The 72,089-nt window shown below is 44.8% G+C and overlaps 3 protein-coding genes and 1 long non-coding RNA gene across 7 annotated transcripts; 1 reads left to right on the top strand and 3 right to left on the bottom strand.

The window, feature by feature from the left end:
* Window positions 1-37,784: 37,784 nt before the first annotated feature.
* Window positions 37,785-40,917, bottom strand: LOC136511937 (uncharacterized). The gene is made up of 3 exons (XR_010772928.1): window positions 40,786-40,917; window positions 38,534-38,624; window positions 37,785-38,000 (listed from the first exon to the last, which is right to left on the bottom strand). It is a non-coding gene; the product is annotated as an uncharacterized lncRNA (long non-coding RNA).
* On the top strand, window positions 40,831-45,182 carry LOC136511934 (long chain acyl-CoA synthetase 1-like). The gene is made up of 19 exons (XM_066505955.1): window positions 40,831-40,991; window positions 41,156-41,219; window positions 41,328-41,417; window positions 41,579-41,635; window positions 41,717-41,765; window positions 41,917-41,993; window positions 42,081-42,120; window positions 42,237-42,331; window positions 42,499-42,666; window positions 42,767-42,877; window positions 42,969-43,056; window positions 43,133-43,199; window positions 43,273-43,348; window positions 43,493-43,610; window positions 43,828-44,073; window positions 44,150-44,289; window positions 44,384-44,566; window positions 44,769-44,888; window positions 44,991-45,182. The coding sequence occupies exons 1-19, from the start codon at window positions 40,831-40,833 to the stop codon at window positions 45,051-45,053; spliced, it is 2,013 nt and encodes a 670-aa protein (XP_066362052.1). The 3' UTR covers window positions 45,054-45,182.
* A 137-nt stretch (window positions 45,183-45,319) lies between these two features.
* Window positions 45,320-47,903, bottom strand: LOC136511935 (pentatricopeptide repeat-containing protein At3g48810-like). Its single transcript, XM_066505956.1, has one exon. It carries the CDS (start codon window positions 47,853-47,855, stop codon window positions 45,906-45,908), a length of 1,950 nt encoding a protein of 649 aa, XP_066362053.1. The 5' UTR covers window positions 47,856-47,903; the 3' UTR covers window positions 45,320-45,905.
* A 4,452-nt stretch (window positions 47,904-52,355) lies between these two features.
* Window positions 52,356-56,212, bottom strand: LOC136513585 (uncharacterized). 4 transcript variants are annotated; one of them, XM_066507557.1, is made up of 5 exons: window positions 55,911-56,212; window positions 55,353-55,808; window positions 53,739-54,383; window positions 52,899-53,046; window positions 52,356-52,757 (listed from the first exon to the last, which is right to left on the bottom strand). In XM_066507557.1, exons 3-5 carry the CDS (start codon window positions 54,247-54,249, stop codon window positions 52,751-52,753), a joined length of 666 nt encoding a protein of 221 aa, XP_066363654.1. In that variant the 5' UTR covers window positions 54,250-54,383; window positions 55,353-55,808; window positions 55,911-56,212; the 3' UTR covers window positions 52,356-52,750. The 4 variants fall into 4 exon arrangements, with proteins under 4 accessions (XP_066363654.1, XP_066363653.1, XP_066363655.1 ...); XM_066507556.1 differs by having other exon boundaries at window positions 55,353-56,212; XM_066507558.1 differs by lacking the exon at window positions 55,353-55,808 and having other exon boundaries at window positions 55,907-56,212.
* Between the last annotated feature and the right edge of the window lie 15,877 nt (window positions 56,213-72,089).

Genomic DNA, 72,089 nt, shown 5'->3' with positions numbered 1-72,089 from the left:
GGGGTGGTGCCTCATCTTCAAGGGGAGGACCCAACGGCCAATGAAGGTATGGATCACCCTCATTCTTGTCAGGCCCCGGTCCTTCATTTCCTTGATCGCATTCAACAAGTTGGGCACATGGTGCCTATAGGCCTCTAGGGGCGGTAGTTCCTCCCATGACTCCGGGAGGTCACCACTATAACACCATCGGTGTTACCGCTTAAACAACTTGCTAAACTATGTCATGAGCATCATGTTTTTGAGATAATGCATGTGATAAAGTATGTAGATCAATTTTCGTAACTCAAAATGATCAATAAAAATGCTAAACGAAAGTTGATTCGATAGTTCATGCATATCAAGTAGGGTTTGAAACTAATTTTTATTGAACAAAAATACTATACAACATGTTTGTGACACTTAAATAAAGTTTGAAGTGCAAACTTTGTAGATGACAATGAAATACTTGCTGTAGAAAAATAATGTCACTAGGTGGTATTTCTAATAGTCTAGAAACGAAACTTGAAAACAAATCTAGCTCAAAAACTTAGAAATTTTCAAGTTTGCCAACAGCTAGACATTGTTATGTTTAGCAATTTATTGTGATAAAATGGGTTAAAGGGTGGCGTAGTGTATAGCTCAATTGGATAGTCTCATATGCCATCTTGAGCATGGTGAAGCTGGTTTGGCTCCTGGAGCAACCATTTGGTCTTATTGAGCGCTTTAAAATTCATGTGCGTCACATGTCTCAGTCTGGTTGGCCGTGTGGCCACGATCACCGTGCTCGGGTGTTCGGCGTCGCCACGTTGGTCGTGTGCCCAGCCGTGGCTACCTCTGGCCTAGCTATGGCTCGGTTGCCGCTGGCCCTGCTATGCCATGATTAAGCCACTGTCGACGCTATCATCTCGCCATCATGTCTGCCACTGCTGCCTCGCCGCGCTGCCAACCTACCTCATGCCACAATGTTGCCACTATCATCGCATCTACGCCTATCCGCTGCATCTCTGTGCTGTTGCCGGTCCAGTACGTGTCTCCTCTGTCGCGTGCACGTGGTCAGACTCGCCGTTGCCTTGTCATTAATGACACTACGGCCGTGTGGGCCACCCCGGTCGGGCGCGCTCGTGCATGTCAGCTAGCATCGGCGCATCGGTCTCCTAATCTCACCGCTCGTGTCCCATCAAGGCAGAGATGAGTCGAGCCTACTTGTCGCACCCCATCTCTCTCTTTCTCTCTTTCTTCCTTAGCTTTCCGTCGCTGTCGGGTCGCAGTCATGGCGAGTCAGAGAGCGAGCACCTCTTATCAATTCCTCATACCTGCATCTCTGCCTTTACATCCTCTTGCCAACCGCCCCCACCATGCCTTGATTATGGCCAGGCTGAGCTCCAATTTTGGAGCTTTGCTCCTGCCACTGCACCATTAAGGTCCAACCCGCCTCATCATGGCCAGCTCCAACCTCGCCATCTTGCGTCGAATTGACCACACCACTAGCCTCGCCTAGAACCCCACTTCATCATGCGCATGCTAGTCGTAGCCCTAGTGCCACCTCCACGCTGCTGACATGGCCGTGTCCCTACGGTTCGCCATCAAGCTCGCCGCGCGCATGCGGCGAGGCTTGCTCAGGGCATCTTTGGCCAAGACACCACCATGGGTAGGATCATGGTGCATCACTGATGCTTACCTATCACCTCTATTATCTGTTGTATGCTGTAGCTCACTGGAACGCTGTTGCCGGCGCTGTAGGTCGCCACCACCGGGGAGAGCCCACTCTGCTTCACCCCTGTTCATGCAACCACCGCCCATCGTCATGTGAGCATCGGTCCCCTAGCTAGGTCTGTAGGGGTCTCAGGTGGCTGGCGTACCGCATAGCGCCAATGCTCACCACGCCAGTGAGCGCAAGGCATCTCGAGGACCTCTCCGTTGCGAAGGTGAAAAGATATGAGGGCTCCATTGCAAAGTCATTGTATATAGAAATAGTACGTGTAGTGTTTGTGCTATTGTCTGATAACGCGAGGGCATTTTTGCAAGAGTGCCAGCGCGCACGGGGGCTGCCCGCCATGGGCCGCCTCCACGCGTGGGTCGAAATCGGTTTATCTTTTTCGTGGAAAATAGAAATAGCTTTTCATTTTAATTCTGAGTTGAACTTTGGTAATTAATATAAAATAATGTAGATATCCAAAAATTATGAAACAAATTTTGTTAAATTCCTAAAATTATGCTCTATCTATAAGTGTATTTAGTTCATATATGTGCTGGTTGATACCAGGAGCTATTAAATCATTTGTGAGTGTTCAATATTATTAAGTTAATTATTATAGGAATTTTTATGGTAGATTGGTGATAGAAAAAACTATGAAATTTTTATAGTAGCTTTATTTTATTATTATGTGCTCATTGTAATTTTTGTAGCCCTAAATAGACAATTTAATATGGTAGCTAAATACCCATTAAGGCTAAATGAATAATGGCATGATATTAGTTTATAAAAATTAAGCATTTGTAGGGTTAGCTTGGAATCTATTTGGTAGAGATAATGATTTGCTTAGTATCTTAGCCATTAGTGCTAGCTTAGTAGCTAAGCATGTGTATTCTTATTTTAAGAGTTGCTGTTGCCAAAATATTAAGTGTTGCATCACCATTGCATGCATGTAGAGAACGAGTTGGTGGAGTTCGTGACCGCCGGAGAGCTAGAGTACGAAGAGGTGATCAAGGAGTACGAGGAAGAGGTCCTAGAGCCGTGACAGAGTGACTTAGCTAACAATCCGCCTGCCTAAGGCAAGCCCCGGTGTATAACCCTTATTTTGAATAATCATTGGATATATATATATGATGTGCATTTATGTTACAGGATTTATATTGAAACTACATGAATAGATAAACCTTCCTATGAGTCATACTAGCATAGGTCGAGTAACTGCTATGCTTAGGCTATCGGTAGCATGAGTTACCTGCCATTACTCACAATAGGTGATTATTATTATTACTCTCATGATAAAATGGTAAAAAGAAATGGAGACCAGGCAGGGATATGGTACGGGTATTGGTGGGTGTAATAGGTTGTGTCCCGTGGCCAACGGGGCATAGCTTGGTTACACTATTTTCTCTGTCCGTATCGGTTAAGGACCATCCATTGTCGTGGATTCTAGTCAGATCATAGACTTATTATCCTAAGCACATACTTGCTTATGGGAGCGGGAAGGCTCGTTGCTCTCTTGTCATGGGTTTTGGCTCTGTCTGGACCGACTGATTGGAGGTGGGGATGGCGAACATCTAAGCACCACACTGAGTTCAGGACTCAAGAGTGGAGACTTAGAGTCCAAGTTTGGACGAGGACCTAGACCCCTTGATAGGAGAGTGGTGGGTTGGTCTTGCTTACGCCTGGGGTACAAGCGGGGCGTGTGTTTCAGGGTACCCAGCTAGGATGCATTGGTTCATGAATCACCGTGTGATATGATACAACTTGTCTATGATCTAGCACTATAGTAAGAACTAGAAGATGAAAGGGGATGAATGGATCTGATTGCTCAACTCTTGCTTGAAAGTAGAACAAGTGCTTACATAGAATGGTTAGATAATGAACTAATCATGACTGCTAATAAAATACATACATAAGGATCCACTACTAGTAATGCTTTTCACAAAAAGGAAACCCAGCAAACCATAAAGCTTATCATATCCTTTGGAGTCAGGAAGTTATTCCTACTAGTCGGGTAAGTCTTGTGAGTACAATGTGTACTCAGGGTTTATTTACCCCTGTTGTAGGTGCTGCTTGAGGAATGGCTGTTGTGTGGAGGATTCTTCTGGTGGGCACTAATGGATCCTTGTGTCTTATTGTTAGATGTTTATTTCAATTCTGCTGTTTAAATTCCGCACTCTGAACTTGGTATTGTAATAATATATTTCTGAGAACTCTTGTTGTATGAAATGGACTAGGTATTGTAAACTCGTTCTCACTATTGGATCCTAGATGAAAAATGTGGATCGTTTGAGTTCTCCCTTGGGGTGTGCTCGATGGAACCGTCTAATGTAGCTTACTTTCGAGGTACTTAGCGTCTAGTGGAAGATGAGTGCCTCCAGAAGCGTGCTATTTTGAGTGGTTCTACCATAGGTGGTATCAGAGACAATAATGAGTCTACGAGTTTCATAACTCTTTTCAAAACCTAAAATTTGACCAACAAAAATTTTGTGAAAAGTAGAATGCGGTAAAATTATGTAAATAAGTATAAGCCCTATTAATATGGTCTATCTAGGATAGCGGCACTCGTTTTATCTGATCAATTTTTCTGTAGGTACACTAACTTACGATGCATAAGAATCGTTTAGCAAGTGGAAAGTGAGTGTGCGATGTTCCAAAAAAATTTGCGAATGCCGCTATATTCTGGCATGAGTGAATGGGTAGGTCGATGCATGCATCATGAAAAGAGGATCTTGCTTAAAATAAATTTCCCCCACGCGTATAATTTAGATTAGTGAATTGATAGGATAACCAAAAAGAATACTTTAATAAAAGTCTTATCATTTCACTAAGTCTCTTGTTCCTAATCAGGAGGGTTGCCCCTAATGGTTGGTTCTTATCTGTTTCTAGATGAACCTAAGGTCTAGTCGGGGGAGTACTAGCGCTGGGGCAGACCAGGGTAATAACGATCATGGTGAGGACATTGGCAACACCAATGGGGACAGCCACGAGGCCCCACTTCTGGCTCCTCCTCCTCCGCCACCACCACCTCCGATGATCCATGCAGAGATGCTGGCTGCTCGGCGCGAGTTAGCCTATGCCTTGGAGATGCTTTCCTAGGCTATTGGTGGCTTCACCCATGGAGGCCCTGGTGGCAACAGCAGGACGGGGGTGGTGTTCGCACTCTCGCGGGGCCCTGTTCCTACCAGGACTTCCTAAAGACACCCACCCATGTTCATGCCAACTGCTAAGCCTCTGGATATGGAGCATTGGCTTCGTATTCTGGAGCAGAAGTTTTAGCTGCTCACTATGGCTGAAGAGTAGAAGGTGCACTTTAGCGCATAGCAACTTCTAGGGTCTGCTAGTGCATGGTGGGATACTTTCAATGCCATGCAGCCGGTGGACCACTGTGTGACTTGGCAGGAGTTTACCACTGCTTTCCATGAATACTATATTCCCACTGGTTTGCTGAACAGGAAGTCGACTAAGTTTCTGGATTTGAAGTAAGGGAGTATGACTGATGGATTATGTGAACAAGTTCAACCATCTTGCATAATATGCTAGGAGCCATGTAGACACTGATGAGAAGAAGAGGGATAGTTTCTATCGTGGCCTCTCTTGCATCTTGCAAAAGGAGCTATACACTAGGGGATATCAGACTTTTGGTGCTTTAATGAATATAGCCATTGCTATGGAGGGACTTCAGTGTGATTCCCAGGTGGAGTGGAAGTGCAAGCGAGTGATCACTGGATCTTCTAGTCACCCACAGGCTCAGAAGGTGCATGTTTTTAGGAGGATGTCCTATCACTCTCTGGGTGGACAGCCGTCTCGCCAGACTCAACAAACACATCAGGCACCTCCCACTCAGTACCATACACCTACTCTATAGGTGCAATAGCAGCCTTAGGGACAGCAAGTTCTGCCTCATCAGGGATAGGGGAACAAGTCGAGTGCTTGTTTTAAGTGTGGCAAGGAGGACCACTATGCTCGGGAGTGTCCATAGAACCAGTTTGCGTAGTCTTCCCAGCCTTTAGCCGCTTCGGACAAGTCAATTTCACTAAGGCTGAGGAGATTTTGCAGAATGAACCTATGATGGCTGGTATGTTTACCATTGACATTCACCCAGCATATGTGTTGTTTGATTTTTGTGCATCACATTCATTCATAAGCATGTGGTTTGCATAGAGGCACAATATATCTTTTATGGTTATTCCTATTGCCTATAGAATTAGTACTCTAGGTGCGTGGTTGTGCATTAATACTCAGACAGACACAGTCAGATCAGTGCTAGCCACTCACACTTACCGCCTCTAATTCATGGTGCTGCCTGGGCAAGGCATAGATGCAATTTGGGAATGAACTGGTTGCGAGTTTATGGGGTAGTCTTGAACCTTAAGTAGAGAGTTGTTGAGTTATGGCTTCCTTCTTTCGAGGATAGGATGTCTCTCCTTATGCCCTCTGATTCAGCCTTACTAGTTGTTGCTCAAGTTGAAGCTTGTCTTGATCTTACTTCTATTCCTATGGTATGTGAGTTTTCGGATGTCTTTCCTAAAGATCTGCCTAGGTTGCCACCGGATAGGGACATGGGTTTACTATTGAGTTAGAACTTAACACTGCCCCTATTTCATGGCGTCCTTACCACATGGCTCCAAAGGAACTAACAGAAATGAAGAAACAGCTAGAGGAATTATTGGAGAAGGGCTTTATCCATCCTAGCTCTTCAACATGGGGTTGCCCAGCTATTTTTGTGAAGAAGAAGGATGGTACTCTGCAGATGTGTGTGGATTATTGCCCTCTCAATGCGATGACCATTAAGAACAAGTATGGTCTGTATGAATATCTAGTCATGTTCTTTGGTCTCACCAATGCTCTTGCATTCTTCATGTATCTCATAAATTCAGTCTTTATGCCGAAGTTGGATAAGTTTGTAGTGGTGTTCATTGATGATATTTTGATATACTCTAAGAACAAAGAAGAGCATGCACAACATCTTTGGATAGTACTGACTCAATTAAGGGAACACAAGTTGTATGCCAAATTCAGCAAGTGTGAGTTTTGGCTAGATCGAGTGCAGTTTTGGGACATGTTCTGACACCTGAGGGTATCTCTGTAGACCCAAGCAAGGTGCAAGATGTGTTAAATTGGAAGTCTCCAAAGTTAGTGCATCAGATCCGTCAGTTCCTTGGTCTTGTTGGTTATTATCGGTGCTTCATTTCTGACTTCTCCAAAATAGCCCAACCAATAACCAAGTTGCTCCAGAAAGATGTCAAGTTTGTATGGAGTCCGGCTTATGAAGAAACTTTCCAAGCCCTAAAGAAGTTTCTTACCTCTGCTCCTGTTGTTGCCCAACCAGATATTGACAAGCCATTTGATGTGTATTGTGATGCCTCAAGGACTGGATTTGAATGCGTGCTTATGTAGGATGGACGTGTGCCAGCTTATGCTTCACTCTAGCTGAAAAAGCACGAGGTGAACTATCCCACCCATGATTTAGAGCTGGCTGTTGTGGTGCGTGCTCTAAAATTTTGGAGGCAATATTTGTTGGGAAATAAAGTGCATATTTATATGGATCACAAGAGCCTCAAATATATTTTCACTCAATCCAAGTTGAATATGAGGCAACAGAGATGGCTAGAGCTAATCAAGGATTACAATTTGGAGATTCATTACCATCCTGGAAAAGCTAATGTGGTAGCTAATGCCTTAAGTTGGAAGTTGCATCAAGTGGAAGAAGAATCATTGTCTCTCAACCATGTTGAGGTGCTAGCTCACGTTGTTCTAGTCTCGGATTTACTTGAGCAAATTATTATAGAACAAAGGCAAGATGTTTTGGAAATTTCGAGTATCAAGAAGTTAATTGCCGAAGGGCATGGTCCTCATTTTGGTGTTGATGATCAAGGTGTAGTGAGGTTCAAGAACAGATTGGTTGTTTCATTAAGTGATGAGCTTAGGAGGAAGATTTTGGATGAAGCTCATAACTCCAAGTTATCCATTCATCCAGGAAGTAACAAGATGTATCTTGATTTGCGTCACTTGTATTGGTGGCCAAATATGAAACAGGATATTACCAAATACATCTCAGAATGTGACATTTGTGGAAGGGGTAAGGCAGACCATATGCGTACGCCTGGATTTCTACAGCCCTTGCCTATCCCTATTTGGAAATGGGAGGATATCTCTATGGACTTTGTTGTGGGTTTGCCCCTCATGGCAAAGGGGTATGACTCTATTTGGGTCATTGTGGATCACCTTACCAAGTCCGCTCATTTCCTCCCGGGGATATAAGGTATTCAGCCAAGAAGTATGCCAAGTTGTATTTTGACCGAATTGTGACCCTGCATGGAGTTCCTCTTACTATCATCTCTGATGGAGGGTTAGTCTTTGTCTCTCGTTTCTAGGAGCAACTCCAGAAATGTCTTGGTACTAGTCTCCTTAGAAGTTCAGCTTATCATCCGCAAACTGATGGTTAGACGAAAAGAGTAAATCAGGTACTTGAGGATATGTTGAGGGCTTGTGTTATCTCTTTTCTAGAAAAGTGGGACGAATGCTTAACTCTAGCTGAGTTTTCTTATAACAATAGTTATCAAGAAAGCATTCGAATGGCATCATTTGAGGCTTTATATGGCAAGAAATGTAGAATGCCACTTAACTAGGTTGAAGTGGGAGACTATGGTTATTTCAGACCTGATTTTATCAAAGAAGTAAGAGAGCAAGTCAGTGTTATTCAAAGTCATTTGAAGACTACTCAAAGTCATCAGAAAACTTATGCGGACAAGAGAAGAAGGCCCTTGCAATTTGAAGTTGGTGATCATGTGTATCTCAAAGTGTCTCCCATGAGGGGTGCATCGCTTTGGTGTCCAGAGAAAGCTAGCCCCTTGCTATGTTGGACCTTACAAGATTTTGGCCCAGCGTGGTTCTATTGCCTACCGTATCCAGCTCTCGGATATTTTGTCAGTAGTACATAATGTCTTTCATGTTTCCCAATTGAAGAAGTGTTTATGGGTTCCTGGGGGGTGGTGGAATTGAAGGACTCACTCTCTAACTTGACTTGTCTTATATTGAGCATCCTATCAAGATCTTACATGAAAAAGAAAGAGTGACTAGAAACAATATGGTGAAGTTTTATAAAGTTCAGTGGCAAAATCACTTAGAGGAAAAAGCAACGCGGGAGCAAGAAAACTATACCTTGAAGCATTATCCCCACCTTCTTTCTAGTTCACCGAGGTAATTGTTTAAATCAAAATTTATTTCTTATCTATTTTCCCACACTAGGCACATGAAATCTCGGGAATAGATTTTGTTTAAGGGGGGTAGACCTATAACACCCTCAGTGTTACCACTTAAACAACTTGCTAAACTATGTCATGAGCATCATGTTTTTGTGATAATGCATGTGATAAAGTGTGTAGATCAATTTCTATAACTCAAAATGATCAATAAAAATGCTAAACAAAAGTTGATTCGATAGTTCATGCATATCAAGTAGGGTTTGAAACTAATTTTTATTGAACAAAAATGCAATAGTATATGTATGTGACACTTAAATAAAGTTTGAAGTGCAAACTTTGTAGATGACAATGAAATAATTGTTGTAGAAAAATAATGTTACTAGGTGGTATTTCTAATAGTCTAGAAACGAAACTTGAAAACAAATCCAGCTCAAAAACTTAGAAATTTTCAAGTCTGCCAATAGCTAGACATTGCTATATTTAGCAATTTATTGTGAGAGAATGGGTTAAAGGTTGGTATAGTGTATAGCTCGATTTGATAGTCTCATATGCCATCTTGAGCATGGTGAAGCTGGTTTGGCTCCTGGAGCAACCATTTGGTCGTGTTGAGTGCTTTAAAATTCATGCGCGTCACATGTCTCGGATTGGTTGGCCTCATGGACGCGATCACCATGCTCGGGTGTTTAGCATCGTTGTGTTGGTCGTGCGTGCGCGCCCTACCACACGTGGCCAGCCATGGCTGCCTCTGGCCTAGCTATGGCTCGGCTGCCACTGGCCCCTCCACGCCATGACGAAGCCGCTGCCGACGCTATCACCTCGCCGTCGCATCCGCCACTGCTGCCTCATCGCGCTGCCGACCTACCTCATGCTGTGACACTGCCGCTGTCATCACATCATCATTGTGTCCATGCCTATTCATTGCATCTCTACACTATTGCTAGCCTAGTGCGTGTCGTCTCTGTCGTGCACACGTGGTCGGGCTCACCGTCGCCTTGTCATTAATGACACTGCGGCCGCACGGGCCACACCAGTCGGGCGTGCGTGTGCCTATCGGCAAGCGCTGGTGTGTGGGTCTCCCGATCTCACTGCTCATGTCCCACCAAGGCAAGGACGAGCCGAGCCCACCTGCCGCGCCCCATCTCTCCCTTTCTCTCTTTCTTCCTCTGCATTCCACCACCGTCGGGTCATGGTCACGGCGAGTTAGAGAGCGAGCACCTCTCATCAATTCCTTGTGCCCACATCTTTGCCTTTACGTCCTCTTGCCAACCGCCCCACCCCGCCTTGATTACGGCCAAGCCGAGCTCCAATTTTGGAGTTTTGCTCCCGCCGCCACGCCATTAAGGCCCAACCCGCCTCATCATGGCCAGCTCCAACCTCTCCATCTCGCGTCGAATTGACCGTACCACTAGCCTCGCCTAGAACCCCTCTTTGTCATGCGCATGCTAGTCATAGCCCTAGTGCCGCCTCCATGCCGCTAACACGGCCGTGTCGCTATCGTTTGTCATCAAGCTCGCCGCACGCACGCGGCCAGGCTTGCTCAGGGTGTCTCTACCTAGGACACCACCACAGGTAGGATCGTGGTGCGTCACTGATGCTTACCCATCACCTCTACTATCTGTTGTATGCTGTGGCTCACTAGAACATGGTTGCCACCACTATAGGTCACCACCATCGGGGAGAGCCCGCTCTGCTTCACCCCCATTCGTGCAACCACCGCCCATCGTCGCGTGTTGACCCATAGGTGAGCATCGGTCCCCTAGCTAGGTCTACAAGGGTCTCAGGTGGCTAGTGTACCGCCTAGTGCCATCGCCTACCACACCGACAAGCACAGGGCGTCTCAAGGACCTCTCTGGTACAAAGGTGAAAAGATACGCGGGCTCTGTTGCCAAGTCACTATCTATAGAAATAGTACATGTAGTGTTCACGATATTGTCTGATAACATGAGGGCATTTTTGCAAGAGTGCTAGCGCAAGCGGGAGCTCCTCGCCACGGGCCGCCTTCACGCATGGGCCGTGCCCCGCGTGGGCCGCGTTGGGCCGAAATCAGCTTATCTTTTTCGTGGAAAATAGAAATAGCTTTCATTTTAATTCTGAGTTGAACTTTGGTAATTAATATAAAATAATATAGATATCCAAAAATTATGAAACAAATTTTGTTAGGTTCCTAAAATTGTGTTCTATCTGTTACTGTATTTAGTTCATATATGTGTTGGTTGATACAAGGAGCTATTAAATCATTTGAGAGTGCTTAATATTATTAAGTTAATTATTATAGGAATTTTTGTGGTAGATTGGTGATAGAAAAAACCATGAAATTTTTATAGTAGCTTCATTGTATTATTATGTGCTCACTGTAATTTTTGTACACCAAAAATAGACTATTTAATATGGTAGCTAAGTACCCATTAAGGCTAAGTGAATAATGGCATGATATTAGTTTATAAAAATTAACCACTTGTAGGGTGAGCTTCGAATCTATTTGGTAGAGATAATGATTAGCTAAGTATCTTAGTCATTAGAGCTAGCTTAGTAGCTTAGCATATGTATTCTTATTTTAAGAGTTTCTATTGCCAAAATATTAAGTGTTGCATCATCATTGCATGCATGTAGAGAACGAGTTGGTGGAGTTCATGACCATCAGAGGGAAGGAGTATGAAGAGGTGATCGAGGAGTATAAGGAGGAGGTCCTTGTGTAGGAGGAGGTCTCGGAGCCGTAACCTACTGACTTAGCTAACAATCCACCTGCCCAAGGCAAGCCCCGGTGTATAACTCTTATTTTGAATAATCACTAGATATATATATATATGATGTGCATTTACGTTATAGGATTTATATTGAAACTACATGCATAGATAAACCTACCTATGAGTCCTACTAGCATAGGTCGAGTAGTTTCTATGCTTAGGCTATCTGTAGCGTGAGTAACCTGTCGTTACTCATAATAGGTGATTATTATTATTACTCTCATGATAAAATGGTGAAAGGAAATGGAGACCGGACAGGGATATGGTATGGGTATTGGTGGGTGTAATAGGTTGTGTCCCGCGACCAACGGGGCATAGCTTGGTTATACTATTTTCCCTGTCCATGTTGGTTAAGGACCGTCCGTTGCTGTGGATTCTAGTCAGGTCACGAACTTATTATCCTGAGCACATACTTGCTTATGGGAGCGGGAAGGCTCGTTGCTCTCTTGTTGTGGGTTTTGGCTCTTTTTGGACTGGCTGATTGTGGGCAGGGATGGTGGAGGTCTAAGCATCATACTGAGTCTAGGACTCAAGAGTGGGGGCTTGGAGTCCAAGTTTGGACGGGGACCTAGACCCCTTGATAGGAGAGTGGTGGGTTGGTCTTGCTTGTGCCTAGGGTACAAGCAGGGTGTGTGTTTTAGGGTACCTAGCTGGGATGCATTGGTTCATGAATCACCGTCTGATACGATACAACTTGTCTATGATCTAGCATCGTAGTGAGAACTTGAAGATGAAAGGGGATGAATGGATCTGATTGCTCAACTCTTGCTTAAAAGTAGAATAGGTGCTTACATAGAATGGTTAGCTAATGAACTAATCATGACTGCTAATAAAATACATACATAAGGATTCACTACTAGTAATGCTCTTCGCAAAAAGGAAACCCAGCAAACCATAAAGCTTATCATATCCTTTGGAGTCAGGAAGTTATTCCCACTAGTCGGGTAAGTCTTGCGAGTATATTGTGTACTTAGGGTTTATTTACCCATGTTGCAGGTGCAGCTTGAGGAATGGCTGTTGTTAGGAGGATTCTTCTGGTGGGCACAGATGGATCCTTATGTCTTATCGTTAGATGTTTATTTCAATTCCGCTGTTTAAATTCTGCACTCTGAACTTGGTATTGTAATAATGTATTTCTGAGAACTCTTGTTGTATGAAATGGACTAGGTATTGTAAACTCATTCTCATTATTGGATCCTAGATGAAAAACATGGATCATTCAAGTTCTCCCTTGGGGTGTGCTCGATGAAATCGTCCAATGTAGCTTACTTTCAGGGTGCTTAGCGTCTAGTGGAAGACGAGTGCCTCCAGAAGCGTGCTATTTTGGGCGGTTCTGCCACAACCATGCAGCCGGTTAGGAGAATAAAATGGCAGTAGTGGGCTCTCATTAGGGATGTAGAGCCATGTCTTTTGCCACCCCAAGTCCGTGGAAGGGTAGCGGTCAAGGCTTAGGTACCTGTCCTCCAATCCGAGATAAAGTTGGATCAAGGCACCCCCCACCTGAGGAAGATGGACCCCCTGGGCATTGAGCGAACCACCCGGAATAAAGCCCACCATAGCTCATAGTGGGCAGGGACTCCCAGGAAGCCCTTGCACAGTATGATGAAGACGAAGAGGTGGAGGGTCCCCTCTGGGGTCAAGTCGTGGAGGCAAAGCCCATAGTAGTACAGCAACCACCGGAGTAAGGGGTGCACCAGCACCCCAAACCCAAAAGAGTGCAAATGGGTGAAAGAGAAAACCTCATTCTCCTCCGGCCTTGGCTCCACTTCGGTTCTCAGTGGGACTCTCCACTCGATCGCGTCGGCGGCCTCTGGGATCACCACATTTAGTTGCAACTCATTGAACGCCTTGTGGTCGATGGATGACTTCGTCCACCACATGGTCATGGTCCTCGCAGGAGGCAGCGGCGGCGCTAAGGGCGCAGTAGGTTGGAGGGCAAAAGCTTTGGGATGGAAGGAGGAGATCTAGGGAGGGAAGGTAAATGATCGCAGAACGCAACAGATAATCTTCCCTCTCGTGCCCTTATGTCTTCTATAGTTTGGGGGCTGTGGAACCACCCCATGCCCCATGACCACTAACACGTTTGTGTGGGTGGGCGGTTTGGCTTCGTTCCATCACATCAAAGCAATGGGCTGCTAGGCGACATCCCTGCTGGAACTACATGCTGATACCACCCACGCCATGTGCGCCTATGTGGGAATCCAGGAGCCTACAAGATGAAAACAAATGCCGCACGTTGTTCATCAATACTATCCAGGTAGTCATGATTTCAAACTGCCAGACCTTTTGTGATAACGCTCCACTTATGTCTGGCTAGTGAAAAATTTAAAGGATCATTCTATCTATAGAGTGTAGAAACATTTCAACAGCTATGCATCTGTCCTTTGATGGTTGTGATCAGCCCAAATCTGAATTCAACTACTCCCTCCATCCCAAATCGATGAGTCAGATTGTCAAATTTGACAAAATAAAAAAACTCAATGTAATAAGAATCAACCAAAGTATATGAAGTATGAAAGAAATAAAGGAAGATAAATATAGTTGGACCAACATAAAAACTTCACTATATTATAGAGAAAAGTACATTACGTAGTTTTCACTAATCTCTAATGTATAAAATAACTCATCTTACCAAGGGGACTCATATCAGACGGTTGACAAATTTTATTTAGTTGATCAACATGAGTGAAGATGACATAGTCTCCTCCCATAAACATAGTAACACTACCAAGTCTTTTCATTTACTCAAAATTCCTAACATGTACAAAAATCTCGTCACTATCATAGTCTTCGACAACTGTACCAAAGCAATCTTTACCAAGCATCTAACAAACTGCAGCTTCAACAACGATCCATCGAGGCTATTGATGAGCATGATGTCCCCAAGCAACAAGCACCCCTTGTACGATACCTGGCGACAATCCTAGCTGCCTTAGCACAAGCTTGCTGATGGAGTAAACATGGGTGTTGAAGTACGGCGACATCTCTCTTTATACATACAGAACAAAGAAACACAAGGAAAAAATCATTAGAAAAAACCACATATGAAACACTACACCTTGAACAAGAACTAGCACAAAGCAACAGAGTATTGTCTAGGTCATATCTTAGCCTCGATTGAGATCCTGACTAGAATAAAATGATAAAGAAACTAAAACTCACCTCAACAAGGACGATCATCGTTGTTCTATGGGCAACAGCTGCTAACAACGTTGTAACACTGCCTCCTTTCCTTGGCTAGCAACTTGCAAGTGATAAGTAAAAGAGACCAGGAAGGATATTTATACTCGATGTAGACGCTAACAAACGTTAGAAGACGTGAGTCCTCATAGCATTACTAATTACTAATAAAATAGATTCAGAATACGAGCAGTCAGAGTAGTAGTCGAGGGGTTGGCGCGTTTTCCGCTCTAATTATGAGAAAGTCCAGCGCGTTAAATACATAGAGCCATGGACTTTCTTGTTATCAGAGTAGGAAAACGCATCAACCCCTCGACTACTACACTAGCGATTCGAGTGGTAACGGCGACGAGCAATGGGAACGTACTCGAGCGATGGCATGTACAGCACCGACTATGACTCTAGCAAGGAGGAGGATGATCCAGAGTACTATGACTCATCTAGCGATGAGTCTGGCGAGTCGGCGAATCACCAAAGCACTAGCGAGGAGGAGGATGTTTTTTTCTCTTTCTCTGGAAACTCAAATCCCCTTAGAATACATGACTTTTTCCAGGATGGGAAATCCAATAACCCATTTAGTTATTTATGGAGGGTTTTCCATCCCTAGGCCAGCCATCCCCTTGCTTCCAAATTATAGACCTTAGTTCAAACAGCCGCAGATGCAGTCACACACATAAAAAAATAATCAGCAGATGTAGTGCAACAAGCTACAGCGAGTAGGTTTTTTTGTAATTTTTAAGTGTCAAATTCATGCATCTTTTAATTATTTATTTATTATCATCCTCTTTTAGTTTTATGTTTATTTATATTATTATAAAAACCAAAAAGGCAACAACTAACGCATCGGATATATAAACAGGTGCATAGGAGAAAAAATGAAAAGACAAATATTAGGTAAGTAACATTTTGTCGTAATCATTTCCTATTAAAACATGGAATAAATTTTGGTCTTTGCTGAGCACCACACCGAGCAGTCCTGCCAACAAGCCCCAAAAATTTGATATCACATCGCGCCGAGCAGTCCTGCCAACACGCACCGAAAATTAGATGACTCTCTTTTGCCCTCCATGCGAAAAATAGGTTTACCACGCCATCGATTTCAAACAAGGGCATTTGTGGTAATGTGATGGCCACATAAAGCACAAAGAGTCATTGTCTCCGCCTCCATCTCCATTCTCCGCCCGCACCATCTCTCCTCTAGCTCCAAATCCTAGTCCCATGGCCTCCCTCTCCACTCTCTAGCCGCCCACTCTACCACTCTACTCTAGACCCTAGGTACCATCGGCATAGCAGCTCGACTCCCTCTTGACTCTCCAGCCATACCCTCTCTCATATATTTCTAAACCCTAGCCTCGACGATGGTACAAGCCAGATCCGGATCCCCTACCTCAGCATCTGCCATGACTGACTGAATCTAAACCCTAGCCAGAGCTAGATCTATTAACCCTGCGTCAATGTCGGCCGCACCAGCTCCACAACCACGATGACAAGATCGGATATGAACATGCACACAGAGGAACAGGTACCCAAATTCCTTTTATGATGTGTGATCTACTATAGAGGTTGAACCAAGGATATGTAGATAGCGATGGGGTTACATATTTCTTATAGTTGAGTGTAGCTGACATGTGCTTTATTGGATTAATGACTTCCGTATAAGCTGTAGTTACGTACTAGTTAGGCGCTTATTTGCATACTCTTGCTCTGTTGTATTGACATTTCATAGAAGCTTTAGTTAATAAATACCTTTGTAATCTAGAAAGCTAGAAGAACTTGGAATACGTGTGGACCCAAAACATGTCTCCGAAGGCAAAAAAGTAAAGCACAAAGGGTAGACACAGTGAAGATTTAGAATATATCCCTGAACCAGGGGAGGTAGTTGAGGGATTTGATGTTACAGATGAAACAAATTCAGATTTAGAAGATGAGCCAGTACTTCTAGCAATTGAGGTGCTTGTTCTATCTTGTATTTAGTTTGGAGGGGGTACATAGCAATGCAATTCTTTATTGTTTGGATAGCAATGCAATTTGTACATACTTGCTGCTTAAGTTTGTATCTCAAATTTCAGTGTCCGGGTCGAAGGAGCCATATAGGAGGCTCTGCCAGTAGGACAAAAGGTAGCGCAACCATGAGTCCTAGGCAAAGGCACTCCAAGCAAGTGAATTCAACATGACCAGGAGAGTTTTCTCATGGAGTTCGTACTCGGAGGGCTACCGCTGGCAAAAGGGTGGAGGCATCAGCAGTAGGTGAACATAATTCTTCATTACCATGGACACCTATACCCAGGGATCAATTCAAACTTCATGAATTGACTGGAGACATTTGTCAGGATGGCTCCCTACCTAGCCCTGTAAGAGAGTGCCCACGGCCAGATGATGATAGCTATACCAAAGAAGAGCCCTTTGAGCTACCTAGCCCTATGAGAGACTGCCCACGGCTAGGTAATGATAGCCATGTCGAAGAGAAGCCCTCTAAGCTACCTAGCCCTGTGAGAGACTGTCCATGGCTAGATGATGATAGCCATGCCAAAGAGGAGCCCTCTAAGCAAACTCCCATCTCCACCCACCCATAGAACAATGAAAGTTGCCTAGGTTGGTATTACCTTACAGATGTCTATCAATCAATTCGCACTAGCTATTTGATATCCATGTTACTTTTCTAACAATCTGAATGTATAAAAACTTTGTAGTACCATTGTCGAGAAGTGCGAGGAAGCCGAGGCCTCGAACTCAAAGAATTTTGCTTGACAAAATGAGCAAATCAATGGGAGGATTGAGGATGCTCATCTCTGTTGCCGAAGGGAACAGGAGGCCACATGATCCAGTGCAAGCTGCCAAGTTTGCCTCAGAGGCAGGTGTAGTAGTCAGGCATCAAATACCAATTTTGGCACATTGGAAACATTACAAGAAGTCCTCCTGTGTCATCCATTATTGGAATTTTGTGGAGAGGCTAACTGTATGTATGGGTATCCTCTCTTGATATTCAACTTTGCTTTAAGCAACTTTAACGGATTTACTTTTCATTCACACTACTATATGTAGTCAAGGCTGGACATTGACAAGGCTCACCCACTAACACAAGATGCTTGCTGGAATGTATTATAGTGTGGGGTACGGTAGGCATGCTATAGGTTGAAGCAAACCTACTTCAATGGCGTCCCTACTAATCAGATCCATACGACCTCTCCTATCTCGTGCATGAGCGATGCACAGTGGTGTGAACTTGTTGAAACTTGGTCTAGTGCTAAGAACAAGGTGTGTGTGAACCCATCGATTTCATGTCTAGGCTTGCTATGGTCTACTTGTGCTATAGTCTAACACAAATGAAGCTATAGGAAACATCTAAGACAAACAAGTGAAACTGTGTAAAAGTGAAGTACCACCAGTCTACATGATCTCGCTCCTATGTTGTCTAGCTACAAACATTTGTAAGTGATGGTTGTGTTTTATTATTACTCTTTCCTTTGTATATATATAAACAGAAACTCATGTGCAATGTGAACAGAAGAAGAACAAGAGGGAGGCCGTAGAACACGATCAAGGACTTGATGAACAACATGATGATCTAGGACTTGAACAACAAGGTTGACCTAATGAAGATGTTAATGCTATGAAAGTCATCAAGGACTTCCATACCAATATAAAAAAGGGCTTGAGCGATGCTGCAAGAGCAGCAATTGTAAGTACCTTCATTTGCTTTCCTTGAAATCTACTGAACTCATTGCCATAAAAGAAGGAAACGCGGCAGGAGCCTAATGTGGCAATATCATTTAATTTTGTAGCTGCAATTTTACACCATTCAATATGGTACTTGTACATTATGCTTATGTAATCTCTATCGACAGTAGGCTGCAAAAGACATATGCATTGTGCATATGTAATCTCTATCAGCAGTCGTCTGAGGAAGTCCTATGCATTACTTGTTATGAATTAATCTCTTAGGTTTTCAGTTGAAGTCCTCTTCCACTATCTATAACCTAATGTTTTACTGATTGAATTTCATAGGAAGCTATGAAAGCTATGCAAGCAGAACCTGTTGCTGATGGGCAGCAACCAATGACTAGTGTTGATGATGTTTCCAAGGTTTTTTGTCACCCCTCCTAGGCAAGCAGCAAAAACCTTTTTGAAGAATGCTGGTATCCTAAGAAGCTCCACCAGAGCAGAGACATTGATGGAGATGACACTTCAGGAGTAGCTTGCTGGTGGATAGGAAAGTACATCTGAGCTCATTGAACTAGTGGATGAACTAAAGGTGAGGACAGAAAAGGCTGAAAGAGAGCTTGAGGAATTTAAGCAACAGCAATAGGTGGAGTACAATAGGCTTAGTGAGCTAGTCTTGCGCTTAAGCTCTCTTAGTAATTAACTCTCTGTCTTCAACTCCTATGGCTTGATGTGGTGAACATTTGTGGTCTGTTGTGTGGACACATGTGATGGTTTGATGTTGTGATACTCTATCAGTGGTTCGCTGCTGACGTGTGAAATGTTAATTATGGTTATTTGATTGCCAGGTTGAATTGTTATGTGTCAATCTATGCAGTAGTGATGATCTCAAATTACTTCTATGATGAATTGATTATACTCCATGTGGTAGAACCAGAACAGGCCACGTGATCAAATAAAAATGCGACACGTGGAGGAACCAGTGCATGACACGTGAAATAGCCAGAGCACGACACGTGGGCTATTAAAAATTTGACATGTGGAAGGATGTCGTCAAGCCACGTGGCCCAATAAAAATGTGAAACATGGACGGACAGTGTCGTGATGCATGGTCGAATAAGAAATGACCATATGGACCAATAAAAATACACCACATGGTCCAATGAAGAATTGACACGTGATCCAACCACAACACAACACGTGTGCCCATAGAAAACTGACATGTGGAACAATAGAAACACGACATGTGGTCTAGTAAGAACCTAAAATGTGCAAGAACCAGAGGAGGCCATGTTGTGCAATAAGAAGGTGACACGTACCCGAACCATCTCCAATACAACTGGCTATAGCATGTACACATAGAAAAGCATCTCCAATGAAAGCACCCACTAGCATGGTAGCCCCCTGCCACGCATGCCAAAATAGTTCTATGACGTTCTATTTTCATCATAGATCAAGCCACTTCTATGATGTTTTGCGAAAATCATCATAGAATTTCAAGTGTGACGCGACTTCTATGATGAACCGGTTTTTGTCATAAATTCATTATAAAACTGAAATTATGACAAATTTGGCTCATTCAATGACGAAAGTTGAACGTCACAGAAGTGAATATTCCTACTAGTGCACCCAGAGAACCAGATCGATTCGCCACCCCACTGCTCCGCCGCTCACCACCAACGTCGTGCGCCCATCCAACCTCGCCCTCTTCTCTGGCTCACACAGCGGGGCCCTCATTCTCATTTCCCCGACGCACATGGTTGGGCCCTCATCCTCGGCTCCAGCACGCACGGCTTGCCCTCGTCCTCGGCTCCAGCACGCGGCTCGTCCTCATCCTCGTCCACCGGTGGTTGGCCGGCCTCAACCTCTCGTCCTCAGCTTCAACGTGCGTGGCTCGCCCTCATCCTCGGATCCGGCGCGCGTGGCTCACCCTCGTCCTCGTCCTCGGCTCTAGCATGCGCGGCAGTTTCCTCGTCCTCGACTCGAACTGGCCAGCCTCCCCCGTGTCCTCGCGGCGCACGCGCGGAGGTGCCCTCGTCCTTGTTTCCGGTCATGGTAGCCTTGCCCTCGTCCTCCTCTCCGCCAGCGCCTTCGTCTTTGGCCTCCACATCGTCTCAGTCGGCGCCTTCATCTCCATCCTCGACCTCGATCGTCTCCGGCCTCGCTTCGCTGCTGTGTGAAACCGAGCACTCACCCCTAATAACTTAAGCTAATTAGCTAGCTATTTGCATTCAATCTGACTTGTATTTGCTTTAGTGATATATTTTGAAACAAATTGATATATATATATATATATGCAGAAAGATAATGACTTTGGTGATATAAATTTTGATATATTGAGTTTAGTGTGATATATTGTATATATATGATATGCATATTGTGGGGTCCAGTTATATGAATTTTGATATATAGGGTTTACATGTTAATTTTGATATATAGACTTTAGTGCCTGATATTTTGGTATATGAAAAATATCGACTTCAGTGATATATATGAATTTTGATATTTTGTATATACATATATATATGAATATATGAATTTTGGTGTATGAATTCATATATTGACTCCAGTGATATGAATTTTTATATATTAACTTTAGTGAGAAGAGATGGCTGGACGTCTCCCTGAACCGATTGTCCCGAGTTGGGGCTATTGAATTACTTGGGGATTCGAACCAAGGTTGTCGGCTGTACCGTTCAATTATCCTAGCATAGTAAGCAATGATATATGTTGTAATAAATTAATATGTTTTAAATATGCTTGTATACAATATAATTTTTTTATACGTATATATATGTGTTTCTTAAATATACCGTAGGTAATTGACCCAATCATTTGGCTTGAAGAGACACTCTCGAATTTCGGGGTTGAGGGAGTGGATGTTGAATGCTTTGAGGTAGATAATGGTTGATTGATGCAATGTCGAGTTGGCTTTTCCATCGCCGCTAGGAGGGGTACAGGTGTTGTACAAATCTCAGAGGTGGGAAGAACAGCACCTGATAACAAAATTGCAACTAAATATGATGTCATTGCATGTTTGAATAAGCTTGTGAATATTGGGTGCACCCTACCTACACTATCCTCCTTGAAGATACAAGCAATAGATGTGAGTTGCCATCATGATGTTGCGAGCTTCTGTGCAAGGATTGCTCGAACCGACCGAAATGATGTGGTAAAGTCAAACTCAAACTCTTAGCTTATATTCAGATTTGTTATTATTGGAAAGTTTTGTTCTCATATCTATTAATTTTTGTCTGCCAACACTTCTAGGTCAAGGACTATGACTTAACCTATGCAGGTTGTAGCTTTGAAGCCCTTCTAAACCAGACAATGTATGCATTGAGTTTTGATTGGAAATATACCAATGAATGGCCAAGACTCACTACGGAAGGATTTCAGGAAAAGCTGATTATAACTAAGAGGGGATCATCTGACCCACCGACTTCTTGACCACCGCTTTCTATCGTTAGCAGACCCCGTGCTCGTACTTTTGAAGCAAGGGAGAGTGCACTACTTAATGCATTGCTCTACGTCAATGATAATTGTGGATACAAAATCCGTGACCTATACTTCACCGAGGACATAATACGACGTAGTCAAACTTGGTTGTGATCAACTTGCGCTTGCATGAACTTGGTGTGTAATTGAACTTTGGGGTGTACTTGGACATCTAGTTTGTAATGACTTGTTTTAAATTATTATGTGGTCATTGTAATATATAAGCTCTTATTTAATTAGTTTCGTTCTTATTTATGGATGACCTACAATAGTATAGCATATAATACATGTATGAAACTATTTAAAACGAAAACAAATTGAATGGAAAGAAAATGTAAAAGAAAAGAAGAAGTGATATTCAGTCCCGGTTGGTTATACCAACCGGGACTGGAGGTGCTCGCCCGAGGGCTCGGCCTTGAGGCCCCTTTAGTCCCGGTTGGTATAAGTAACCGGGACTAAAAGGCCCCCATTCAATCCCGATTTGACGGCCCGGGACTAAAGGGCAGGATTGGCAATCCCTGTTAGAAAATCAGGACTAAAGTGGGTTTCCCAACCGGGACTGCTACCCATATGTGCACTAGTGGTATATATCATGCCATTTCGTTTCAAAAATATATCATGTCATTTCCAACCAAGTAACCGTTTTAGTCCTTTATTTTGAATCAAATTCCATCCATGAACTATTATTAAGTGCACTTTATTCTAGTTCCTGAACGAACTTTCATAGTTCGTAGATGAATTTTAGCCCAAAAGATAAAGTTTGAGGACGAAAACGATCACTTTAATAGTTTCATGATAAAATTTAATCTAAAAGTAAAATTTGAGGATTGAAACTGCCACTTTATTAAAAGTTAAAAGATGGACCTAAGCCTCGCATGGTGGTTGAGGACCAAAAATAACTATTTTGCCATTACAGAATACAGATCATCAAACATGCTGGCTTGCTTGCATGGGTGTGAGACCTGATCGTCAACATTCTCCTGCCCATGTCCTGTGAGTCTGTGACGCCAGCGCAGCTCACACACACATGCTCTCGTCAGTGATCATTGTATACAACGTACCGCTGTCTAAATTGGGTCTAAAATACTTGCGTGCACATCTCTGATCATAGAATGTAGTAGGTGAATTTAGCATTTGCGGATCACCAAACATTGAAGGATCGATCGATCGATCAAGTGACATCTTCATCCGGTTAATTATTGCTTATGAATGGGTGACACATGATTTAACATGTCAAAGGTCACAAAGCTATGGTTCAAGGACCGAGGGTGTGTTAGTTTGGCGACCAGACAAATTTTGGTTACCTTAACCAATTTTGGCCATAATTTGGTTGGTAGCTAAAAGTTGGTTTGGGGTCTTCTCCTTTCACCATCTTAGTTTATGTAGTAGGTCAAATTCATCGCCACTAAATTTGACGACGAGAAACTTGGGCTATGCGAAAATTAAAACAAACACACCATCAAAGTGACAGCTTTAATTTAATTTGTCCGGTTTCTTATGATAATAATCTAGAATAACAATAAAATCTAGGAAACAAAAAAGGGACAAGAGAGGTCCCTACACTTGGTAAAAGAAATAATGTACATTGGAATTTCTAAGGTGGATTTAATTACTGGGAAAAAATATATGTATTGCATTTACCATTTGAGGTCCAGGGGTAGGGCGCATGTCATTTAATGTATTAAGTTTGGGTTTGTAAATATTGTTAGATTAGGTGGATAAATGGTCCATTAGGTTATCTTCTTTGATAATACGTGTCGCGGACAGAAAGACATGCTCCGTGTGATGAAGATACGAATCACCTCTGAGTCTGTGTAGATCCCAGCTGGTGCAATTCCCTTGACCCTTGACTCTCTCCGAGTGCCCTGCAAAGTCCGCAAACTAAAGTCCACCACATTTCTCTAGCCGATGTTCTTTTGGAGGGTTGTAGATCTCGTTGTCAATGATGAGTAGATTTTACGGTCTTCAAATAAAGCCTTATATATGGCGAGGGTATTTGCAGATGTCCTTTTCCTTTGCTATCTCTTCGAAGTGTTTTTCGATCTTCGATAGGGAATGGATAATCAAAGGAAGAATATGACTGGTTTGATTTTCAATGTACTCTTATTTTTTAGAGGTCATTTTGTGTCAAGTTGTCTTTTTGTACAAGCTATTGTTTTACTTGATATATATCAGATATGAGATACAATTTTCAGTGTCTTTAAAAAAAACTAGTTGACTAATTTTTAGTCTCTAAAGATCTAAACATATAGATTAACTGTTAGTCCACTGATCATGGACTACTACTAGTCCATTAACCCATAGATAGAAATAGAACTAGTTGTTAGTCCTAATCGTCCAAACAGGCCTTTAGACATGGTGATCACACTCGATGATATCCCATGTTCCCAACACCTTACCATGCATGTATATTTTTACTACTACATACTCCCTCCGTCCTATTTTAAAAGTCGTTTTAGTCTTCAATGAGATGCAGTAAAGATTCTATGAATCAAGATGGTGGCTATGTCCACATGCATGGATGAATATTAGAACCTTGACACTTCAATGTAGTGCTAGAACGTCATTCATACTGGGACAGGGAGTATATAACAAGTTGCGTCTTGAACGTGCAGTGTCCGGTGGTGGGGACTGGGACACTACATGCCATTTAATACATTAAAAGTTTGGGTTTGCAGATATTGTTGGACTAGGGCCATGTTTAGTTGCGACCCGATTCGGCGCCGCCGGAAAGATGAGGTACTGTAGCAACACTGTAGTGTATTGTAGCGTTTCGTTTGTATTTGGTAATAATTGTTCAATTGTTGACTAATTAGGCCTAAAACGTTCGTCTCGTAAAGTGCAACCAAACTGTGCAATTAGTTTTTTATTTTGTCAACATTTAGTACTACGTACATGTACCGTAAGTTTGATGTGACGGGGAATCTTCTTTTTGCATAGTGTCAAATTCAGAAATATGGAGAACTAAACATGGCCTAGGCGAACTTTCATTTGATATGTACTGTATAGCCCTGTTCACTTTGTTGGATAGAATTATTTGTGAACAGTAAAAAACCATCCATGAGCAGTGTTTTTTAGCGCCAGCCGAGCGAGGGCTATGTCTAGCAAACAGAAGAAAGGTATATTTGTCCGCTGTGAGGATATGAATCACCAACAGTTCCAACCTGCTTTGTCCTTTAAACAAACAGTATACCGTGAGGACATGAATCACCAACGGTATATCCTGTTTGTTTAAACGGCCGTTTAGTCTAATCAGGACTAGTTAGAAACGATTTTTAAATGAATCACACCTGGAAAAAAAATAAGATGCTGTAAAAATTATTTTGTGTATTATTAGTGCAAAATAACAGGTGACCAACTCGATGCTGCCTCCATTCTGTAGCGGCCAAGTTGACATATACACACATTGCGTGTGATCTTAACACTAAAATCGCAAAGTTTAGTTCATGACACCCTATCACCACCACTGTAGAACAGACTTTAGAACGATGTCCCAATTTAGCATTAGCCTCGGCATTTTTTTTTTTGCCCCCGGGACTAAAGGTCCCTGCCCAACGGTCGTCCGCGGGGCAGGGATCTTTAGTCCTGGTTTGGGTGATGCCTCGAGAATAAAGATTAATCTTTAGTCCCGGTTTGGTCTCCTAACCGGGACTAATTATCCCGGCCTATAATTCAGCTCATTTCTTCCTCCCCGAGCCCGAGCCATTCTATTCAAACTCACTGCCTCTGTTCTTCAGCTTGCTGTTGTTCTTGCTCTCTCCCCCTCCATTGGTGTTGCTCTTCGATTTTGGAGGTAACAAACTTAATCCTCTTATATTTTATCAGTAGCTTATCTCATTTTGCGATGTAGATGCATGTGTAACTTTATATGTTGGACTTTATTATGATTTTATATGTCATTTTAGCTCAAAATCACATGATGATTTGCATATATGTTTGGATAAACAAAAGTTAAATTAGTTCATCAAAATCATGCCTCGCTCGTCTTCGCTGGAGCATGCGCCATCCTCGTCCCCGGTGGCTTATGTGATCTTAGAATTAATTTTTCCATGAAATAAAAAACTTAGAAAATTGTTAGAAAATTGTAGAAAATCCGTACTAGTTGAACTTGCGGACCGTGTTCAGCTCGGTAAGCATGTTCTCTGCCGAGCAGTAACAGACGTCAAGGAGGAGCTTTGATTCTACGAGGGAGAGCGGCAACGGTCGTGGAAGACCGTGTTCCTTTTCTCGTAGAATCGGAGCTCTTCCTTAGCCAAGTACGGTGCCGTCCGGTGGAGAAATGCTCACCGAGATGATCACGTAAGCAAGATCAACTAGTACGGATGGTTATTTATTGAAACATGTTTTTGAGCTATAATTTGATGGATATTTGATAACTTCAGACCTACAAATATCATCTACAAATGTTACTATCTTCGGCAACCTAAACGCCCGCGAGCTCGCCGATATCGAGCAGGTCACTTAGAATTATTTTTTCCATGAAATGAAATACTTAAAAATCATGCCTTTTATTTTTTAGAATTAAATTTTCCATGAAATAAAAAACTTAGAAAATAGTTAGAAAATTGTAGAAAATCCGTACTAGTTGAACTTGTGGACCGTGTTCAGCTCGGCGAGCATGTTCTCTGCCGAGCAGTAACGGACGTCAAGGAGGAGCTTTGATTCTACGAGGGAGAGCGGCAACGGTCGTGGAAGACCGTGTTCCCTTTCTCATAGAATCGAAGCTCTTCCTTGGCCACGTAAGCAAGGTCAACTAGTACGGATGGTTATTTATTGAAACATGTTTTTGAGCTATAATTTGATGGATATTTGATAACTTCAGACCTACAAATGTCATCTATAAATGTTACTATCCTCAGCAACCTAAACGCCCGCGAGCTCGCCGATATCGAGCATGTCACTTAGAATTATTTTTTCCATGAAATGAACTACTTAGAAATCATGCCTTTTATTTTTTAGAATTAAATTTTCCATGAAATGAAAAACTTAGTAAATAGTTAGAAAATTATAGAAAATCCGTACTAGTTGAACTTGCGGACCGTGTTCAGCTCGGCCAACATGTTCTCTGTCGAGCGGTAACGGACGTCAAGGATGAGCTTTGATTCTACGAGTGAGAGCGGCAACGGTCGTGGAAGACCGTGTTTCCTTTCTCGTAGAATCGGAGCTCTTCCTTGACCAAGTACGGTGTTATCCGGTGGAGAAATGCTGGCCGAGATGATCACGTAAGCAAGGTCAACTAGTACGGATGGTTATTCATTGAAACATGTAAAATCCGTACTAGTTTTGTTTAAATATATCATTTTAGAAAATATGAAATTTACACTAGTTTACAAAAATAAGTATAGAAAGTAGATGACAACTGTTACCGGATCCTCGGCCTCTCGTTCGGTTGTGAAATGACTGAGGCCAGAACTCCCTCTTATTATATGCGGCAAGTGTAAGCAGAAGATTGTGATAGAGTACCGAGTCAAGAGACAGGGACCCAATAAGGGTCGTATTTTCTATAAGTGCCCGGATCGCGATGTGAGTTTCTTACGTATTTTATAATTATGGCTAATTGACCTGCTTTTCTTGAATATTTTTGACTAAATATTTTTTGGCTTTAATTTCAGTGGGAGGGCAATGGATGCGATGGTTGGTACTGGGAGGAAGATTATGCTACATACGTGCAGAATTTGGGTGCGCTTGAGGTAGCGGCTACTGATGATGAGGCAGTGAGCCAGCAGAAGAAGTTTATTGATATTCAACAGAAGAATGATTTGTCTGTTTTAGTTGCGTACGATCATGAAATAATTATGTTACTGAAGTGCATTGTGGTTTTAGTTTATTTAGTGATAGTTGGGATTGCTTACGTTGTAGCCGGGCTTAGTTAATTAATCAACCGTGTGTATGTCATCTATGTTGTGTAATAAAATACTTAATTATGTTCAAGGTTTTCATAATTTGTCGTGTAATACAGATTATGTCACTCCATTAGATGTATAATGCCGATCGCCGCTCCCAAGATATAGTTTGAACAAAATGTAGTTCAAATTTCATAAGTGTGTGACATAGTTTTAGAAAGTCTATATGAGAATTAAGGATTTGTGACTAGTGTTTGATAAAACTTTCTCAAATAGAAAAATGAGCTATGTAACAATTGTAGATCTTGCTAAGATGATCAAACTTGGTATTCAGAGATTTTTCATCTGAGGTCATTTAGTGTCTCATTTGAGCAGCTCATCAAGATCTACAATCCTTAATGAAAAAACAACACTTTTGCGGGCTGCAAAAATTTTAGGCCTTCAGTCCCGACACAGGCCAGGAACCGGGACTAAAGGGTGGGCGGAATTGCCCGCCCAAAAATACCTTTAGTCTCGGCTGATAACACCAACCAGGACTAAAGATCCTTTAGTCCCGGCTGGTAAGCCGAGCCGGGACTAAAGGGTTGGACCTTTAGTCCTGGTTCGGCTTACCAGCCAGGACTAAAGGACCTTTAGTTCTGGTTGGTGTTACAAGCTGGAACTAAAGGTTCCCGGCCTATATATATCGATCGGTTCATCTTCTACTTTTCGATCTACAATCGATCTCGTCGTCTCTGCCGCACCCGCGCGCGCCGCCGTCGTCGTCTACCCCCGCCCGGCCTCGATCGTCGTCTCTACCGCGCCCGCGCCACCGTCGTCGTCGAGCCTCGCCCGGTGGTCATCGAGTCTCCACCGTACGTCGTCCTCGCGCGGCTCTGCTCGGCCCCGTGTGGCCGGCCAGCACGCCCAGCCACCATGCATGCATGGCCATGCATCCATAGCCTGTTTTAGATAGTTTTTTAGATACTTTTTAGATAGTTTTTTTAGATAGTTTTTTTAGATAGTGTTTGATATATATGTTAGATTTAAATGTATTAAAATTTAATTAGTTGTTTATTCTTAGTTTTTAGATAGTTTTTTATATATGTTAATTAGATTTAAATGTATTAAAATTTAATTAGTACTTTATTTAGATAGTTTTTTTAGATAGTTTTTATTATAGTTTTTGATATATTTAGTAATTATTATTCTATCTCTCTCTCTATATGTGTTAGATTTAATTTTGATTTAGTAAAATTCTATCTATGTATATATGTTAGGTTTAATTAGATTTAGTAATTAATTCTATCTAGAGATTCTATATGTATACATATATATATGTACTTAATTATTTCTATGTGTATATATACATGTACTTAATTATTTCCATGTGTTGAGAGAGAGAAAAAATTGTATCTAGAGAGACATTCTATGTGTTATCACATGCATATCTAGAGATATATACATATGCACTTATTCTATGTGTTGAGAGAGAGAGAGAGAAAATTGTATCATTCTATATGTATATATACATGTACTTATTTCCATGTTTTTTGGATCGAAAGTGTTTTTTATTCGATTCCAAAGCCTATACCTTATTATTGTTTATCCTTATGAAATATTATGTGTTATTATATTTAATTGGATTTAGTAATTCTATATGTGTTTTCACATGTACTTATGTTATGTGCCATATAGTAATTCTATCTGTGTTATCTTGAAGATATAAATGGCTGCTCCGGATGATAACTTGAATGATGACATAATGGCGAATATTATCAACGCCAACACCAATGTAGATGACACGAGTCAGTACTTTGCTGATTATGATGATATCCTGAATATGCCGGTGGTTGAAGATCAACAAATTGTCGCACAAGAAAATACTGGCGAGGTATATTCGATTATATATCATCTCTTATAGATGCATGCATACGTATATTTGTTGTTAATCATTGTGTTTCTACTCATGTAGCCGGTCTCTGGATTTACATCAACCACCGGCAAGAGTAGGAAAGTCCGAGGGCCAAAAAAGCCATTAAAGGGCCGTTTCATAATATCAGAATTCGACACCGACACCGGCAAACCATTGGGACCACATGCTCAGACATATATCAATCAATGTGGGTTCATTGTAAGGGATAGGATCCCAGTTAGTGCTCATGAATGGAAGCAGAAGATATCCGCTCCTAATGTTAGTTTTGTATCTGATCGTGACAAGAACCTAGCTTGGAGAGATATCACTCAGCATTTCACATTACAAGCAGATGATGCTTTGAAGGAGCTAGTGAGGGATTGGACAATGAAGAAGATGGCAACATTGTTCCAGAGTTGGAAGAAGACATTGTATAAAAAGTTTATCTTGAAGAATGAAACGCCGAATTTCAATGCTAAGGCGTTTGTCAAGTTGGAGTCCCATTGGGATGACTTCGTACAATACAAGACATCTCAAGAGAGTGAGAAACGTGTGATGAGGAATCAGCAGAATGCCCGACAGAAGCAATACCATCATCGCATGGGATCAGGTGGTTATAGGAGTGCTATTCCCAAGTGGCAGAACCTAGAAGTAGAGATTATTGCCAAGGGAATCATACCTGAAACAATAGAGAAGAACTGGCCTCAACGCGCGAAGAATTGGTTCTATGCTCATGCGGGAAGCCTAGACCCAGACACTGGCAAGCTAATTTTCGGCCAAAAAATTGAGAGAGCAACACAGAGACTAGCTCATGCTAGGGAAGAAGCTGATAGTGGTGTTTTCAAGCCCAACAGAGAAAATGATGAATTGACATATGCCCTAGAGAATCCCGAACACGGTGGTCGAACAAGAGGCTATGGGGCGGTTCTGTGGCTACAAGCATTCCCAGCAGACAGGGATACCTATAGAAGCCGCCAGAGAAAGAAGGATGAGGAGGCAGACCGAATCCGTGTATTGGAGCAATTTGTTAATGAGTCACGACAAGCATTGCTTGAATCACGTGAACGAGAAAAATATCTTGAGGCAAGAATGCAGGAGGAGATCAAGAGACAAGTGCAGCTAGCAATGAGTCAAATGCAATCGACGCCGAGAGTCACCATTAGCCCCATTGGTCAGATGAAAAGCAGTTGTGCTTCCACGGAGCTGCCAGTTATTCAAGGTGATGCTGGGTTGCGCTTCCCTGTTGATGACATTACCAAGCCTCTAACAACATGTGAGCTGCACATTCTAGATGGTAATAATGCATCAATCATGGTGGCTGTCAGGGTTGTATCTCCAATAGACCGAACGAAGACACCAAGAATTCATGGGTCAGTTATTCAACCTGGATATGCTAGCGTCTCGGTTGATAGAGTGCTCAAAGGTTACAGCAATGTTCCTCTTGACATTGAAGGCGGTGATGGGGAGAAGACACTAGGAGAAGCAGAGAAGACATGTATTCAATGACGCAAACACTTCATCATCATTCCTAGGGCGCCACCGCTTCCCCTACCTCACCCTAGGTACAAATGATAGTGAATGAAATATTATTTTTCCATTAATTTTATATTGGCTTCAAAAATAATTGACCACAACTTGTTTTTTATGTAGGGTCTCCCCCCAGCCTAGCCCAATCATTCATTCCCCATCTCATCACAGCGTCGCGGGGGGTGAGACGACTTCATCCCCACGGCGATCTCCAACTCCTACATCGGCCCCATCGCCTCCACAACGATCTCCAACTCCTACACCAGCCCCACCACCTCCACAACGATCTCCAACGCCTTCACGTCGGACTCCAACACCGGCCTCATCGCCTCCACGCCGGTCTCCAACACCGCCCCCACCACCTCCACAGCGACGCACTACAAAGACGTCTAAGGTCCCGGTGGCAAAGAAGACCCCAAAAAAAGAGTTATTTCTCAAGAAATACTTCTTGGAAAGACTGATGAGCAAATAGCAGCTAAAGAAGGCAAAAAAGTGAAAGATTTTTTTATAGATATCCAAAAGCAGAGACAAGCGAAGCTTAAGGAGAAGTCGTACTTTTACATACCACGAGATCAGCTGAGGCAGAAGGTCGAAGCTCACAAGAAAAAGATGCTTGAAGTTCGTAAGCCACCGCCACTATCAGACTATGACCGCTCCCTCATGAAGTCACATGATGCACATAAGAAAAGGAAAAGAGCATCAGGGAAGGATGTCCCACAGCTCGAACAACAGAAGCAACCAATGCAAAATCTTGTTGTTACTAATCAATATGGTTCCAACATAGAAGTCTATCGACTAGACAACTCTGGAGAAGTGACGGTTCAAGACCTTAATGATTTTTTTGAACAAACTGGTTTAACCTTAGATCAAGTGACGGGCAAAGCTCCAATCCAGAACCTGGAAGTTGATACCTGGAAGACTTATAAATTTGACAAAAGTCTGTACAACCCTGCGGCTCTGAATGAATTGGATACGCAAATATACTTGCTCAACAAGTGATACATGCAGGCGTGTGGCAGGGGTGAGCAGTGGATCTTTGTCAGATTTAGAGACCATCATTACTTCCGTGGAGATGACATCTTACATATTAGTTTCGAAGAATTGCATCAACTATTCCACTTGGATGCTCTGGACAAATCAATCATTAGCTCCTTTTGTTTGTAAGTGATTCTTACTTTTATTTAATAAACTCACTTCCATGCGTACGTGTATATAATTATCCTCACATGTAACTTATATTTATATACAGATTCCAGATGTCAGAGCTCCAAAGAATACAAGACACCAGTGTTGGCTTCATTGATCCTTATATCGTATTCAAAATCGATATTATTGTCAAGGACCACTGGGTATCTGAAGCACAGACGAATATCATGAAGTTCTTCGTGAAGCAGCACGACAAGACAACAATACTTTTCCCGTACAACTTTGAGTAAGTGTTAATAATAATGTAGTCTACACATTTTATGTAATATCAATACAACTTATATGCATGTACATGTGTGTATAAACCAATGCAGGTTTCACTGGATACCCATTGTCATTGAGTTAAACTCAAGTCAGTTAGTAATCTTGGACTCATTGAGAAAAGAGCGAGCACTATACCAAGATATGATAGACATTATCCAGGGGTAATTTCGATCTCTCGCGCACAACTATTATTGAATAGACTTTGCCATAATTTATTAACGATCGTACATTATTGGTCGCACAGGGTTTGGAAAGAGTTTATTCGGCAACATCGTAAGGATTGCAAGGCACCACTTAATGTAGTTGAAATACCAGTAAGTAGTACTATATATACTTCCCTACGTGTTTAATTACTATATTGTACTTCAATTTACGTGTGAGATGATGAGAATAATCTTCTTCTCATACAGTGGTGTTTACGGCAGGAACCAGGTAATAACTTGTGTGGATACTACGTTTGTGAATTTATCATTGCATATATAAGAAGAACTCCTGAAGATGTCCTCAAAGTACGTATATATCAATTTTTTATTTATTTTTAAATGAATATATATATATATATGTATTAATACTTTTCTTTTTATTTCAAATGCAAGACTGAATGGTTGAAACGAAGGGTCATGCAAAAAGACCATCTGAAAGCAGTTCAAGAGTCAATAGCAGAATATTTTTTAGAAAAAGTGCTAAATCCCAACGGCGAGTTCCACTTTGATCTAAGGAACTAATGATGTAAATTAAATGTTTATTGATATCGTTATTTTCGAGAACAAGATTATGAAAGTGTTGTATATATACATATATATCTATAATATATATAGTTTCATACTTTATTCGAATATAATAATGCTCAAGATGAGAATTAGATGTAATTATATGCGTGCGTGTATTTATATTAGCAGCGTAGAATACGTACATAAAAACATATTATATATTAAACAAATATGTGTAACTGAACTGAAAACAAATTAAACAAAAAAAAGAAAAAAAAAAGGAACCTTTAGTCCTGGTTGGGGTTACCAACCGGGACTAAAGGGTGCGGCCACATTTGCTCGGCTGGAGGGCCTTTAGTCCCGGTTGGTAGGTCCCTCTTTAGTCCCGGCTCGATGACCCGGGACTGAAGGTTCCACCTTTAGTCCCGGGATTGTTGTCCCGGCGCGGTAACCGGGACTAAAGGCCGTTACCGCCCGAGATGATAAGTCCATTCTGTAGTAGTGCACGAAACAAGACTTGTAATCACCAAATTAAGCACGCTAGAGAGAATTGCAAATGCAGGCGCCAGGCGGGAGTAAAGGCCGTCCAGCTGCCCCCAACAACTCTGCATCTGCAATTCTGGCCGCGTTTAGTTGCTTGCAGATTCGGCGCCTGCTGAATTCGATGGCACTGTAGCTATACTGTAGCGTTTTGTTTTTATTTGGTAATAATTGTTCAATCGTTGACTAATTAGGCTCAAAACGTTCGTCTCGTAAAGTACAACCAAACTGTGCAATTAGTTTTTGATTTCATCAACATTTAGTACTCCATGCATGTACCGTAAGTTTGATGTAACGGGGAATCTTCTTTTTGCATAGTGCCAAATTCTGAAAAATGGGGGAACTAAACATGGCCTCTGCATGGCAATCGACATCCATCCATCCATGGCCACCTTCCTTCCTTTCTTCTGGGTTTGTTTGTTCGACATCCTCCTCTGCTGGGCTCCTCTTTCCTTCCAGCAATGGAATGGGGGACCTGTGGAAGGGACCCACAGAATTCAGGGGCCGGTACTGGTCCTGGTACTGGTAGGTGTGCCGTTTAATGATCCTGCCCCAGGTACGAGCACCGTATCTTGTGCACCAACAGCTCTGTATCTTGCACTGGTACTGGTAGGTGTGCCGTTTAATGAAATTACTACCTGCTGATGATAAGCTGATTACATGCTCCCTCAGTCCAAAAAAAAAATGCAATTTTCATATTTTAAGGAGTCAAACGGTTCGTAACTTTGATTAAATTTATATAAAAAAGTATAAATATTTATGATACAAAATAAATAAGATTAGATTAGTTATAGAATATATATTTTCATAATAAATTTACTTAGAGACATAAACACTAGTATTATTTACTATAAATTTGGTCAAACTTAGATAAGTTTAATCGGCACAGATCTCATAATTGTATTTATTTATGGACGGAGGGAGTACATACATACATCATCTGTCCTATAAAGCTAACAAGGATGAGAAGTCTAAAAAAATCCTGTCCTTATACAGAAAAGAGTATTGTTATCTGACACGAAATGGTTAATAACATTTATTTGGTATCATGAACGTTGATATATTTTTATTATAAACTTGCTTAAACTTAATTGGAGTTTAATTTACAGATCAGAAGGTACGGTACGCTTGCAGCTTGCAACGGACAATCCACGCACTAGTCACAGAGGCATGGTCGTAGTTTAACCAGCATAATGCTATAGCGACACTGTTCCTCGGCTGAAAAGCCAAAAAGGGACAGATGAAGTATTCAGCTAGCTCATTGATGATGGCAACCTCCTCCTCCCCTTCTTATAAGATAATAATGACACTCCACTTGCTAACTGCTCAGTTTGATTTTCGTTTTTCACAGGAGTGGCAAATACCACTCTTCCGTATTTCAGCTGATTGAGGATTGCAGCACTGCAGTAATGGACCCAGACCCAAACATTTGATATTTAGTTGAGAGATTGGGAGATCAGGAGATGCATGATGCGGCATCCGCTGACCCCGTTGAAATTTGTGTGTCCTTTAACAAAATATATGCTACCGCAACTTAATAAGAAAATCTATGTTATGCAAGAAAACTGGTCCTAATGATCCTGATGGTGTTATGGGCTATTCACCACGCGTCATCGCAAGCTCCTACGAAGAAAGGCGAATATACTCTTTTGAGAAAGAAGGTGGCTTTTTTAAACATATATTAGTAGAAATTTCAAGGTTTAGTGTCTTCTTTTAGTCATCGCCTGTGCCAATGTTACATATATGGAAGATAACTTAATAGCTCAACAATATGTTAAAGACGTTTTTCGTATCAAAAATAAACTTTGCATTGATGGACATGGACAAACGGATTTAATTTGTTGTATACCAGATCAGAGGTTACCCGACACAACCCTAACATGAAATCATCCGGAAACGGAGATGTCCATTTTAACGAAGCTGGGATTAATTAGCTTGTTCTATATATGTTTATATGAAATCATCTTATATTATGAGCCAACATCCATACTGTACTAGATTCCAGGCTTGCAGCAGCAGTAACATTGCAATAAGGCCTGGTTTAGTTTCCAAAAATTTTCAACCCAAACTATTACATCGAATCTTGCAGCACATGCATGGAGTATTAAATATAGACGAAAAAAAATTAATTGCACAGTTTGGTTGGAAATCGCGAGACGAATGTTTTAAGACTAATTAGTCCATGATTAGCCATAAGTGCTACAGTAAGTAACATGCGCTAATGATGGATTAATTAGGCTTAATAAATTTGTCTCGCAGTTTCCAGGCGAGCTATGTGATTAGTTTTTTTTATTAGTATCCGAAAACCCCTTCCGACATCCCCGAAACATCCGATGTGACATCAAAATTTTTCATTTCGTGAACTAAACACACCCTAATCCATGGCCAATTATTGGTGAAACAGTGCCTATTGATGCATCTTGCATGGTACAGTGCCCATTAATGGGGCTAGCTAGGGTTCAAGCATGTTGATGTTGGACAGGGTGGGCACTTGGACGGATGTGCTAGCATTTATTTGGTTGTTCATGCCTATCCGCTTTAGAAATAATTGGTTGATGTTTTTTTAGTACTATAGTATAAGGTTTTATTTATAATTAACAAATTGATGGTACGTTAGGTCACTGCACGGCGCAAGTCCTAGGATGAATTTGTATCCGCAGTTAATTTGTAGTATTTGTAAGCCAGAGTGTTGCTTATCTCTCAGTTAAAAAAAAACATTCTTTTTTTTTGAGAAGCCAAATAACTTTAAGCTTGACTAAACCTCTACCGAAAAAATTTATATTACTTATGATGTCGAATAAGCATCGTTAGATTAATTATAGTATACGCTTTTATAGTAAACATATGTGAAGATATTATTTCTACAAACTTGTCAAACATAAGAATTGTTCTAGATCTAGACTCGTATTCTTTTTTAATATTGACGGAGTATATTTGTAGCCAGTAAAAAATAAAATGATTTCGTAAATAGGGGTGATTGATGGCCGGCCGCCTCCAAAGGCTTTTGCAGCCTGTTCGGCTGGTGCTGATACGATCGTATATGATTATGGATTATTATTGTTGGCTGATTTGATGTGAGAGAAAAATACTGTTCTGATTAGAAATTTACGTTTGTTTACGAGCAAGCGAACAGACCATTTGTTTTCGTGTTAGGATTTGATGCCTCCAAAGAGCAACACGGCCTATTAAATACTAGTGTCCTAGTAGTGCAGTGTTGCTCTTTTGATGCAGTCGCCAAGACGGAACGGAACGACAAACAGGATCGTTCACTCAGTCTACAGTACGGATGATTCACTGTTGATCATTCATTGCTAGATTGGAAATATCATCATCACGCACATCATCGGTTGTTGGGAGCTCGCACTACGTACATACGTACGTACTGAAGCCACATGCTCGACATAGGAGTATTTCTGAAAGGCTTTACACTGATGACTTTTCTCCTAAGTGCAGGATGAAAGAGCCTTTCCCTCTTTATCTTCAGTTTGTTTCTTTTCTAATAGTCTAGGTAATTAATTTCTTTTTTTTTAAGGAATAGACAGGAGCTTTGCCATTCAATGAAAGTACAAGGGCAAAGACAGAGTTCAGGCTGTATGAGTAGTATAGATGCTGTAAGGCAAACCACAACAAGACAATTATAGCTCAATTGCTCACAAGTAATAAAAAAAAAAGAATTGGTAACAACAAGACAATTTTTAATTGCTCAAATACACTTCAGTTGATTTCTTGATTTTTTTTCTTGCAGATGCAATTGTTGGGTGGGTGGATCGGTGGAGCCATTTGCCATATATCAGTTTCCAAGTTTAAATTCAGAATCTTAACTGAAAGGAAAACACGATTCAGTCAATGACTAGACAAGACAAGACAATACAAGTTGGCAACGGGTTAATCCAGACTTAATAGTGACATAAAAAACTAATTCTTACTAGGACACTAGTATTTATTAGGCCGTTGTGACAAATCCTTACACCATGAAATAGGAAGGCACGATAGTTGCGTCGGCAGCGTTACACGCTCAGTCATCTTTTTCCCCCCGACGAGTTGGACAGGATCTCTGTCAGATCCCAGACCAATGTCAGATCAACTTAACTCAAATTTCATCGATGCAAAACTATACTAAACCATAGGGAGAAAAATAAAGATGACGATTATCAAACGGTACCACACGTATAAGGCCTCGTTTAGTTTCTCCTCCAAAAATTTACGCCATATCTGATCGAATGTTTGACATATACATAGAGTATTAAATATAGACTAAAAAATAACTAATTGCATAGATTGCAACTACTTTACTAGGCGAATCTTTTAAGCCTAATTAGTCCATGATTTGATAATAAAGTGCTACAGTAACACATGCGCTAATGATAGATTAATTATGCTTAATAAATTCATCTCACGGTTTACTGACAGATTCTGTAATTTATTTTTTTATTAATATCTGAACACCCCATACGACATCCGATGTGACATCCTAAAACTTTAGAACCTGAAACTAAATAAGGCCTAGATAAGAAAAGAGAGATAACAGCAAACTAGACAGAAAGCAGGATACCCAACAAAAGCGCGTGCAATGTGTAGTAACGTTACCTTCCAACCACAAAGGCACGTCGATGCTGAGAGGACACCAATCACCAGTAGCAGACATATCTCCAGATTGCCCTTGTGGATCGCTATGGGCCTGTTCGCTTGAACTTATCAGCTAGAATCTACAGTATTTTTCTCTCACAATAAAACAGTTTCAGTCGGCTTATCAGCTGGCTTTAATACCAGCTGAACAGATCTCGTACGAGACAAAACTAGTTATCGTACCTTATACTTCCGTTTTCATTTAGTTAACAACAAAACTTTTACTTTAGCAATTTTAATCATGCATTTTTTTCTACAAAATGTTTTAGACACTTCAACTTTTCTAGAAAAAGTTGAAGTTTCCATTATACTTCCATCTTTTTTTGTTTACTTGACACCAAAACTTTTACTTCAGCGAATTTGACCATACACTATTTTCTAAAGAAGTTTTTAGACACTTCAACTTTTCATATCATATGGGATTTATTTTGAACATACCTAATTAGTATTATACACTTTAATTTGAGTTATGTAAAAACCACGAATGAGAGAGTAGCAAGGTGGTTGGACAGCCATCGTCCAAATCAATTGGTTAAAAAAATCCCCTCGCCAGTAAAACCTGGGGTTTGAGAATTTTCTCGGCCATATCTGAAAACCTTGGTAAAAAAGATGGGACTATTAAAGTTGCTAGGCGACAAGTATATCTCATGGATCTATATATCTACTCAGACAAAATAAGCTTCTGAATCTGTGTATGACCCTTTACTTTTTATCTCTTTCTGAAAACTCATGTCATGCTGTCCGTGCTACTTTTTAAAAAATAGATTTTGTAGGCTTCTGTGCTCTGATCTTACCGCCTTCGGTTTCCCCTGAAACCGGGGCAGGCTATGCTTTCATTTTATTTTATTTTCTTTATTATACAAAGTATATCATGTTGTTCTTGGTACTTGATAGTTACCATGGCCAGTCGCTGTATGATTCAATTCCACGGCCCAAACAATCAACAAACAACGGCACCAAACCTCGAGAGCCGATCATGTCTTTCAAAAAAAAAAAAGAGTGGATATGACTGGACGAATTATGACAAAACATGCTCTGGATAACAGGTGTAGACTGTAGTGGTAGTGCAGTGAAAAAACGCATCATAATGATACGACTGAGACCCCATACGGGCCAACTGGCAAGGAAAACTGGGAAAGGGGGATGCAGCAGTTATTCCTGGGCCAACTACCCTCGCTCCCCCTCTCTCTCTCTCTCTCTGGCTCTTCCATATCTCGTCTAGACTCTCTTTCTCCTCTGCTCACGCGCGTGATGACGCACGTACCTCTCTCTCCGTAAGAAGAAAGATCGATTCTTCACGCGCTCAGAACACACAAACTCAGGTCTTGTTTAAATCCAGTGCGTAAAATCTCAGTGTGTCATATTGGATGTCACGTGGTACCACCACATTGTCAAATTATGGACTAATTAGGTTTAAAAAATTCGTCTCGTAAAGTAGTCGTAATCTGTGCAATTAGTTATTTTTTAGTCTATATTTAATACTCCATACATGTGTCTAAATATTCAATGGGATTGGGTGTAAACTTTTGGGGACAAACTAAATAAGGCCTTAATCTTTGGTAGTTTCTCTCTCTAAACCTGGGGTTAAGCAGTTTCAGGTTCAGCAGCGCTCGGTTGGTTAGCGTGGGGGCCCGCCGGCGCCACTTCTCTTCGCCATGGCGCCTCCCTCTCAGCATATATAGGAAAGAAAAGAGGCCCCTCTTCTTCCTCCCATCGACAGGGCGTCAGAGCGAGCTCCTTCTCAACTCGGCCCAAGAGCTCTGCCTCCAAGCTCCGTTCTCTGTAAGCTCTCTCTCTCTCTCTCTCTCTCTCAGGACTCAGGCTCTCAGCCTCTCCTGCTTTCGGATTGCACCCGATAAGGTTTGATCAACCAAACCTGCAAGTCGGCAATGTTCTTCGACTGCTTGTTCAGATTGCAGTGACAACATACACGGGCATAAGGCCACACGCACACACACAAAGGATATCATTTTATAATCACAAAGAATTCATACTCTGACCCTGGAAGCTTGTTCCCCTCCTCCCATTTAAATCCTTGCTTAGTAGATTTTTTTTCTCTTTTTTTTGCACATAACAAACTTTCAGATCGCAGAGAATTTATGGTTTGGATAGCTGTAGATCAAATTGATCATCTTGCTTGGGGCTATATATACTATAATAATCAATGGAGTAATTGAAGGGAGCCAGAGTAAAAGCTTCTCAGAGGAGCTAACCTTGAGTTCTGGATGTTTAGGCTCTGGTCAGTGTCATCCTGAGAGATGGAGGCAAATCCGAAGAACGTCTTCACGATTAAAGTGGAGGACGGGAAACCTGGGAAGGACGGCCAGCTGGCGGTAGGGCCGGTGTTCCGGAGCGTGCTGGCCAAGGATGGATTCCCACAACTTGAGGCTGACATGAAAACATCATGGGATGTGTTCAGGTAACACAACTGAAACAACAACCAAGCTCACATGTCTATTCTTTTTTTTTATTGTTCTTTAGGTTTTCAATTACAAAATTTGTAGTATTACACACACAAAATAATGTACAGTGCTCAGAAAATCTTAGTAATAAAAATTGATATGTTTATATGCACTTATGCAGGGTAGCAGCAGGCAAGTATCCCGACAACCGGATGCTTGGATGGCGTCCGTTTAAAGATGGAGTGGTATGCACACATAAATGATAGCATCATAAATATTCTATATCAGGTCTTTCTTAATTTACAGGTTTCATCTGTATAACTGGTAAAAACTTCTTTGTTTCCATTTTCTAGCCAGGGCCCTACTTGTGGAAATCATACAAGGAGATCTATGATGAGGTGCTGCAAGCTGGCTCTGCTTTGCAGCAGCTGGGAGTGAAACCAGTAAGAGCATAAAACTTAAGCTAACTTTCCACTCCAGCTATGTAAAATAGACCCTTTTTCCATTATTTGTGAACTGGCCTCTTTGTATTTTATAGAGATCCTAGAACATTCAAATGATCAGATGAACTGATGCTTCTTTGTTTGGCCTATACTGATACCAGGGTTCCCGGGTTGGAATCTACGGAGCAAACTGTCCTCAGTGGATAGTGGCAATGGAGGTAAACTGTCAGTGACTTGTATAACTTTCCCCATCAGATCTTTTCTGAATAAACTGTGCTAATCCACAATTAATTTTGCAGGCTTGCAATGGCTATAGTCTGATCTGCGTCCCACTATATGATACTTTAGGTAAGTAGGAGACCATTAAATAGCAGGCCCACATCATAGAATGTTTCAGATCAAATAATAAAAAATATTAAAACACATATGCTTTTGTTTAATAAGAAAACAAAAGTAATGCATTAGAAATTCAGAATTAATAACTTTCCATAGCATACAGGTGCAGGAGCTGTTGACTACATCATTGATCATGCTGAGATTGATGTTGTGTTCATACAGGACAAGAAAATAAAAGAGGTGTAATTAAAATGAATTATCCATGTTGCTACCTTTAGGATCTTTCATCTTAAATTCTAACGTTACATGAGAGCTTTTCATCTGCAGGTACTATCCCCAAATTGCAAGTCTGCTAAGAGGCTAAAAGGTAAGCAGTGTCAAAAATTTTAGGGTCCATTTGTAGTTTAGAAAGATTATATTTTCAAACATCATTATATAGAAAGACTATAGTTCCAAACATCATTATCCAACACATGGTTACAGCATTGGTGGCATTCACTTCGGCAACAAGTGAACAAATCAAAGAAGCAGATAATATTGGGATGAAAATGTACGCCTGGAATGATTTCTTAAAAGTGGTAGGTACATCAATTGTGGGATATTTACAGTTTAACCTACTGAAACATCTAGACAGATCTATTCAGAGTCAGTTTTGTATTAATGTTTATGATGGTTATATTTGTAATGAACTGATGTTTTGAAATATATATGTTGACTGAGCATTAGCTTTGTAACTGGATTTCAGGGAAAGGATAATCCTTGTCAACCTTGCCCTCCACAAGCAAGTGATTTATGCACTATCATGTATACAAGTGGAACAAGCGGACAGCCCAAAGGTGTGATGCTGACCCATGAAAGCCATGCCATGTATGTAAAAGGGGTGAACCTCTTTATGGATCAGTTTGATGATAAGGTCACCTCCTACCCTTAAAATACAATGCTCCGAGTATGATTTGATAATAGTTCTGTTTTATGCAAAACTTAATAGTAACTTGGTGCCTTCATGTAATCAGATGACAACAGATGATGTCTTTCTATCGTTTCTCCCACTTGCTCACATCCTTGACCGCATGATCGAAGAGTATTTCTTTCACAAAGGGGCCTCAATTGGCTATTACCATGGAGTGAGAAAATCCACTACATTAGCCTTTCTAATCATACAAGAAATCATTCTTTAATCATTACATCACAATGAAATGTTTACTTTCTTGTCAGGATTTGAATGCCTTGAGGGACGATATCGTGGAGCTAAAGCCAACTTTACTGGTTGGGGTGCCCCGAGTGTACGAAAGAATTTATGAAGGTAGTGAAATAAGAATATCTCTATCAACTAAGCTCAAATTTTGTTAACTCAGACAGCCTCTTCTGAATGGCTCTAGGTATCTTAAAGGCCATTTCTGAACTCAGACCTCTAAGAAGGGTAATTTTTAATGCTTTGTACAATCGGTAAGTTGTCTGGCATCCTGAGTTCCTTCTAGCTGCAAATCAACTATATCTTACTGTAGTTTTTGAAATTCAGCAAACTGGCAAGCATGAAAGCAGGCTACTCGCACAAAACTGCTTCACCTTTTGCAGACATGCTGGCTTTTCGCAAGGTTACATGCTTCTTAGACCTAAATATCTACCTGAGAACAAAAGAAATGTATACAGCCAAATTACTTCCACAGAAAGAAAAATATCAGTAGAAGCAGCACTTACAATTTCTATACCGGGCACTTCTTGCTCTGTGTTTGATTTAGGTCAAGGCAAGGCTTGGAGGTCGTCTTCGCTTATTAATTTCAGGAGGGGCTCCATTAAGTAATGAGATTGAAGAGTTCATGAGAGTGACCACCTGTGCATACTTTATCCAAGGCTATGGTAATGCATACAAGCACTTTCTACAGTTCCAAATTAATTCTGTAGCATCAAAAGAAAGACAAATGAGAAAATGGTAAAGTACTCAAATGTAACAAAATGGTGTAAATCAGAAATCTATATATCCAGTTTCATTCCTAACAAGTGCCTAACTTGTAAATCCCAATTAGCCAATTCAAAAGAAACCAGTATAAGGGTAGATTCTGTGACCTTTGCTCAGGTTTAACAGAAACACTGGGACCTAGCACTGTCTGCTACATTGATGACATGGCCCTGGTTGGAAGTGCTGGCGTACCTGCCACCTACACTGAAATACGACTGGAAGAAGTACCCGAGATGGGCTATGATCCACTTGGTGTCCCATCACGTGGTGAAGTCTGCATCCGAGGGAAATCTCTGTTCACTGGATACTACAAAAGTCCAGAACTCACAAACGAAGCAATATTTGATGGATGGTTTCATACAGGTGAACACTCAATTTAATGAAATTTAAAAAATTGATAAGATTCCAAAATACAATACTCAAACACACTTATTTTCAGGTGACATTGGAGAGATGACCCCAGACGGAATCCTGAAGATAATTGACCGAAAAAAGAACATATTTAAGTTATCACAAGGGGAGTATGTTGCAGTTGAGTACCTGGAGAAAGTGTATGGCTTCCCTCCACTTGTTGAAGATGTAAGTAAACAATTCAACGGCTATAGCATATGTGGCCTAATTAAGAGAGAATATTGGTCTACATCTAATATTGTCATTTCTGTCCTTTTTCTAGATCTGGGTATATGGGGACAGTTTCAGATCAAGTTTAGTTGCAGTAGTCAATCCACACGAAGAAAACACAATGAAGTGGGCAGAGTCCAATGGCTATAAGGGTTCTTTTGCTGAAATCTGCAAACTTGAAGGACTTAAAGAGTACATCCTGAAAGAGCTGACAGCTGTTGCACAGAAGAACAAGGTACAGTCATCTATTCACCATGACAGACAAAAATCTTCACCTTAAAGTATCATAATATAGTATTGAATGTATCTTTTTTTTCTGTTTTGTATAAGAAACAGAAAGAGGAAACAATTTTGTTACTCCTTGTGTTTCAAACTTTCACTGTATTTTGGATCTATAATTCTATATATGGTAACCCTCATTGCATGCCATAAATCAGCTACGAGGTTTTGAGTACATCAAAGGCATAGTGTTGGATCCTGTACCTTTTGACATTGAAAGGGATTTGGTGACTGCAACAATGAAGAAGAAAAGAAAGAATATGCTGAACTATTACCAGGTAAGGAAGGCATTTAAAGACTCTTGATCTGCTTCAGTCACTGATTTCTTGGCCTTTCTTGCTGCTTTTGAGTAGTTCTAATCCAGCGTCTTTTGCGTGCAGTCTGAGATTGACGCAGTATACAAAAAGCTGGAGGCACAGAAGAATGCTGCCAGAGCTAAGTGAAGAGATGTGCCCTATTTGATCATAAGCTGAAAAGAAGGAAAACACCGTTATAGATTTCACATTTGTAATGTTGAGAAGCAACCAGTCAGGGCTATAAGTAAGCAATAAAATGTATATTGTCCCTTTGTCTATAGTGATCAGATGATTCTCAAATCTCAACTAGAGTTCTGAAGAGTGAAGGCTATCACCAACAAGAAGGCAAACTGGAATAAGCCTCAACATCGACCCATTCAACCCACTGTTCAAAAGAGCAGCCTCCTAGCTGAGTGCCTAGGCACTAAGCGTCACCCTCATGCCAAACCTTATAGACCATGTGAGTGATAGGTGTCACCTTCCTAGCAGCACCTAGCCATCTGGCTAATGGTCAAATTTATAAGAAAGCAATGTGTCCAAAAAGCATTTTTCTCTGCATCTGTAATTCTGTATGTAAACAAGCAAAACGAGGGTGCAGATACCAGTAGTAATTATATTTTAGAAGAAAAAAAGTGTTATAGACAAAGTTCACTAGTAAGAGCGTAAGGTCAGGTCCTAATGACTTCAGCAGAGAACATAGCAATGGGAAGCATTAAACACTCCCATGAGTGAAATTTTCCAAAATCTTCTCAGGCAATATTAATAATGCACAGTGCATACCCATGGAAAAGATGAAGCATACAACTTTGACTGACTCCTAATGAGACCTCAAGGCCAGCTGGATAACCTCAACTCATCTGATCATTGATGACAAAAGAATGTTAACGTTACAGAATATAACATACCTTACAAATGAATTACAGCAACAAGGATCTGAGAGAATCTGCTGCTTGTCAACTTTGCCTTGGTTGGGAAGCCAAAGAACCACAATATTGAACCTCAGGTCCCTGCTGATATGTCCATGGCAATATGTTGGATGAAATCACTTGGACCATTGCAGCCAAGGTTTCTAAAAACTCCACGGACCAAAACGTTCCATGTCACTGTATTTGGATATATACCTTCATATAACATCTTTAGTAGGTACACCATGGCATCTTCCAGCTTATCTTGATTGCAAAGCTCTGCCATTAGAATAGTGTACACTAGTACGTTACGATGGCGGTTCACTACATTCATCACACCTAACATCCAAGCGGCCATCCTGGCTTCCCCTTCCTTGCAGTAAGCATGAATTATTGCACTGAAAGTGAATGCATCTGGTTGAATTCCTTGAACTATCATCCTCCCCACAAAAACCATGGCTTCTCTGCTCATTCTCATTTGACATAGACCACTTACTACAGTGTTGTATGTTACTAAACTCAACTCAATACCATGGTTTTGCATCTCGATCACCATTTGAAGAGCATCTCCACAGTTTCCCTCCCTAAACAGACCATGGATCAACTCGTTATAGGTCCTACCATTTGGCGGGCATCCATGCCTTCTCATCTCATGGAACACACCAAGAGCTCTCCCAACTCTTCTGCAGTCACATAGGCTTCTGATCAGCGTGTTGAATGTTACTGTGTTGGGAAGACAGTTTTCTAATAGCATCTTATCAATAAGATTCTCTGCCTGATTAAACATCAGCTTCTTGCAAAACACATCCACCATGTTTGTGTAAACAACAACGTTTGGCTTGCAACTAGATCTTGTCATGTCATTCCATATTGATATGGCACCATCTAGGTCCCCGGCCTTGGAGAAACCATCAATAAGAGTGGAGTAGGTCCTCGCATTAGGAAAGCAGCCGTGTTGCTCCATGGCATTGAGTACAGATGATGCTCCCCTGAGATCACCAATGCTGCAAAGGCCACGGATCAGAACATTGTACGAAACCGTCGACGGTGCCCATCCTTCAGCCACCATCCACTTCCACATGTCTAGCGCGTCATGAACCCTTCCATAATTGAATAGTCCTCTGACCAATGCAGTGAATGTTGCAACATTTGGAGTGCATCCGGTGATCACCATCCTTGCCAGAATGGCACACGCCATCCTCAGCTCGCCGGCCTTGCAGAACACGTCGACTATAGTTGTGTACGTGATGACATTAGGCTGCAATCCCCTCCCCACCATGTCACCGATAACTGCGAACACCTCCTGCATCCTGAGCTCTCTGCAGAGAGCTAGAACGATGGCATTGTAGGAGGCGGCCACGGGCGGCGCCGCAGCCAGCACCTCCGTGGCCTCGTCCACCCTGCCAAGCTTGCACAGCGCGGAGACGATGGTGGCGTAGGTCACGTCGTCAGGGGGACACCCCTTTCTAGTCATTTCGTCGAGCATCTTGCGCGCAGCCCCGACCCGGTGGTTCTGGCACAGCGCGTTGACGAGCAGGTTGTAGGTGAACACGTTGGGCCGCACGCCGTCTTTCCTCATGTTGTCGTACACCAGCACGACGGCACCCACCATGTTCTCCCGCAGCAGCGCGTCGATGAGGTGGTTGTAGAGCCGCGGCTCGGTGGGGCGCGCGCAGCCCAGGTCGTGCACCGCGCGGTAGAACGTCTTGAGCGCGCGGTCGGGCGCCCCCGCGCGGGCGAAGGCGCCGACGGCGGCGACGAGGGCGCCCTCGGTGCACGGCACGCCCCTCAGCCGCATCTCTTGCAGCGCCAGCTGCACGCCGTCCACGTCGCCCGCCGCCGCCAGCCGCCTGACGGCCGCCTCGTGGGCTCTCGCCGCGTCCCCGGTGTCCTCCGGCGCGTGAGGCGGACCCGCCCCGTGAGGAAGCTCCCCCGCATGATTCTTCTTCCGCGGGAGGCTTGGGCTCGCCGCCGCCGTGGAGAAGCGGTGGGTGCGGGAGCGGCGAAGGCGCCGGAGGAGGAGGGTGCATTTGGTCGGACACATGGCGCGCAGGGGAAGCGCGTTCGAATGCGAAAGGGGCCGTGAATAGTAAAAGCGGAGTAAGCTCCCAGGTCCGCTGGGCATCGAACACAGGATCGGTCCGGTCGGTTTCAATATTAAATGGGGCCTCCTAATCTGATCCTAGGGCTTGTTTACATCGGGTTAGGAATCAGTATTTAGTACTGTAGTACTTTTGTTTGTATTTGATAATTATTGTCCAATCATGCCTTAACTAGACTCAAAAGATTCGTCTCGTAATTTATAATCAAACTGTGTAATTAGTTATTTTTTTATCTACATTTAATACTCCGTGCATATGTCCAAAAATTTGATGTGATGGAGAGAGAGTGAAAAAACTTGTAATCTAAACAAGGCCCTACAATTGATAAAGAGAAAGTAGTCAGTAATTTAAAGTGAAATATGTCGTTGTTGCACCAGACAGTTCTAATATATGGTTAAACAGCCGATTGATATAGCCATCGACTACAAAGTCGATATCTGACAATAAAGCAATAAATAAACATTACCGGCTAAACAGAGCATGATCGATATAAAGTATCGAGCCGATAATATTAATGATCAGTAATTTAACAGATAAAAACAATCATGAAATCGGCTAATTCATAAGTATAAATAACAAACATAAACCGCAGATAACTGAGAAACAGATAAGCATGATAAGCTTAAGTAATCGGCTAAATAGCCGATACAGAGAAGATAAAGGCATAAGTGCATAACATACGAACAATCGATTATTTAATATAAACAGATTTATAAACTCATCAAATCTAGTCTTATTATCTTTAATAGTGAGGTTCGACCGGATCGATGGTGGTCATAATAAAAATAACAGATTAAATCTTTAAAGTAAACAGATCTATTCATGTTTAACAGAATCATGAAAACATACTATGAGTGTTAAAGTGCAGGCAATCGACTATTTAGCCGATTCAGACATAGCAAACAACCAAGGTCATACCTGGCCGAAAGCAAATCTATCAACTAGCATACTCTGATTTAAAGTGCTAACAGTGGAGATCGAACGGATCGTTACAGCCATAATAGCGAGCTATAGACTAGATTCAACTAACTAGTAAACCTACTCAAGAGCAGACATGCCTTGATCGCATACTATGCACGATCAAGATCGAAGTAGAACGACCGATAAAACATAATCCATCGTTTGAAGTAAAAATTATCACAATATAGCGAAATAAACGATGAACTAAAAGAATGTGAGGCCAATCTATATCGATCTCGATCTGGTAGGTTGATATTGCTGAAACTAATAACAATAAGAACACCAGCACGAATCAACCCGAGGGATGCCACCCTTAGCTAGAGCCGGTAACTTGACCTTAATCTAATTTGAGAGGTCGAGTTTAACCGATGGCAGCCGTACTTGAACTAGATAAGGATCGATAACTAACTTATACTACGACTTGCAAGAGGTCAATCAGCTGATGCAGCTTTATAAGCAATAATATAAGTCGTGACGGTACTTATAGACAAGCTAAAGGTTGAACTTACCCAATAGCAGCCCTACTTGTTGAAGAACTCGTCGAGATTTACATTACTCCTACTCCTAAGGTTGGCATGAAGTCAAAAAGGTAAAGATTATTTTGATTGATTGAGAGATCCTCTTTCATAATGGTTGGGGTTTATATTTATACCACTGGGCTAATGACTCCTAGCTATTCATAACGTATAAGTCTTGCCTTAAAAGAAATATCTAAACAAAAGAAAATATTAAGATACATGGACTTTAGCTTTTCCTTATGTAGAATCCTTGCCAATAAAACTTCTTTGACTGACGCGTCTTTTCTTGTTAGGCTCAACCGGCAAAGCCCTGCAGGTACATTACCTTGCTGATGAATATACGTATACCCCTAATAGCCGAACAAGCAAGCCTTGTGATCACGTATATACATATATATCTCCTTTACTTTAATCGGCATCCACGTCAAGCCCCATATGCATGTATATGACTCTTTTATTTGCTTGCTTCTTCCTTGTACGTGGACCATCCACGAGCTTCACATATCCATTACGTCATTTAAATTTCCTTGTGCAGCCTGGCCGGATAGTATAAAATACTATCTTTCTCAAATATCTAAGCCACTCATTTCTTTCCTATCTCCTTGCATTGTCTGCTTTCTCTTGTCCGACCGAGCCTAGATACGACAATTATTGCAAGGTATATAGGGTATGCATCTTGCTTGTGTATGTATCTTAATTCAGACACGTATCTTAATTTAACCATCTTGCCTGGACACATCCAAATTCGGCCATCTTGCTTGCTTGTACCCATCTATAAGTATGTCAATGATAATTAAACTAGTTTACCGATTCATATTGAAGACCTAGCTAGCATGCATCCTCAATTCTGCCTTTTTAAACTCAATACCCATCAAATTATCAGCTTTCTTATATAGTCTTTCATTGGCAATAACATTATCAAATTTTGTTGTCAACATAATGCTATTCGATTTGGGCCATAGGTTTGGCAGAAAAGGCTGCGCGGCCCCAGAACATCACTCCGTGGTTTCAGTGCAGGCCCTAATTAAGAACCATATTGGGCCTGTTACTTTCATCCCAATTCCCAAACAGAACAAGCGGTCGTGACACGTTGTGGGCTATTTTTTCAGTTAAAAGATCCATTGGCCCAATACATAACCGTATACAAGCGAGCGTTACCCGCTGTGGGCTTTCTTTTATAAAACTGTGCAGCACTGAATTACACAAACCAAAAAGAAAAAAAAATGATTTTTTTTTGAAATTCTCACAGCAAGCTTTATCCATTCGACGGGTAGTTTTGGAGAATGATAAAGAAGTAACAACATTCTTTTTTTTAAGTGTAAAAGCAACTCCAACGACTTGGGTATTCTTGTTGTGGAGACTATTTTTGAATTTATATAGCAAAAATTAGGATCCAACAAATGTGTTATATGATTTTATAAATAGAAAGCTGACTATTCCTTGATTTTCAGTGACCATATATAGCCAACCACGAGTGCTCGTTATCAGACTTTTGTAAAATAGCAAGCAACATGCTTTTTGAAGCGGCGTGTGCACTAGAGTGAGCCGGTGCGTCCACCCACCACTACGCGGCCACACCACACTCATGTGTCACTCACGTGCCTACGAGTACAACTAACCTGGAAGCCATCTAATCTAATCCCATTTGAAATAAACAAATAAATAAATTGGAGCAATAATCATCAATTTATTGACCTAGACACACACTAGTACTTTGTAAATTACTAGATAGAAGAGGTCTAGCTAGGGCCTCAATTCAGTCCAGCCCGCAAGTCAACTCGCTCAGTGACAGTGAGGCCAAGACGCGTTTCACCGTCCTGCTCAGCCCGGGTTTAGTTGGTGAAAAGTTTGAAATTTGGCTACTGTAGTACTTTCGTTTTTATTTGACGATCAGTGTTCAATCATGAACTAATTAGGCTCAAAACGTTCGTCTCGCAATTTCCAACTAAACTGTGCAATTAGTTTTTTTCATCTACATTTAATATTCCATACACGTATCGCAAGATTCGATAGGATGGATACTGTAGCACTTTTTAGGAAAACTTTTCGCGAACTAAACAAGGCTCAGTGCTCACGCACGAGTCGCGCTGTCCGCCTAGGAAGCAAGGCAGACTTGCATGTTACTCGTATGTTTAGTACAAGTCAAACAGCGGAGATCTAGTGCCCGTGCCCGTGTACTCAACCTGTGCAGGTCAACTCGCAGCTCACCAGCGTGTCGCAGACGCGTCGTGCCGGCCGGTTCATGCGGCCGTGCGCATCGCACTAGGCCGGTCAGCAAGCAACGCCATGTGGAACTTATTACTGTGACGACACTGAAAATACAGAGGGAGACAAGATCACAAGAACCTGTGGATCTGATCTGAATCGTATCTGGCCAGCCAAATTGTCCAGCCATCTCATCACTGATTCAGTGGAACAAAAACCTGCAACATCCATGCTACAAACTCTCTGCAGATCTACACAGCCTGTGTACGCATCTCTCCTGGACCTCATCTCACTGAACAGCCTGGATTCCAGCTGCAGATGCGCAGAATTTTTCAGCAGAGCCAATTAATTTTTCAGTTGCAGATGCGCCTGTGAATTTTGGCCTGGTTTAGATTGGGGTTAGGAATAAGTATTTGGCACTGTAGCACTTTCGTTTGTATTTGACAATTATTATCCCATCATGGCCTAACTAGGCTCAAAAGATTCGTCTCGTAATTTATAATCAAACTGTGTAATTAGTTATTTTTTTTATCTACATTTAATACTTCATGCATGTGTCTAAAGATTTGATGTGATGAAGAGAGAGTAAAAAAACTTGCAATCTAAACAAGGCCCTAGCTCAAAGTCTGAAACTCTGAAACGAGAAACTTTCAGTCATTCTCTAGTATCACGTATGAACAGCCCAGCGGGCCACAAGTCCACACGATTTCAGTAATCAGTAACAATTAACAAGTGCAGCACTGCACACAACTCGGTGGATGGATCAGATTAGCTCTCTCATTATTGCGCGCAAACCTTTTATTATTGTAATAATCAGACACATACAGACAGCTTGCTTGTGTTTCGTTGCTCTCTTCACTAGAGCCATGGCCTGTGTGGCACCACGGCCAACAGATTCACTAGTTAGCGTACGACCCAGGCGCACAACACACTAGGAGTCCATTCATTTTTACAGCAGCCAAGGAGGAGGGGGGCGCCTCGAGGAGGACGCGCCGCTGACGGTCTCTGGAAGATTTACATAGCCTAGGTCGTCAAGGTGAGGCTTCAAAATGTGGCGAGCTTTTGGTGTATGGTGGTGGCCACCACCATGTCCGATCACCGAGCTAGCCTTCTCGCTTGGTTACGATTCCCGAGCCTCAAAACGGAAACAGTCTCTATTTACTGCAAAAGGTTGTAAGAAACCACTGGGATCAGCTTCAGGTGAAGCATGGTGTAACGTTTTCAAACCATGCAAAAGGTCAGTTTCCAGGTATTATATATTCTGACTATGCAAATGTTGCTTGGCAAAGAAAGTTCACTTACTCAGGAGCTGCAGTGGTCTCGCTGGGTGGTCTCACATTCGAATGGTTCTTCTTGTAGAACCTGATGGAGATCAGACTGCTGTGCCCCCTGATCGATGATTCGGGCGATCCATGGAAACTTACTGCCGACCCATGTCCCGAGAAGAAACCTGCAGGTTCCAGATGCAGAACTTTTGAGTAAATGTTTTCTGATGAGTAGACTAAGTATCACATTGTTTGACTAATCAAAACAGCTGATTAAAGTTATACTGGATCAGCAGGCCATGTTCTGAAGCTTTCGGGACAAAAGTTGACAGTGTCGCACGTCATAGAATGGGCAATTCAAATAAAAGGACAATATAAAGATCCCAATTTCCTTTGCTGAATTTTATTGTTGATCATATCTTAAATTAGCTTTTGCATTCAAAAAGATATCTTGAACTATCTCCATGTTGAGTACATATTATCAAAGCTAGCCTCGTTAAACAATAGTTAGTGTCATCTGCTGACAACAAATGTTCACAGCGCCCAGTTATGGTAAAAGGGCCAGGCATAAAGTCACACAACTTTTATCTTTGTAGACTCGCATACTAGAACATAGAACGGTTAACAGTGTACTCGCTCGCAACTATGTAACTAAGTTTACTAAGGTCAGACAAGATATTAACTGTGAAGTGAACGCAAAAAAAAGAAAAAAGAAAAGAAAATGCATTGATAGCTATCAGTATAGCAACCAGAAAGGTTCAATTTGACATTTGAGTCTTGGGGTGAGTCAATGTTTTATTCATGAGGCGCAAGCTTTTGTTGTTCCATACAAACACAGCACAGATCACTATCAATAATAGTGAACGGATCTATATACCTTGCCAGAGTATGACGATGCAGAAGATAATGGTAATGATCAGGGGGCACAAATTGCAACCCGAGATCCCTTGTTTGGCATTCTTCATCTTCCTCAACGCCTTCATTCGCTCAATCCTTGCCCGTTTCAACATGGCAAGCTCACTCAGCTCGTTGAGGAGCTTCTGGTCAGAAACATCCAGCGGTGTAGGTGTCAGCGGCCTTGGCGGCCGCGGCGGCTTTTTGGACCGCTTCTTCTTCGTTTTCTCCCCTCCTGAACTGTCCAGAAGGCCCAGCTTCTCCTCCCCCTCAGACTTCCTGTCGTCTCCACTTCTAGCAACAGCATCCGAAGCGGGAGGGGAGCAATCCATGTGCTGATTCCTGTCATCCCTCGGACATCCGTTAGGCGCTGTTCTTGCTTGCCCCACTGTAAAACTGGCATCCACACCATTGCTGTGGTTGCTTACTGCAGTGGCATTGCCACTCTCCAGGTCGATCAAGGCATCCTGGTCATTCACACACTTAGACTCCATCGGAACTGCAAAATCGCAAGTGCTTGGCTCTAACACATCGATAGGCAAAACCGTGGCCCTCTCTGGTACTAGGGATCACGAACCAGATTTGCCCTCTGTCAATCAGGAGAAATCAACTCTGGAATACTAGCTACCTGCAGACGAAAGTTAGGCACAAATTAGGTCACTCAGTTAATTAAAAGTCTAAACGAGGGGGCAGGTGCAGCCACAGAATGAATCAATCAAACAAGAAACGGTTTCGGACTTGTCTACCCGAATTGCCAAACCAAAACACCCGATCGATTCCAAGATAGCCTAACCACGACAAGAAAACCACACATGTAACACGCAGGGGCGCTGTGTTAGCGCTCTGCAAAATAGAGGCGGCTCGCTTACTAAAGAAGAGGAAGTGGCACAAAGGGAGGAAACGAGCTGCCTAAATTAAGCAGGAACGCAGGAGGGAAACACGCAAAGTTGGCAACCTTTATCCTGATTGAACGCCACAAGCAACGGCCGTACCCTCGTTCTCCCGGATTCCTCCCTCGGTTGCCTCCCTTTCACACGACGCTTTGCAAGCAAACAAAGCATCGCCGTTGCTTACACATGGCAAGGCGGCGTCTCTCCCCTTGTTCTCCGCTTGCTTTTTACATTTATTTATTTATTTCAGCCAAAATGTACAGCTAGGCGAAGCAGGGGCAGGGGCAACTTCTTTTTGCTTGTGGGAGAAAGAAGCTGTCATTTCTTGCCCAAAACTACACCAAAAATGGATGTCAAACCATCGCCATTTCAAGCCATGCTCTACTCACACCAGACTCCATTTGAGAAAGCCAACTAATCTTGTTTTCGTTACACCCGAATAGGGGCGATGACCAACCCAAAATGCACAGGAGAACTCATCACCAAACCAGAAAACCAACTAATCTTCTTTTCGTTACACCCAAACAGGCGAGGTGACCAACCCACAATGCGCACAAGAACTCATCCCCAAATCAGAAAACCAACTAATCCTCTACTCTTTTCGTTACACCTAAACTCGACGGCGGCAGTTAAAAAGAAAGAGAGAGGAAAAAAAAATTAAGATATAAAACGAAATAATCAAACAAACAAGAATCTCGATTTGGCACCTGAAGGAATCGGTAGGTGACCAAGCACAAACAGAATCGAAGGAATTGTTCGAATTTGCTGGACAGTTGGCAGCTCGAGCGGACAGAAACGACGAGGGGGAAGAGGACACGCGGTAGAACGAGGATAGGTAGTAGGTATGGTCTTCGCCGAGCTTATCCGGTACCGGGAATCCGACAAGGGAAGAGACAAGCGAGCAGGCGGCCAGGCGCACGCGCACGCGCACGCGCAGCGCGGAAAGGAGAGCAGCCGGTTCTGCGCGAACTCGAGCGGAGAGCAGTTGGAGAGGGAGACGCAGCGGAAGAAACCCCCCGATGGATGGATGATCCTAGCAGAGGAGAAGGGGGAGGGCTCGCGGGGACACCGGGATTCCACCAAAATCGAAGCTTTCGGCTCACGCGCACACCCACCTTCAAGAAGAAGAAAACAACAAATTCCGCCCGAATCCACCAAATTCCCTGAAAAAATAACGAATTTTCTCCCCGCCATGGCACGTGAACAAAGAGCGGCGGAGAAATCCGGACGAAGAGAGAGAGAGAGGGTCGCAAGAGCCCACCTACCTACAGAGCTGCAGCGGCGACGTCAGGTCACGGCAGCCAGCGGCGCCCTCCCATGGCGACGGCCGTGCTCCCCGCCGAATCAAGAAACTCCCCGAGCGCAGCCGCGAGCACCAATCCGGGGAGGACGGGAGGGACGGCGGCGGCTCGCGAACACCCAACGCCCAACGGGAGGAGGGGAGGGGAGCTGCTTGGGGATCGAGGACGGAGGAGGGGGTTGTGGTGGTGTGGTGTGGGGTCCCGTACCGTACGTCGCGGGGCTGGGATGGGTTGAGGTGGAAGGAGGGAATGAAGCATCCTGATTTGCCCGCCTCCGGGGTCACGCGCTATTTAATTGGGTTAATTGGAACGATGCCATTACAACTTTCGTGGGTTTGAGAAACGCCATTACAATTCACCTAATATGAAATATGTTATTATAATTTTGTTGCTCCACCAAATATGCCATGTTCTACGTATAACGCAGTCTTGGGCCCAGCTGCAGGGTGACACAGTTTTGTATGGACCCAAAATAACCTTTCTTCCTCCTCTGGCCTTTCTCCGTGGCCTCTATGCTCGCCGGTTCTCCTCACCGCACTTGGGGAAGAGAGGACGGCTGCTACTGCCAGTGACTCCGTGGGCTTTGAGTCGGACCACACACCCGGGCAACTCCCACGCAGCGGTCGTCGGCGAGAGACGAGAGACGAGTGACGAGCGTAAGTGTGCTGCTTGAAGGGGGCGGAGGGGGCTCGGAGCGCAACGGCGAGCTCGGTCATCGGAGAGCGACGAGCGCACGCATGCTGCCTGGATGGCTCGGCACGCGACGGCGAGCTCCGTCACCGGCAAACTTGGTCACCAGTGAGCGACGAGCTCAGGAATGCTACTGGGGGGCTCGAAGCACGCGATGGCAAGCTCAGTCACCAGCAAGTGGCAAGCGCAGGCGTGCTGCCCGCCTGCCCAGGTGGCTCGACGCGCGCGACGGCGAGCGCAGGCATGGGCGGCACGGTCGCGTGGCCGCAATGCGAGCGTCACGCATGAGGCCGTGGTGCGGCACGAGAGTGGGGCGTGCGACACTCACTGTCCCTGGGCGAGCTGCTCCCCTTCCGCGACACACGACCTTCCATGGCGGCGATGGACGAGTCCTCCTTGACCAGCTCCTCCCCCATCTGGTCCCTTCGCCAAGCTCCTCCCTAGGCGAGCTCCTAGATGCATGGGATCACGGGGGTGGAGATGAGGGTGGTGGTTGGCATGTGGGAGCTCCGGAGCATGCAAGCACGAGAGGGAGGGAGAAGGAAGAGGAAAGGGCATCACGGTCTATACAAAAATACTGTATGCAGTTGTCCCCCTGCAGCTGGGTTCAGGGCTGCATCATACGTATAGCATGGTGTATTTTAAGGAATGATATAATTATAATGGTATATTTCAAAATAGATGAATTATAATGGCGTTTCTCAGAAACACGAAAGTTGTAATGGCACCATTCCAATTAACCCTATTTAATTCCGTTCCTCGTGCAGGATCCATCGCCGGCCCCGGCCGTCGTCGGCCCGGCGGAACAGTTCCTTTTTGCTTTGCCTTGCCTCTCTCTCTGTACGGCCGTCGGATCGCCAAATGGACGACCCCGATTGCCATGCTCTTGGCTCCTCTTCTCTAATTTTAGCGAACGGAAAGAGCTCCTTTGTCCTCAAGCGGAATATCCGGTTTTGGTTCTCGCTACTTGGGATTCGGTGACGAAGGTTTAGGATTGTCTTCTCGATTTTTTACTTTTACACACAGAAGGGTGCCTCAAATATATAGGGAGAAAAACAATCTGTTCGACAGCACTATTTCAACAGTATTTTCCCTCGTAATAAATTAGCATAAGCCAAATTTTAGTGAAACGAACAGGTTGAAAGATTTCTAACTTATAATAAACAAGAGTACGTCAAAAACCAAATTGGACTACTTCTTCTTTTGATCATTCACTATTTGCCGAAGCTCGAAAACTATACAAATAGCATGACTACATTTTGCAAACAATTTTAGGCTTTGTTAATCGCATTTCTAACCTAGCTCCGGTTCGGTTCATTGAAACTCCCTATCGAACGTGTGGAAAATTATTTTCCCGCTGAATCCACTGAGGAATTAAATCTCTTTTTAACTAGGAGCCATAGCCATAAACTTTAGAGGACCCATTTGGGACAATTTATTGTGGCTTCGGCTTCTTGCTATAGGGTCTGATTGGTTGCTTTGTTGGCCTTAGTTAGCATCAAACCCTATGCAACATACAACCTAAGCCCACATAAATATACATAATACTTAGTGTTTGGTTGTTCTATATGAGCAAGCCGTATTTGACAAAAACATGTCCGGTTATTTGCATTTTGTTGCACCTCTATATTTTAGAAGATGTGGTCTCATGTTTCCAGGGGAGGAGAGCATTTCATTTTTGTGTGCTTGTGCATTGTACAAACTTGTATAAGAGCCTACATAGGTAACTAAACACGAGCAAACCGTGTCTAGATACACGCTAATAAAAAAAACTGTGCATATGTACTGCATTTGTCACTAAATAAAGATAGGAGCAGGGTTTGACGACTGCCATTTGTTGATGATGTAGTAGAGTGCATCACATACAAGCACAAGATGTTAGCCTTTTCAGAATCGTCGCCCATGGTTTCTTCTCTCGGGCGGGGTGGCTAGCTGGGATCCGTGTGTCGATGGGATGGGAGCCCACAGAGAATGAACAAGGAGAGCAGAGAAGCGGCAATGCAAACGCAAAACCTCCTGGATTTGGATGGTCGACGCCGTACGTGCCTCCAATTGACAAAAACTCGCGACCGCGCAAACATTGGTTTTCTACTCTATTATTTATACTCTACTAGTGTCGGGACCTAATATCGGAGTACCCAATAAGATGGAACTGATGAACCATCGAACGATTGACACTCCCGATCAGACGAGAACGTTACTGCGTCTCTTGTCCGAAACAACGAGAGACTGGTTCCGCCTCGCCCGACCCCCGAGGGCAGACTCCGTCTCGCCCGACCCCTGAGGGCTAGACTCCGCCTCACCCGACGGCCGAGGGCAGACTCCGCCTCGCCCGACCCCCGAGGGCTAGGCTCCGCCTCGCCCGTTGGCCGAGGGCAGACTCCGCCTCGCCTTACAAGTACACCCTACTCCATCATAAGGATGAGCACAGGGTAGGATTTAACACTCGAGTCAAACACAGCACCAACGACCATGCCCTACGTCGCGACAGGAAAAGTACCGCCAGGGAACGACGGGATAGGTGCTTTAGACCATTCCGGCATTGCAGAGTACGAACAGTATTGTAGGCGCCGCCTACAGCCCTTAGACACGGAACCCGACATAGACATACGACAACCACTACGGTCCAGAAAGAGACTCGCGCCCTCTACAATGACGGATGTGTTGTCACTACGCTGTGGTCCCAAAGGAGCGGCGCCCGCTCCATGGCCCCTCGGGCCCACCAGATCGGAGCACTCGCTTCGGCCTCCGGACGCCCTCTCCGATCGGAAGGCCTTGCCCACAGCGCTACTTCAGACTCCGACCCCGCGTCCCTTCGACCGGGACTCGTAGGAACCAGAAGGCATGCGGAGCAAGGCTGGGCAAGGCTCATAAGTCAAAACTACTGTACCAGAGTCCATACCCTGCGTAGAGCGGTACTCTATAGCCATCCTGACATTCTACAGTGCATCGACAGTGTTGTAGGCGCCTACCATTATCTGGTATCTGCCGGTATGGGCAACAAGGCTTGGTAGATGTGGACAATAAGGCTCGGTAGCATACGCACCATTTCCCTCTCACTTGTAAAGTTGTCCCCTTCATCTATAAAAGGGGATGTGCTTCCTCCAACAAAGGGACCGACCCTTGAGGGATAAGTTGAACACATACGACACGACATAGACAGCTGAGCAGTGACCAAGCTCTCGGTAGCCTTTTCGATCATTCCATTAGAGACTTGGGACTCGTCCCTCTCTCGACCGTTTTGTACCCCCTACTATGAACCATTTTCGGTACTGATAACACGAGCAGCAGCAGCAAACTGGACGTAGGGACATTCTGCCCGAACCAGTATAATCCTCGTGTCCTTTAGTGCACCATCCGGACCCAACGCGCAATAATCATAAATTTACTAGCCGGTGTTTGTTCGAAACACCGACAGTTGGTGCGCCAGGTAGGGGACTTTGCGCGTTCCAAATCAGGCCTCGGATGGCTAACCACACAATCAGCTGGGTCCTAGGCGCACACGTGCGTTTTGGTGACCTGGACTTCATTGTCACACTAGGAGGAGAGTTGGCGCTGGCCCACGCGGCCGTCCAGTCTCCCCCATCCGCCAACCTCAGCTACTGGAGGCTTGAGGGCCAGTCGGGCGTCTTCCTTGGACCCCAGCTCTCCAGAGAGGCCCCGCGCCGCATCACCCTCTCTCCGGAATGCTCCACACGACGCGTTTCGATGGCGTTTCTGTTCGGTCTCCGCAACACCGTGGCAACTGTAAGCCACCTTGTGGCCCAGCGTGCGATCCCGTTTCCCACGAACAGCGAGTTCGTGGGGACGATCGAAAGCGTTACTAAATCCCTCCACGGCCTCCTCACGGAGGGCTTGGGGTCAGACTCTGGTTCTAACTCCGGTCGGGGGAGCCATCATCCCTCCCGAGAATGCTTCATGGCAGAAACCTCTGAGGGACATGTCGAAAGCGCCTCCGAGGAGGAGGTCACCCCAGCAGGCAACTTCGGCGATGGAGCCAAAGGGGGAGCAGCAACCCCACCTCACGTAGGGGTGGAGCAGCTGGAAGCCCGAAAACGGGAAATAGACGAAACTGGACAGCAGCTTGTCTGGGAATACAAGAAGATCGATGAGGAGATCAGGCGCCGCGGAGATGGAGGACACGCACGTGCCGTGGCCCACGACGTGAACCAAAGGATCATCGCTGATAATGAAACCCTTCCCTGCTTTGCTCGTGTGAGCTAGAACATCGCCGTCGCGACGGCCCTGCTTCATGGCCTTCCAGAGGCCGCGACGCCCGAGGATCGCCGGGTCCACCATGAGATTCACATGCTACTTGAGCGTGCGGTAGCACAGCAGGCAGAGAGCTCGATGTCTCGGTGACATGAGCCCAACGCTAGCCAGCGTACCCCCTCAGTGCATCGCGCTAGGGATGCATCGGTCCACCAGGCGCCGCAAGGCGACGGGCAGCGCATCGCGATCCCGGTGCATCAACGTCTCGGCCACAACCGCGACGCATGCAGCACCCTCGACGCCCGTAGACGCGCCCACAGCAACCCAAGGGAAGGGGCCCATCGCGGCTACCATCCTCGATGCGGCGGACGCTACGACAGCGGTGAGGACCGGAGCCCGAGCCCCGTCCTGCCGGGCCCTTAGGCCTTCGGTCGTCACATCCTCAACGCCATGTTTCCACCGAGGTATCGACCACCTACCAACATCCCTAAGTACTCTGGGGAGACAAACCCCGGACTTTGGCTTGAATACTATCGGCTTGCCTATCAAGCCGGTGGCGCGGATAATGATGACTTCATTATCCGCAACCTTCCACTGTTCCTTGCTGATTCGGCACGAGCGTGGTTGGAACACCTTCCGTCCGACGCCATCCAGGGTTGGGCAGACCTAAGAGAAATCTTTGTGGGGAACTTTCAGGGCACGTACAAACATCCTGGGAACCCCTAGGACCTCAAGAACTGTCGCCAGAAGGCTGGCGAAACCCTCCGCGGGTACATCCGGCGCTTCTCCCGACAGTGCAACGAGCTCCCAAACATTGCCAACGTCGACGTGATAGGAGCCTTCCTGTCCGGAACAACCTATGAATCTCTAGTTCACAAGCTAGGACACAAGGGCCCGCGGACCACCAACGAGCTCCTGGACATCGCCACCAACCACGCCTCGGGAGAGGAGGCGGTCGGAGCAATCTTCGACCGTTCCGACAGCAAGGCAAGGCGGGATGAGGGTGCTGGCAAAGGCACCTCCAATCATTCCGCCAAAAGAAAAAATAAGAAGCAACGGTGCGAGGACTCGCTCATGGCTGCTGCTGACCCAAGGGTGGTCGGAAGCCCACGGAATGCGCTCCGAACCACTTCGAGAAAATGCTCGAGGGGCCATGCTCGAACCACGCCTTCCCCATAAAGTATCTGCTCAAGGACTGTGGCCTCATGCGCCTCTCTTCCTCCAGTGGTTGGAGGCCGCCATAACCTTCGATCGGACCGACCATCCGAATGCCATCCCGCATCCAGGAAGGTATCTGCTTGTCGTCGACCCGGTCGTCGGCCCAAAGCGCCTCACCAAAGTTCTAATGGACGGAGGCAGCGGCCTCAACATCATGCAGAGCAACAAGGACCGCCACAAGCTCTCCCCACCCTGGGAGGGGTCGTACATCGTCGCGGAAGTACTCCACCCAGGCGCCTACAAGTTGAAAACCATCAATGGTGAGGTCTTCACCAACGCTTGGAACATCGAGCAGCTACGTCGTTTTTACCCTTAAATAAACGCATACTTCTTCTTATCAGTTCTTGTCTTTACAAATCCACGATATTCAGTGACATCTGACCCCTGCAAACTATGAGGGGTCAGACCTCACTCGAGGGCTAATACAAATGATACAAGTATGTTTATCTTGCAAACACTTCCTGTGTTAACTTTGCAAACATTCTCTAAGTTTTCCACTCTTCCCATAAGCAAGTCCTAAAGGGTAGGATTTTGGGAGTAAATTCTGAGTATAACTGGTAGGACTGTGGGAATCCCATGCCCCAGCAGCTACGACTTCTTTACTCACCAGTGTAATCAGAATTAGTTCACCCACACTCCTAGTTTTTTGCAACTTGGGCCATGGGAAGGGTCGGAGGGCACCAAAACCTCTTCTACAAAAAGAGGAAGCTGAAAAGCTATTTGTCGTAACAAAAGATGAAAATTTGTTCATTTTCGCACAAATTCACCACTTACAAAGTGATTTCTTTACAAAAAGGACTGTTCACTCGGGGGCTCCTCCACAAACTTATTCAATTACAGCCTCTACATAGCTCTGCTATGAGTACTACTGCGGTCGCCGCGCCACGCTCTCCATCGGCAACATCTAGGCACGTACATGGCCCAGTTCATCTACTGCGGCCGTCGCACCACGCTCTCCATCGGCAACGTCTGGGCATGTACACGGCCCAGTTTGTCTACTACGGCCGCCATGCCACGCTCTCCATCGGCGACGTCCTACCGCTTCACGGGATCCTCAAAGGCACCGTCATCTGCAATGACGAGCACCACGCCGGCGACTACGGTGTCCCTCCACCAGGGTGCCTAGGGACTACACCATTGTCATCAGCCTCAACCCCGACAACGGCACTTCCGCCGGGGTGTCCAGGGACTATGCCATCGTCATCGGCCGCAACCCTGACAACGACGTCGGGGCAGGAAGCGCCTCCCGCCGAAGGAAGGCCGCAATGAACGATGGCAAAGTCGACGATGCTCGGCACCCTCTAGTGCCCCTCCTCCTTCGGCAGCGGTGACCCCTCCTTAGTACAGGCGACCCGCACCATCTCATCTACATTGGATGACCTCTAGCTCGACATCACGCTCTAGATTCATGAGCGGATCTGTGAGTTTTTCTCTCCCAGGCATTACCCTCTCTTACTTAGGAACCGATGCATTCGGTGGAAAGGAAGGAGAAGAGGTGGCGGCTTAGAGGCTGGCGAGGAGGTGGGACAAGAACTCTCCCCCCTATTTAAAGAAGGGGCTCAGTAGCTAAGGAAAGGCGAAAGGTTGGGACGAAAAACTCTTTGTCTTCCCCTATTCAATACAAATGCGAAATCAATGCTGACAGAAATCTGAGGGGACGCGACGGAGCCGGAGGGACGCGCTTCAGTCGACAAGACGTCGCCTGGTCAGGCGAAACATCGTCTGGGCATGGCCCACCACTAATGCGCCTCGGGCACAAGAATCGGGGCATGCTCGTATGCAGGCAACTCTCCGCTTCCCCAGGCAGGACCGTGGAACGACCCAACAACAGAACCCCCCTCTAGGGGGAGCCTAACAGGCTGCCTGGGTCGATCGGACGACCCAGGCAAAACAACGAATGAACGACCATTGAAAGATAAGCACCTCTATTTACTTACTTTGAGTGTTAATTTCTTTACCGAGCCTTCGACCCTGACAACAGTAGAGGCACGGACATTGCTCGGGGGCTGCCGAGGGTGTCTATTCGTTTAGACACCTCCTTCGCTCGACCCCCCCTTACGTTTAAAACCGGAAGCACGGTGTGTGGATATAAAACTTCGAATATAGCTGGACGAACTGCCAGACCTTATGCCTCGACGGCTATGGTGTTTTATGTTCACCAGCATAAATCGAACTCACAGTTCCCCGCACCACAAGCCTCGGTTCCTGCCTTCCGAAAAGGGTTTGGAGGGGTCCACCTGTAGAACCTCCTTCGAGGAGAGGATGTCAGGTTGACTAAATCACAAATTACCGTCAAGGAACAAGAACAAAAATAGCAACTCGTATGCAGGTTACGCCAACCTCATCGCAAACATCGGGTCCAAACCCCGTATGGACACATCTGGTTGGAGCTTCCCATCGTCATGTCACCAAGGTAACATAACCAAACTCCACTTTCATTTCAATTAAGTAATACATTGAAACCATACAACAAAGCATTGCATATGCAAATCTCTGCATCTCAATGCTTCGTGTCACGTCACGAGGCGGTCGCCGCCTCATTCAATATGAGCGGCGACTGACCGAGGTTCGAAGGCCGGCCCACGAAGGGCTCGAGGCCACCTTGTGTCAAACAGAGCTAGGGGAGAAAAATAGATACGAGCCCTAGCAGCCTTGCTCGACCCCGCTCAGAGGCGGACAGGGACGTCTCGACCTTTCTCGTTCGATTCTAACCCCGAGCCGAACCCATAGAATCTCCGTCGAGGAGAGGCCAATGGGCCACCTAAGCCTATCAAACAACTCAGCATCTACCAGGAGGCGGGTTAAGAAGTAGTGAAATGCCACATGAGGGCTCTATCGATCCCGTCAGCAAATGATGGACCTGGATTTCACACGAACATACCCGATAGCGAGCTCATTAAGCGCGACACTCGAGCCACCAAGGCAAGTGTTGTCAACTTAGCCCCTCTGATTGGGGAAACTGAGGATGGGGTAACGCGCAAAAACATGGCCGACCCCCATCAGACCCTAAAGGGCTCAGTGGCTCGAGCTGGATCGAGAGACCAAGGTTCGAAGGCTGACCCACGAAAGGTCCGGAGCCACCCCACGTCGAACAACAGCTAGGGGAGAAAACATAGATGAGCCTCGACGGCCTCTGCCCAACCCGCATTGAGACGGGTAGGGTCATTTCAACCTTCTAGTTCAATCCAACCCCTAGCCGAGCCCATAGAAACCCCATTGAGCGGAAATTTGTTGGAAGGCGGGGCAAGGAGCAACGGAATACCACCCAAAGACTTTGCCAAACTCTGTCATAAAGCATTGGGATCAGATTCCGCCCAAACATCCCCATTAACAAGCTCATGAAACACGTCACTCGAGCCATTTAGGCAAGTAACGTCACTTCCCTCGCTCCGGTCTCTAGTAACATCCGACCCCAGCAACCACAAGGGGTCGGAACTCACTCAGGGGCTGATAAAAGTATAGGTACCTCCTTTCCTTTTTTTCAAAAAAGTGTTTACAGCAGACCTCTTCCTCACACCAAGACTGGCGACAAAGTTTGGGGGAACAGATTGGTAAGACTGCAAAAGGCCCACGCCTAGACGGCTATGGTAATTTTGCTCAACTAGCACAATCAAAATTTCCCCTAAACACCATGGGCCCTACTGTCTAAACAAATGAAAGGGTCAGATCACATAAATCTTTTCTCATTGCAAAAAGGGAAGAAGGTAAGACCAAATTGCGAAACAAAAGCCACAAATCTGTTTTCGGACACAAAAGTACTAACACTTATTCACATATTACAGATAAGTGTTTATCAAACTTATTCAACTAACTACTTCTGCGAAGGGAGAACCTCTTCTTTCAGCCTGTTCGCCAGGTTCTATGCAAGGGGAGCCACCACCTTCTCCATCTCGTCCAGCTCAGCATCTTCATAGACCAGCGCGAAGCCTTGGCTCATTACCTCCAAGTTGATCTCCTGATCATAATGAGAACAGGCAACGGCGAAGGCCTGGGTGATCCCAGTGTGAAAGGCGTCCTCCTCAAGTTGCCCTACCCACGTGGTGATACCTGCAGCACGAGTCACGAGCGAGCTGGTTCCCTCCAGTTGCGCCACCCCTAGGTCATCGATGACCACCCCGACAGCGGCTTGTAGAAGGTCGTGCTCATTGCTCTTGGTCTGAAGGATCCCTCGCACTTTAGTAAGCTCCTTGTCCAGCCTGGCAGCGACGTCCTCGACGTTCAACCTTTGGTTCACCATGGCTCCAAGGTCCGCCTAGAGGGACTCGACCACCCGACACTCCTCGTCGCGCTCCCAGATGGCCCGATCATGATCCTCATGGGCTATGCCATGCTCCGAGCAAAGTCTTTTCTCGGTCTGGCGTAGCTCGTCCCACTCCTAGCGCAACCGGGCGATCACCTTGGCATCCCGATTCACCCTCTACTGCAACACCACGGACCTCTCCTCAGCCTTCAACTTGAGGTCCCGCTCTATCTCTAGCTCTGCCAAGAGCTCGACGGCCTGCTCACTAGCTGCAGTGTCCTTCTGAAGCAGCTCGTCCCTCTCCTTTCGGATCCTGGTGGCCTCCTCCCCATCCAGCTTCACCTTCACCGACAGGTCCTCGAACATCCCATGAATCTCCTTCGCGTCCTGACGTGCCTCGGCCTCCCATTGCAGGGCGACAGCCAGCTACGCTCCCCATCTCCTCGCTGCCGGGCCTCCTCAGTGAGGTGGTCCCATTCCGCCTTTTGCTCATGGAGGAACCGGGACTTGTTCCGGCTACGAGCAACAAAATTCTAAAAAGAAGACCGGTATCAAAAAACACGAAAACACAGAAATGCGTGAAGAAAGAAGAAAACAAGGGAGAAGATCAAGCAGATACTCGGCTAGAAGGAATGAGGATTTCACGCAAGGCACCACTGACCTCCCTCAAGGCACCCATCACCATCAAGGGCCCAACGTCAAGATTCTCCCGCTCCAAGCTCTCGGCAGCATCGTCAAGCGAAAAAAGAACCGACGCTGGGTCCTAAGTGGCCATCCACTGGACCGGTAGCTCGCCCCACGCGGGGGAGCGGTTGCCTCCTGATAATAGGGCCAAAGGCGGCTCCTTTCTGGTCCTCCCCACCACCGTCACGACGCCTGAAGACCCTCTGGCCATGTCCTCCTCCATCAGGCCCACCTCAGGCACCACGGCCTAGGCCACCGGTGGCGTGGATTACGCCGCTCCCTCGGGCGCCACCATAGCAACGTCCGGTCCCGCTGGGCTTGCTGCGGTCGTGGGCACCACCGCCTGGGTCTCCGGTGGCATGAACTACGCTGCTCCCGCGGATGCCATCGCGACTGCATTCGGATTCGCCTGGCTTGTTGGGGTTGAGGACCGCTCATCCGCGTCCCTCTCCATCCTACCCATGTCGAACACCGTTGTTTGAGCCACCAGAGGCACGGACTGTGCTAGCCCCTCGGATGCCACCATGGCTACGTCTGGTGGCACCTGGCTGGGTGCGGTCATGACCACATCCACCAACAATATCGGACTCCTGGTTGGCTAGATCACGCCCACCATGGAAGATGCCGCTTGCTCGGCGACCACCGAGGGCGTAGGCGCCGCCGGACCGGCCAACAAGGCCACAGTGTCAGCGCCACCCCTGCCCGAAACAGGGGCGATGCTAGGCAGCGTGGTCCATCCTGCCTGGAGGGTAAGGCTCTTCTTGGGCGCCAGCCCCAGAGAGCGCCCCGTCTGTAAGAATCTACACAAAAGTGAAGGGCATAAGGTCAAAACAGAAAAATAAAAAGGAGGAAAAACAGGGGAATTAGTGGCTTACTCTGACGCCTTTGGGTGGCGGGAACATTTTGGGGATGAACCCCCAGACTCCCCGACTCATCTGGGCGGGCCCATTTCGAGCCTGCCCCCTACTTCCAAGCAGGGGAGCTCGTCTCCCTTATCTCTGAGGGCACGGCGACAAACCCACCCCTCTCCATCAATGCCTCGGGTAGGGCGACAGCACTACCCCCCTCCGTCATCTCATGGGGTGCGGCAACATAGCCGCCTCCCTCCATCAACACCTCAGGGGCAGCAACAGGTTCACCTCCTCCCACCCACTGATCCTCCGCCGGCACCCCGCACGAAGCGGTGGACTCTCCAGCTCCTGCTGGCCTCGAGGATGGGCTGGAGGTTCGACCGACCTCATAGACTCGCTTCCCTTCGTGTGGAATGGGAAGGGTCCCTACATGGACGGGTGGGCACTTGTCAGCGTGTCCTCGCCCACCAGGACATCCCAATCCACATCGGTAGCTACCTCATCGTCGTCGTCGTCATCATCGTCGTCATTGTCATCATCTTCACTACTGGTCTCCTCTCCTCAATCTCGAGCTTGCTGCCTCTGTATCGCCTTTTTCTTCGCGAGCTCCCTCGTCCTCTTGTCCCAACCAGCCATGGCGCGGTTCATTGCCGTCCAGGTTGGGTCCTTTGGCAGTGGAGCCAGGCTGTCTTTGAAGAATAGTCCCCCTAGCTGGTCCCGCTATCCTAAGGTTAGCATCAGGAGGCCGAAAATTCAAATGAAAAGAAAAAGCAAGGGGAAAGGAAACTTATGAATTCAACAAACCCTGATTCCAGCGGCATTGGGGGATGCCCTGGCACCGGATACATGAAGTCAAGGATGGCGCCAATGGAGTCCTTCATGGGCTCCATCACTTCCTTAATGCGCTGCGCCACTTTAGAGGGAGGGAGCGCTTCATTGGAAAGCACCGTCCCTTCGAATGACGCTCCAGGCACCATCTGATACAGGGGAAGCGTGCGCGCCATTAGCGACGCAACCCTCCTCGTGTTGTAGGCACCGATAACCCCCGATCCCTTTATGCCCCTCTCCTTTAGAGTTTGGAGGGTGGCAAGAAGGTCGTTAAGGTGCTTCTTCTCCTTGCCCATGACACCCCACCCCCATGACCCTAGGGTCTCCATGATGTAGCGCCCGGTGAAAGCTGGCAAGGAGGCAGCGGCGTCATTCTTGACATAGAACCATTGCGAATGCCACCCCTTGTTGGAGGTGGATAGACGCATTAGTGGGTATGCTCCTGCCCGATTGCTACAGAGGTGAATGCCGACGCACCCCGCCGGCGCATGTAGCTCTTGCTTCCCGGCTCGCCTCTTCAGAAGATTGACGGCGAAGAGATACCGCCATAGGTCAAAGTGGGGACTGATCCCCAAGAACCCTTCGCACAGGGCGACGAACGCCACAATATGTTAGATCCCGTTGGGGGTAAGGTGTTGAAGCTCCACCTGGTAGTAGTCCATCAGTCCTCGAAGGAACTGATGGGCAGGCGTGGTGAATCCCTACTCGTGGAAGTGGGCGAAAGACACGACGTACCCTTCAGGCGGCTCTGGTTCCTCCTCTTCACCAGGCAGCCGCCACTCCTGGGCAGCGGTCAATGGACGAAGGAGGCCTCGGTGGATGAGGCCCTCTAAGCGCTAAGGGGAGGTGTTAGATTTGTACCCTAGGTCCATTGCAACGGCGGGAGCAGCATGGGGAAGAAGGTAGTGGCGAGTTTGACTATGGGAGCAGCATGGGGAAGAAGACAGCGGCGAGTTTAACGGCGGGAGTGGTGCACATGTCGGAGGCTCTAGCGATTGGCAGCAGAGGTTGGCGATGCGAAGGCGAAAAGACAGAGTATAGAACCATAGGGGCGAACCCTGTGGTTTTATAGGGGCGACGGATGCGAGAAGCGCAACCGTCTGCCTCGATCTCCAGACCTGCCATGCGCACCGCCGCGTCACCTCGCGGGATAAGCGCCCATGATCCCTATCCTTTTCCACTAAAATCGTGCTAGACGATCGCCTTCCCAAGAAGACCGGACTCCTTTCCCATAGAAGGGACATAGGTCAGAACGCTTCTTCTCTGGCCCACCTAAGCCTAGAACGTCTAGGGATCGGCCCAACGGTCTCGACGACCAACCCAACAGAAGATGGGCCCATAAGCAACCGGAACCTAGGTACATGAGCATCAACTGGGCCTCAATCCAAAGTCGAGCCCTAGCCAGGTTAACCCTGGACAAAATCCCTGCAAGCGAGACACCAGGGTTCCCTTAAAGCTTTTCGGTTGATGAAACTAAACCTCATAGCCTTACCCGCGAAGGGTCCGAAGCACCCCCCAGGCCATTCTGCCCAAAATCACCCGGGGGCTCGAGGGCTACACCCATCGGGTGCGCTCGCGCGTACCCTCTAACAAATCAAAATACCCCTAGGCGATTCTGCTCGAATCACCCAGGGGCTCGAGGGCTATTGTCGGGACCTAATACCGGGGTACCCAATGAGGTGGAACTCATGAACCATCGAACGATTGACACTCCCAATCAGACGAGAACGTTACTACGTCTCTTGTCCAAAACAATGAGAGACTGGTTCCGCCTCGCCCAACCCTCGAGGCAGACTCCGCCTCGCTCGACCCCCGAGGGCTAGACTCTGCCTCACCCGATGGCCGAGGGCAGACTCCACCTCGCTTGACCCTCGAGGACTAGGCTCCTCCTCGCTCGACGGCCGAGGGCAGACTCCGCCTCGCCCTACAAGTACACCCTACTCCATCATAAGGATGAGCATAGGGTAGGACTTAACACTCGAGTCAAACACAGCACCAACGACCATGCCCTACACCATGACAGGAAAAGTACCGCCAGGGAACGACGGGATAGGTGCTTTGGACCATTCTGGCATTACAGAGTCCGAACAGTATTATAGGCGCCGCCTTCAGCCCTCAGACACGGAACCCGACATAGACATACGACAACCACTACGGTCCAAGAAGAGACTCACGCCCTCTACAATGTCGGATGTGCTGTCACCATGCTATGGTCCCAAAGGAGTGGCGCCCGCTCCATGGCCCCTCGGGCCCACCAGATCGGAGCACTCGCTTCGACCTCTGGACACCCTCTCCGATCGGAAGGCCTTGCCCACAGCGCTACTTCAGACTCCGACCCCGCGTCCCTTCGACCGGGACTCGTAGGAACCAGAAGGCATGCGGAGCAAGGCTGGGCAAGGCTCATAAGTCAAAACTACTGTACCAGAGTCCATACCCTACGCAGAGCAGTACTCTGTAGCCATCCTAACATTCTATAGTGCCATCAACAGTGTTGTAGGCACCTACCATTATTTGGTATCTGCCGGTATGGGCAACAAGGCTTGGTAGACGTGGACAACACGGTAGCATACGCACCATTTCCCTCTCACTTATAAAGCCACCCCCTTCATCTATAAAAGGGGATGTGCTTCCTCCAACAAAGGGACCGACCCTTGAGGGATAAGTTGAACACACACGACACGACATAGACAACTGAGCAGCGACCAAGCTCTCGGCAACCTTTTCGATCATTCCATCAGAGACTTGAGACTCGTCCCTCTCTCGACAGTTTTGTACCCCCTACTACGAACCATTTTCGGTACTGATAACACGAGCAGCAGCAGTAAATTGGACGTAGGGACATTCTGCCCGAACCAGTATAATCCTCGTGTTCTTTAATGCACCATATGGACCCAACACGTAATAATCACAAATTTACTAGCCGGTGTTTGTTCGAAACACCGACAAGTAGTATGTAGGAGTATATTATTTTTTCCACTTAAGATGATTGACACCGACGTTTACCGATGCCTATTTTGCAAAGAATATCCTATAATGCGCTTTTTGTTGAGTGAAAGCTAGATTACGACAGCAGCTTCGTCCATTGTCATCATTTATTGGTGATGTCTGAAAGTCTTTAATTTAATTTAAGAGCCTATCTACAAGTTAGACTACCCACAACATTGATTTTTGAGAGAATTATTTATTTGGCACTGAAACAAACCAGTGTTTCGTATTTGACACTAAAAAATTTGAACTTTCTTATCTGGCAACAAGTTAAAATTTCCTTTCGTAAATGGCACTGCCGTCCATTTAGGGCAGTAACGGTGTCAAGTGACCGGCAAAAAGACATAAATACCCTTGTTTGCAGCAGAAACCCATGGTGCCAAATAGGAAAGTTCAAGTATTTTCGTATGGTGCCAAATAGGGAAGTTCAAGTAT

Source organism: Miscanthus floridulus, chromosome 16 (assembly GCF_019320115.1).
Source record: "Miscanthus floridulus cultivar M001 chromosome 16, ASM1932011v1, whole genome shotgun sequence".
Classification (NCBI taxonomy): domain Eukaryota; kingdom Viridiplantae; phylum Streptophyta; class Magnoliopsida; order Poales; family Poaceae; genus Miscanthus; species Miscanthus floridulus.
The sequence above is the reverse complement of the archived record's forward strand: the minus strand, read 5'-3'. Positions and strand labels throughout refer to the sequence as shown.

Coding starts and splice junctions, on each gene's coding strand:
- LOC136513585 (XM_066507556.1), bottom strand. CDS start 54,249: ATGGAGTCTAAGTGTGTGAATGACCAGGATGCCTTGATCGACCTGGAG. Junction 53,047..53,738: donor CATCGTCATACTCTGGCAAG/GTATATAGATCC, acceptor TGGAACCTGCAG/GTTTCTTCTCGGGACATGGG.
- LOC136511934 (XM_066505955.1), top strand. CDS start 40,831: ATGGAGGCAAATCCGAAGAACGTCTTCACGATTAAAGTGGAGGACGGG. Junction 43,057..43,132: donor GTACGAAAGAATTTATGAAG/GTAGTGAAATAA, acceptor GAATGGCTCTAG/GTATCTTAAAGGCCATTTCT. Junction 43,349..43,492: donor ACATGCTGGCTTTTCGCAAG/GTTACATGCTTC, acceptor TGTTTGATTTAG/GTCAAGGCAAGGCTTGGAGG.
- LOC136511935 (XM_066505956.1), bottom strand. CDS start 47,855: ATGTGTCCGACCAAATGCACCCTCCTCCTCCGGCGCCTTCGCCGCTCC.